The following is a 72,089-nucleotide window of genomic DNA, read 5'->3' on the forward strand; positions in this document are numbered from 1 at the left end:
AGCTCTCCTGGTAAAGTGCAGCACCATGTATCAAGAGTCCTGGGTTCCATTCCTTTTACTGCATGTCATCCCCTCTCTACCCTGCCTTTCCTGTTTCTCTCTATCGATATCCAATGAAGCAGAAAATACTTCAACAACACAATACCACGTATTGGGAATGTGTGGGAAAGGATAATATTGACTACTGATTTATATATATATAACAGCTATTTACAGTATGTTTTATCTTTCTTTAGCTGTTTATTTATATTCATATCTTCCAAATCACTTGTATGTTGACACCTACAAGTCACACACACACACATATATATACATATATATATATATATATATATATATATATATATATATATATATATATTGTCGTGGAAGTTTTCCTCGAAGCAGCAGAGTTTGTGATATTCATGATAAAATCAAAACGAATAACGACTGTTTGAGAATTAAACCAAAGTTTGGTCTTTGAGTATTTATTTACATTTGCAAATGGAGAAAACACTGTTTCAAAGGTACACGCAGCACAACTGAAAATTTCTTGTCTAACCTGAAGTCTAAACATCAAAACTTCATATAGTGAAGAAACTCCGTTAAGCCACCACTCTAAATGTATCTTTTAGTATGGCCATAGTTGAAGAGAGGACATCATTAACAGTCACACCATTGTCTCACCTTCCCCTCTGCTCCTGTTCTTTTCATTAGCCTAAACAACAGTTTATCTCAGGAGGCAGAAGGAGACACGGTTTGTGGCCTTCTCGACTTCGTCTGCCAAAAAGTCAACAATGTGAGAAGGTTCAAACTAGTAAAACTAAATAATTCTACTGGGCTATAGTTCACGGTTGCCAACTATTTCACTTGGAGCCTTTTGAATCTACACATGAAGAAGCTAAATCTTGTGGCGTTATAAAACAATCATTAAACCAATGGTTAATATCATTAAACAAATGGTTAAAATAAAATTTGCCACCACAATATATAGGATCGAGGGAGAGAGAGAGAGAGAGAACAGCAAATATATATATATATATATATATATATATATATATATATATATATAATATACGCGGCCAATGATGTTGTTTCTGTTTCTGATCATTTAAATCAAATTCATAAAAATGAGGGTTCTTATAAAACAGAAACTTTAGATTTTTCTGTTTATTGATAACATAACAAAGAATTTGTTTGATGAAGAATTTGATGAAGCTTTGCATAATGTAATAAAAAGAAACAAGAACTAACCAAAATATTTTACACTATCAAATATCTACCAGACAGCTGATGATTCACATTAATTTTCTATCAATATACAAGTCACAATTTAAAGTAGAAAAAATAATCAGTATCAAGACTACACAGAATTCACTCTTAGTAACTTCAGAATTTATGTATAAGTATGTTTAGGATGACAACTACAGCACGACATAATTGATATTTGTCAATACTGATCAAAGTGATAAATTAGATGAATTTATGAGATTTTATGGATAGAAAAGGCGAGCAGAAAACAGTCAGTCAGCATGTGTGCAGTTGGTGGACTGTCCCTTGTTTCTGAGGATCATCAGCAGCGAGAGTCCACAGCAGTACACCAGACTCTTCACTATCAGCTGTGTGTACAGCAGACAGAACAGCTTCACTTGGTACTGAGAGAGGACTGAAGCTGGAACCTCTGAAAAAGAAAAGAAGTGAAACATTTTGATTTGCAGTCAGAAAAGTCAGTCCTCTATTCTCTTTGACAGAGTCTCTACATGAAGCTAAATCACTGCTGAACACAGTCACCAAGCCTTCATTACCTTGTTTTATTTTAAACCCCTCGTGCTGGACGTAGCAGCAGTATTTATATTTGCTGTTCTCTTGCTGATGGATTAGCAAGATGGAGGCGCTGCATCCCGACTCTCTGATCTCCACCTGCTCTCTCTCAGCAGGGGGCAGCTCCTCCAGAGGACCATTCTCCTTTCGTCTTTTCCAGGAAAACTTGACCAGAGGAGGAAACATGGCTGAGGCACGACACACCAGGGCGCTCTCCCCCTCCAGGTGGGCTCTGGATGCTGCTGGGTACACGCTCACCACGGGCTTCACTACCGGCTCATCTGAAGTTTGACAGCAGCAACAAGCAGCACAGACACACATTCACACAGTCAACAGCAGCTTACAGCACTGCATTCAGTCTGATCCTGGAAACTACATGGACTCTGATCACTAAACTACTCATCAATACAGCACAAAGTTCACTACATATACTGGATTCACCTTCATATGAAACACACACATCATCTCATGTCAGCACGTGTTATATGGGGACTAAAGACAATTAAGGATTTGGCAATTCTTCATGTCAATGTACAAAGTCAATTTACCAAAATATTATTATTTATTTAATATAGTGATGACATTTTCCTTCATAGAATAGACAATTTCTTTCTATGTTATTATAAATAACATTTACCTTCACATTCAATACTTTAGCAAGTTTTAATTATTGCAATCCATATCATATATATGTTAATATATATTAAACTACACAATTTATAATAAATGTCATATATTTTTTAACAGCAATGTTAATGTTTATACACAACTACAATAAAATGTCCAATATTTCCCAGGGCAAGTAAAACCCAACATTGGGCAAGTTAATATAACAACAACAACATCAAGTCAATCTTTTGTCTTTTTTAAATGTATGCACTCAAACTAATTACAGATAGAAACAACTGTCTCTCTGGTAAGTTTATTATTGCAATTAGATTTGATTTTTATTTTTCAAACTCATCTTAACTCATCAATGACACTGTCCATGATGTGTTAATACATTTTAAATAAAGATCAAATACAACAGTTGACTTGAGTCATTATCGTTATCTGATAAACATTAAAAAACGTTTTATAGGAGCCAGTAAAGATTGACTTCAGACAAGTAGAATTTGTTTTTACAGCAAAAAAATGTTAACATTGAACCCTAAATGATTTTTATGATGTATGAAATGTAAAAAAGAAAACTGCTACATAACAAAAGGACTTCTTATCTTAATCCCTTGAGGGGAAATAAATAATTGTCCTTTACATTACTACAATACATATATATATATATATATATATATATATATATATTAAAACATTTAATATATTTACCATCTTATATTTTACTTGCTTAAGAAACAAATCTATATATCAGTAATTTTTATACAAAAAGTTCAGATTATGTTAATCATCAAATACTATGTATGTCAATCATTCATATCATATATATATAAATATATTATTATGCATGTTATATTTATTGTCATATCATGTTCAGTATCTGTGTGTCTTCATGTATAAATATATCTTCCAATAAAAGACAAATGTAGTATCATATAAAATACAATAACTTTTAAAAAGGCTCCGTTGATTATCCTAAACAATATCATTAAAGTTATACTCTTTACTAAATATGTTTACTGACATAGATTATGTTTAACATCATATATTATCTTATTGCTGATTAACTGAGAGGATCAAATATTGTATGTTTTTAACATTTCATCAAACTTTTTCTATAAATCAGTTTAATCTCCTGCAGAAATAAACTCCACAACTGGAGTTGTGCAGTGAGATTTAAACATGTTTTCAGGAACTATGAACCTTTTTATGTAACAATAGCTGCATGGCTGCAAGAATTCTCTTCTAATGATGAAAAAACTAACATGTGAAGCCTGAAGCAGCAGAAACTCATTAAAACACATTTTGAACTCGTTCAATAAAACAACTGAAGGAAATAAATGTTTATTCTTACCTGTTACAATCAGTTTAGTTCCAGAGCCAAAGATCAAGTACCACCATCCTACCACAGTGAAACTGAGTGATACAAAAACCTGTCAGCTGTTGAATGTGTCTGCTGAGGTGAACCAGTCCAAATTATTAACCAGTATCATATTCCAGCTCCATGATGTGTTTCTTTAAGGTTCATATTAACATGACTGTCTCTTCTTTTTATGTCTTTTTTTTTGGGGGGGTGGGGGGGAGATATAAAGATAATACCACTTTTTTCTGCCACATGGCATCGTTTTGTCATTGATTACATGCCACTTTGCAACATGGTAATAAAATACCTTATTCATTGATATTTATTGATTTCAATTTCGATCAATCCAACACCAAAGATTCTTTTGTACATTAAAATAATGTTTCCAAAATCGTTTCAGTGGTTCATTACCTCGTTCGAATGAGACATAAGAATAATGGTAATCGTAAGAGTAATGGACAATTCTGCTTCCAAACTGTAGGGGGTCCAAAGAGGAAAAGTGCTTTGGTGCCTACTATGAAGGTGCTGTTGAGAAGTAGCTAATGCTAATGCTTGGTCTATAACGTTAGCTAAGTCTTGATGGGTAACATAAGATTACAACATTGTCCAACACGTTCAGTTATTTTTAGTATGATTGTTTTGATCACAGTTAACTCAAATTCATCAGTAACATTAACTGTATAGATAGACTAATCTAATAGTAATTTAGCCAGCTAGCACACCCCTGTCTGCCTCCCTCTCCCGGTGCTGCAAGGCTTCAGTCGGGATGAGAGCTGACAACAGACCCGGGGACACATCCACAGTAAGCCCCCAGCCAGCTAACAGCCAGCCAGCAACAATCCAACTCCGGTCAGCACTTAACTCTGGTGCTAAGGACGCTAACAGCAGTTTACTGAACCGTTGGGAAACAGACCCAGGCACCCGAGTCAGAACAGTGGCCATTTGTAAAGATACACCTCCATTAGTACTACCGGTGATTTAAATAAACTTCTGGTGTACTTACAAACTTTCCAATCCATTGTTTGATGAGTACATAACCAATTTGTACTACTTGTAGAAGTTTGGTATCATTTTGGACATTATTCGTGGGGTAACTTACGAAATACACAGTTGGGTCCATTAGGGTCCGTGTAAAGCTTATTAGTTCAATTTTCTAAACACAAATGCACATTTGGAAAAACAGAAAAATGGGTTCAAATATCCAATTTTTAATTTTTTTTCCGTCTCGACAAATTAAAACATTTGATCTTTAAACTGTATGTCCAATTTTCTGGTTTTATTCAGAGGATCAGAAATTTAGAAAATTACAAAATTGAGTCCGGGCTCCAATTATTCAATACTACAATGATATTCTCTCCCTCATTCCGTCTAGCTAGTTATCAACGATTGATTGGCTATTATCGTGGGTGTGTCTGGATGTGTTTAGGCGGGCATTCAAGAAGACTCGGGGCAGTCATGTTGATGCTGGATAATTACTAAGTTAAAAGCACCAAACTTACTTACTTAAAATATAGACACTATTGTTGTGGTTTTGGTATTTTGCTTTTGCTTTGCACTTAGACGGCTCTTGTCAAAGTCTTTAATGACATCCACTTAAACACAGATAGTGGCAAAATTTCAGTTTTAGTATTACTTGAGATCAGTGCTGCATTTGATACGGTCGACCATGACATATTACTTGACCGATTGGAAAACTGGGTTGGTCTTTCTGGCTCTGTACTAAAGTGGTTTGAATCCTATTTAAAGAATAGGGACTACTTTGTGTCTATAGGGAATTATACATCTGAGTATACAAATATGATGTGCGGAGTTCCCCAAGGCTCAGTTCTGGGGCCTCTCCTGTTCAACATCTACATGCTTCCACTGGCTCAGATTATGGAAAACAACAAAATAAATTACCATAGTTATTCGGATGACACACAAATTTACATAACCTTATCGCCAGGGAACTATAGCCCAATACAACAACTGATTAAAGCTGCAAGCAGCGATGGACGGGCCTTCGCGCCTCTGAGCGCATCGGGGTTACCGGCGGATGCCGCTCCGAGCTTAGACATGGCAAATCGTCACCAATGAAAAGGGAACTCCCTGCCAAACTCCCTGCCGAGTTCAACGATACGTCATTTCCTGGTGCCAGCGGGGGGTGCTATGACCAATAGTAAATTTTGGCCTGTAGGTGTCCTCAGGCCTGGACCCTTGACAACCGTGAGAAATTTCAGGCAGATATGACAACGTACACTCAAGTTACAACAACTTCTTTGTTCATTGCTAAACACTCAAAATGGCTGCCACGCCACGCCCACACCGTCTGATGAAAAGTTTTTCTTTTAATAACTTTTCATCGTTAAGGTGTTGGGATGGTACCGACCAAGTTTGAAGTCCATCGGATGAAATCTCTAGGAGGAGTTCGTTAAAGTATAGCACCTTGACTTTTAGGCCTACTTCTTGTTGCTACTAGGGGGCGCTATGACTTTAAGTAAATATCGGCCTTTATTTGTCCTCAGGGTTGGACTCTTATGAATCGTGAAAAGTTTCGAGTTAATCGGACAACGTACACTCGAGTACACCCACTTCCTGTTTCGGCGGCAAAACGCACAAAATGGCTGCCCTGCCACGGCCACGCCCTATGACGAAAAGTTTTTCTTTTAACAACTTTTTATCTTTAACGTCTTAAGATGGCACAGACCGAGTTTGAAATTGATCAGATGAAATCTCTAGGAGGAGTTCGTTAAAGTACGACATGTGGAAATGGCCAAAATCACACTAATTTCGAACTTTGAAATCAAAATGGCGGATTTCCTGTTGGGTTTAGGGTATGGCTATAATGAAGTTTTTTGTACGTCTTGACATGTTATATATGTGTACCAAGTTTCGTGAGTCTACGTTAAACGCACTGCAGGGGCTCAATTTTCGTAACTTTCTAGGGGGCGCTAGCGAGCCATTTTTGTGCGCCTATTCCCGAAACCCTTAAAATACGTAAATTTTCACCATACTTGATGTGACCGCCAAATTTGGTGAGTTTTTGAATATGTTAAGCCCCTCAAAAAGCCAATTCATTTGACGGGAAAAGAATAGAAAGAAAGAAACAATAATTCCTTCAGTTTCAATAGGGCCTTCGCCGCTGTCGGCGCTCGGGCCCTAAATATGTGCATTGAACAAATTAACGACTGGATGTGCCAGAACTTTCTTAAATTAAATGAAGAAAAAACTGAGGTGGTTGTTTTTGGAGCTAAAGAGGAACGATTAAAAGTCAACGCACAGCTTCAAACGACAATGTTAAAAACAACAGACAAAGCCGGAAATCTTGGTATAGTCATGGACTCGGACCTGAACTTTAAAAGCCACATTAAGACAATTACAAAATCAGCCTATTATCACCTTAAAAATATATCAAGGGTTAAAGGACTCATGTCTCAGCAGGATTTGGAAAAACTTGTCCATGATTTTATCTTCAGTAGACTTGACTACTGTAACAGGGTCTTTACAGGTCTCCCTAAAAAATCAATCAGACAGCTGCAGCTTATTCAGAACGCTGCTGCCCGAGTCCTCACTAAAACCAAGAAAGTGGATCACATCACTCCAGTACTGAAGTCTCTACACTGGCTTCCAGGGCCTCAAAGAATTGATTTCAAAATACTTTTGCTGGTTTACAAATCACTGAACGGTTTAGGGCCAAAATACATTTCTGATCTGCTACTAAATTATGACCCACCCAGACCTCTCAGGTGGTCTGGGACAGGTCTACGTATTGTCCCCAGAGTCAGAACTAAACAGGGGAAGCAGCGTTCAGTTTTTATGCTCCACATATTTGGAACAAACTCCCAGAAACCTGTAGGTCCGCTGCAACTCTCAGTTCTTTCAAATCAAGGCTGAAGACCTATCTTTTTGATCTTGCCTTTCTTCAAATAACCTATTTTATCTGCATTTATATGTTTAACTGTTTTACCTGTTTAACTGTTTTAACTGCTCTTTCTTTAAATTCTTGTCTTAATTTGTTTGGGTATGCCAATAGATTACAGAAGAGACAGGCTGTTGACTGTCAACAAAGTTAGTTTTATAACTAACAAAAGGGTCTGAAGACCAAAACAATTACAATTGAACAGAAATAGTCTGAGAAACTATTAAATAAAAAAAATAAAAATAGTCTGTGACAATTTAAAGAAGCTCTTGACTATTTATAAAATAGTCTGTGACACTTTAAACAAGCTCTTGACTATTTATAAAAAATGGTCTGAGACACTTTAAACAAGCTCTTGAATATTTCGAGACGGACTGCAGAAAACATAAAATAGTAAATAGTCTGTGACACCCTAAGCGAGTTCTTGACTATTAAATTAATAATAAAATAGTCTACGAAACTAGCACGTTTCCTGACTATTAGAGACGGTCTGAAAAAAAGAACTAAGCCTTGTGGTGACGACTGCATTGAAAAAGAACTAAAGCTTCTGTAACTATGGGGAATGTATCCTCCATGTGAAGCATCTGGACCAATTGTTGGTGAGATGAACCAGAGATATGGACCGAACTGCGAGCAGTAACGGACATATTTTTGATTATTTCTTTGATACGGGTGTGACATTAGATTACAGAAGAGACAGGCTGTGGACTGTCAACAAAGTTAGTTTGATAACTAACAAAATGGTCTGAAGACCAAAACAATTACAATTGAACAGAAATAGTCTGACAAACTATTAAATTAAGAATAAAATAAATAGATAAAATTGCACGTTTCCTGACTATTAGAGACGGTCTGAAGACCGTTCCGGGTTTTGCAAGGTTTGCCGAAGAAAAGAACTAAGCCTTGTGGTGACGACTGCATTGAAATTGACTAAAGCTTCTGTAACTATGGGGAATGAAACCTCCATGTGAAGCATCAGGACCCATTGTTGGTGAGATGAACCAGAGATATGGACCGAACTGCTTGAGATTTCTGACATATTGGTCCTTTTTTCAATTAACCTATTTTATCTGCTTTTATATGTTTAACTGTTTTAACTGTTTTTTATTTGCGTATTTTATCTCTCAGTTCTTTAAATTCTTATACTGCACTGTAGAATGTATTATTGTCTTTTAAATTGTTTTCAATTGTTTTATTACTGCTCTTTCATGTTTTATGTAAAGCACTTTGAATTGCCCTGTTGCTGAAATGTGCTATATGAATAAAGCTGCCTTGCCTTGCCTATTTTGTTCAATTTGTATCTGGTATTTTGGTTCTGGCTTTTCTCCTTGTGATTGTGTACCTTATGGTCTTGTTTTGTATTATGTTCCGTTTTCTGTTTTGACTGTGTAATATTCAACCCTTTGCTTTTTTATTAATAAGGGAAAGAATTCCACTAATTAACCCTGACAAGGCACACCTGTGAAGTGAAAACCATTTCAGGTGACTACCTCATGAAGCTCATTGACTACGTTTACATGCAGCCAATAACCCGTTCAAAACCGGAATATTAGCAATAACCCGGTCGCGCACGGCCATGTAAACACCGGCAAAAACCCGAATATGCTCATATTCCGGTTTTTAAAAACCCGAATATGCTACCTGGGTTACCCCTTTTCTAACCCAAAATTTTGGTCATGTAAACGCGTATCGGCATATCCCCATCAAAAGGAACATTGATTTGTGTTCTGCGCATGTTCTATTTGCAAGGAATCTTGGTCTTTTGAGTAGAGGAACTTCTTGTATTCTTGTATGCGCCAGAAAACATAGTTATAATAATAATTATATACTATAATATATATATATATATATAGCCTATATATATATATATATATATATGTGTGTTCAATGCAAAAAACCTGCGCGCAGTATATCGGAAGTAGGCTAAACAAGAAGTAGAGGTAAACGTGGCGAGACGCAGCACAGCACCACACTTTTGGAGCGAGGAGGAAACCAATTTCTTCATTAGTGTGGTGAAGTACCGAGATAGTGAGATTTATAAGAAGGTGACCTAAAAGTTATTGCGTCTTCAGGTTGTCCATAGGCTACGTCCAGACGCTAACCGTGCGTCACCGTTTAGGTCGGGATATTGCCAATTGATTACATATTCCATGTATACAGGAGTAACTCTCTCTTCTCACGCATGTAAACGGGTTTTTCCGAATGTTTCAGAAACCCGAATAGTGACCTTAACCCGACCATAACCCGAAAATTTACAGCTTGTAAACGTAGTCATTGAGAGAACACCAAGGGTTTGCAGCGCTATCAAAAAAGCAAAGGGTGGCTACTTTGAGGAATCTAAAATATAAGACATGTTTTCAGTTTTCTTACATATTTAAAGGTAACTACCTTTTTTTTCCACCTGGACCCCATTTCCCCATGCATTGCTAACAGACTGATGTGACCAAACATCTTTGCATTTGGTCCAGTACTGAGCGGGATCCCAATGACTTGCCAGCACAGACCGAGATTCAATGTCTCCTAAAGGGGCAATTGTGCAGTCTTGCTTTTTATGCACTAAAAGTGATTTTTTTTGCTAATGACAGACTCAGATTGTTAATGAAAGTATCTGACAACATTATCGATCTCAGGACGTTACTTTTCGTCTAAAGACAGCGTTGTGGAGAGTGGAACGCAAGATCCTGAGATTGATAATGTTGTCACACACACACACACACAGTGTCATTTGTGATTTCAGCCATGTATATAGCCCGCTTCTTTTCAAGCAATATATTCACCTCTCAGCTCATTAGGGTCATGCTTGTTTGTTCTATTCAACATGGATATATCTGATAATAATACAAAGTATTAATACTTTCAGCCTTTTTAGTCAATTTATTTGAACTTCCACTTTTGTCAGTAAAACAGATTAGCTTCCAGCTTTTCTATCAATGTATTTCAGCTCTAAGCTTATTAAGGTAATGCAGTTCAGCTTCCAACTGACAATTTTACATTTCAACTTACAAGTTTTTCAGCAGTGCAGTGTAATGCATTTAAGATTTTTCAAACAATTTGTTTCATATTTCTGCATTTTCATCAATGTTTCTCACAGCCTTTGTAAGTCTTCAATACTTATTCATAATTTCAGTTAGAAAATAAATTCAATTACTCAGGAAGTTGAATCAGTTACTTGTTAGTTATTAATACTTAAAAAAGTAATATTACCTTACATATTACTTATCAAAATTAATTAGTTGTTGTACTTGTTATATTACTATATTACTTCCTAACTGGATTAATAAATGTAATATAATTACTGTTTTGGAAATTGTAATCCCTTACACTACTCATTACTGGGGAAAGTATCCTAATAATATAACAGTAATAGATTACTTATTAATGCGTTACTGCCCAACACTGTTTGTGACTCCGGCTGAGATGGAGGTGAAATATGTGAACCTGGGCTGTGGTTTACTGATATCTTCCTGTCACAAACACTGTTTGACATCTGTTCATCTGAAGGTTTTTGTTCAGGCTGCAGGGAGCATTTCTCACTGTGTCGACCAGATTTATAACAGGAGCAGTAGTAGGTGGCTGAATGATCGAGTTTAACCTTCTGGATCTGCAACTCCCAGCCATTCTGTTTATTCACAGCTGAGAAATAATCTTTCTGAGGATTATTGTATCTCTTCTCTATGTCACCATTATTCTTGCCAATAGCAAGAATCCTTGTGAATGTTTCTGTGTCTCTCTTCTGGTACCAGTATACATAGTAACTGTCACACTGCTCAGTGCCTTGACATCTGAAGGAGACGTCTCCACCAACTCTCCTGGTCAATGTTAAATCCTCCTGAATCAGCTGTGCTGCCATGGCAGCCAGCGCTGTAGAGAAACAGACAGGTAGATGAAGGTGAGTGTGAGCCAGTGTTTGTCAAAGGTGGAGTTTGTTGGCTCCTGATTGGCTGGAAACACTCACCTGAACACAGACAGCACAGAGCAGCAGCTGGGAGGAAAAGCATTTTGTTCAGTGGTGTTTCCTCTGGTGAACCTGGGGAGAAGTGGCACTCTGATGCAGCTGAGGCCAAACAAGGACGAGCTGTGAGATCAGACAAGGGCCACATGGTTTCTAACTCTGACTTTACCTTTTAACTTCCTCCATGTTGAGGTCAGCCACAAAATGAGACAGTGACAAACCAACACAGCTGTGCTTCTGCCTGTAAAAACCCTCCCTGTATCTGAAACTGGTGGTATTCAGACAGAGGTGGGGGCCAACAAGTCCTCCAAATGAAATGACAGAATAGGTATTTTGTAACTGACCTTTAAAACGACACAGAAGTGTTTTATGATCTGATGAAACATCATTTGTCCGTGAAGAATGGATCTGTTTGATGATGTGAGACCACTATGGTTCAGGTTTGGTTGGGCACCAACAAGTTTCAGGATAAGATCCTGTTTGGGTTCAAATAAGCTCTTTGTTTAGGTTACGGGGAATTTATCGTCATGGTTGAATAATATTTGACACTTTTGTAGAATAATTAATACATTATACATAATCTTCATTTTGTTCCAAGAGTTTTTTTACTCTGAAGCCCTCTATTTTAACCTGTAGTTACCACCTCATACTACAGTATATATTTCAGTACTTGTGTCAATATACCTTTTGCCCTGGTATGTGCATGCTGAATCACTGAAATATCTTACTGGTACACTAGATGGAATTGAGTCATCGTTAAGGTTATCAATTTCAGCTGTGCTTTTCCTACTATGACAAGTCAAAATGTCTGCTGTGAAAAAGGTCCATTCTGTGCTGCTGCTGTGAAGAATGAAACCTTCACACTGCTGCCCTCTAGTGTCTACAACAACACACTGTTTCAACCTGTCCTGCTAACGTCAAAATAAAACCTTCATTAATCATTCCAGTCTCTGGTCTTCCCCCAGATTGAGGAACAGACAAAAGGTTCACTCTCTGAGAACTTCAGGTTTTTATCAGAGCTAGTAGAAGTACTGGTAATATTTGTGAGAGTAAACTGTACTGTATTGTATCAGCTGCAGTAGAAATAGTATTTTAATTTAACTAATAGAACAATTAAACCAGTATTACTTGTTATTGGCTGTTGTGTTTCTTCATCCACGAGATGTCACTGATTTTTCTTTGCCAGTAAAAACAAGAGGTAAGAGCATCATCAGGTCGTCATAGCGACCATCCTCATCAGTATCACCTGGAAACCCTTGTACTTCTCTGACTAACCACAGGGTGACACTCTTTCTCTTTGGTGGTTACTGTCAGCACCGGCAGCAAACACAGAAACCCACCGTGAGATAAGGAGTTTAAAGGAGAAAACATTTTCTGAAAGCATTGAATGAGCAAAGAAGCTGCTGTTTGTTGGGGGAGATGGTACTTTATAATATGTTTTATTCATTGTGCAAAAGCTTTGATGTATCAAAGGGAAGTTAATAACAACTTCAGTTAAAATATTCAAATTATAAACCTGCTTTAAACCTTTTGTTTTAAATATTTAATTATAACAAGAATATACTAATAATTCAGGTCAGACAAAAGAAAGACATTTTTATTACACATAAAAGCTTCTCACTGGTTATAACAGACAACACATCACTACAACCTGGCTTCTGTCTGTTTGCTTCCTGTTTGATTTAGAATTGATTTAAAGATTTAACTGATTATTTTTAAAGCTTGTCTGGGTCTGGCTCCAAGCTATACAGCGGAGATGTTGACCCCATAAGAGCCAGTTTGCAGCCGGAGATCCTCAGGTCGCCCTTGTAGTCGCTCCAAAGTCAAGGCTTGAATCTAAAGGTGACCTTTGACCATCAGGACTCCTCGACTTTGGAACGACCTGCCTAAAGGGTGTTTCATGACTGTGTGTCAACTCCACGCCGTAGCTACGCCGTAGCTCCTAGGGCGCTGTGACCCTTTTGGAGTTCTGCGTCGGGGTTGCTTTGCATCACGGTGCATTTTACTGCCATAACGCTAGGTGGGATGTGTGGCATGTCGCCTGTGTCTGTGTCGCTCACCACTGAGACGGTACTCAGAATGGTAAACCCCATTGACTTGTTTGGCTTTTTATTGCTTAGATTTTGTAAAAAGTATTGAGAAATAGACAGTAAAATCCACTGACCAAGTTACTGTAACCAGAAAATAAGTCTGAGGTTATTTGCAAAACTTATGTCAGTGAACTAGCATGTTGCTACTCCCCACAGTAGGCTGCTTGAAACACTGACTATCAACACACAGGACCATTTGACCAATCACAGTCTTTGCATCGCCTACGCAGAGGGGTCTGTGGGGGTACGCCGTCGATTCGACGCAGAAGCATAAATCAGCCTTAAGGAGACAAAGCTCGCAGAATCAGTAAACTCTTTTAAATTCCTTCTTAAAACACGTTTATAGACTAACAATGTAATGTTCTCTCCATTTTGTATATTTATTTTTTATTGCTCTTCATTTTAATAATTGATTGTATTGCTTTAAAGGTCTGAAGTCACTTTGATTAAATTGCAACAAACCTTTTCATCCAATAATGTTAATTTCAGCTTTAAAGGTCCCATGACATGGTGCTCTTTGGATGCTTTTATATAGACCTTAGTGGTCCCCTAATACAGTATCTGAAGTCTCTTTCCCGAAATTCAGCCTTGGTGCAGAATTACAGCCACTGAGCTTTCCTTTGGATGTGCCATTTCTGTGTCTGTAGCTATTCAGGAGGAGAGAGGGGAGGGCAAGGTGGAGGGTGGGGGTGTGGCCTTGACCAACTACCACTTTGCTCGTTTGAAAGCCATGATGTTTCTCTCTCATGGGTGGGCCAAATTCTCTGGGTGGGCAAAGCAGATAAAGGGGAGGTAACCTTGCTCCTTATGACCTCATAAGGGGAAGATTCCAGATCGGCCCATCTGAGCTTTCATTTTCTCAAAGCAGGGCTCCAGACTAACTTTTTTCACTCGGAGCACAGTGGCCCCCAACTGAAAATTTTAGGGGCGCAACCAGACGTAATTTGCACCGTCTGCACCTCTGCGTGTGTGCGAGTGTGTGTTTGTATCAGAGCTCTCTGTAAGCTTTCAGAGAAGACAGATAAGCTTGCGCTTACGCGCTCAGGTACCGACATTTCGACATTTAACGTGTAAAAAAAAGGGGGCAAATTTACTGGTCGCCATGTGCAACTGGATGTAAAATTCAGTCGAACACTCAAATTTTGGACGCAAAATGCGACCATTTGGTTGCAGTCTGAAGCCGATCGCCATTTCTAACCACTGGGGGACCATAGGCAGGCTGGGGGAATGCATATTAATGTTATAAAACCTCATAAAGTGAAATTTTCATGCCATGGGACCTTTAACCTTTTTTTGTCTTTCACCAATACTTCTTATTGTTATTATATAAAAGACATTTTTGACATGTTACAAGTATGAATAATAAATCAATCAATCAATCAAAATTTATTTATATAGCACTTTACAAAAACCAGCAGGTATCCAAAGTGCTTAACATCAGAAACACGTCATACAATAGAAAGAATGAACATAGAAAACAGTAAAATCTGAATAGGTTACACAGAAACAAAAGAACGAAATTGTCACTCCACCGCTACGTATTAAAGGCCAGACGGAACAGATAAGTTTTGAGTTTGGACCTAAAAAGAGCTACATCTGTGATAGTGCGAATATCAGGGGGTAACTTGTTCCAGAGTCTCGGGGCAGCAACTGCAAAAGCCTGATCACCCCAACGTTTATACCTTGACCTAGGCACTTCTAAAACTCGCTGATTTGAAGAACGCAATGACCGGTTGTGCTCCCGCAAACTTAAAATTTCAGACAAATACTCCGGGGCCAGACCATTTAAGGCCTTAAAAGCAAACAACAAAATCTTAAAATCTATTCTAAAACGCACAGGGAGCCAATGTAGTGTGGAGAATGGGAGTAATATGTGCACATCTAGATGTATTTGTTAAAAAGCGAGCAGCAGCATTTTGTACAAGTTGAAGACGTGAAATGGAGGTTTGATTCAGACCAATATAAAGAGCATTACAGTAATCTAATCTATATATAAATGGCTGAATTCCATTTAGCTGCTTCAGTTTCAGGATCCTGTATTGTTCCTGTTGGCTGTCTCACCATCATGGTTTACGGGAACACTTGAACAGAACAGAGTCATCGTTCATCTTACACTTGTGCTTTTCTTTCAATGACAAATGAAGTCAAAATATCTGCAGTGAAAAAGGCCTGTTGTCAGACAGCACCCTTATCTGTCCGCTGCAGGGGCTGATGGGAGATGTGAGGAGCTGTTAGAAACCATGTGGCCCTCGTCTGATCTCAAAGCTCGTCCTTTGTTTGGCCTCAGCTGCATCAGAGCGCCACTTCTCCCCAGGTTCAAAGAGGAAACACCACTGAACAAAATGCTTTTCCTCCCAGCTGCTGCTCTGTGCTGTCTGTGTTCAGGTGAGTGTTTCCAGCCAATTAGGAGCCAACAAACTCCACCTTTAACAAACACTGTCACACTCACCTTCATCTATCTGTTTGTTTCTCTACAGTGCTGGCAACCATGGTAACACAGCTGATTCAGGATGATTTAACATTGACCAGGAGAGTTGGTGGAGACATCTCCTTCAGCTGTCAAGGCACAGAGAAGTGTGACGAAAGTTATGTATTCTGGTACCAGAAGAGAGACACCGAAACATTCACAGTTATTCTTGATATTGCCAAGAGGAATGGTGCCATAGATAAGGAGAGATACAATCATCCTCAGAAAGATGATTTCTTAGCTGAGAATATACAGAACGGCTGTGAGTTGCAGATCAAAAACGTTAATCTCAATCATTCAGCCACCTACTACTGCTCCTGTGGGAGGTTTGCTTCCCACAGTGAGAAATGTTCCCTGCAGCCTGAACAAAAACCTCCAGATGAACAGATGTCAAACAGTGTTTGTGACAGGAAGAGATCAGTAAACCACAGCCCAGGTTCACATATTTCACCTCCATCTCAGCCAGAGTCACAAATAGTGTTGGGCAGCAGCACATTACTAAGTAAACTATTACTAATAATAGTTATACACATTTTAAGATGTCTTATAAACTTAATCAACAGAGAAATGTCTAATGACAACATGTGACAGAAAATGGATTGAAGATATTTAATTTTTCCGACCTTAAGTTCAGCAATTATTTAAAAAGTAGGAGGATCACAACTCTTTCTACTTCAGATAAAGACAAGACTACACTGCAACACACAGACATTATAAATGTATAGTAAAGGACAATATAAAAATGTGAGCTAATGATGTAACTGGATAAAAACTTATCAAAGTCAGAGGAACATGAACGTCTGCACCAACGAGCCACAGAGACACTCTGCTAGTGGGTCTAAAAAGGATATAAAAGAAGAGACAGTCATGTTAATATGAACATTAGAGAAACACATCATGGAGCTGGAAAATGATACTGGTTAATAATTTGGACTGGTTCACCTCAGCAGACACGTTCAACAGCAGACAGGTTTTTGTATCACTCAGTTTCACTGTGGGAGGCAAATTGATTTACTACATCTTTGGCTCTGGAACTAAACTGATTGTAACAGGTAAGAATAAACATTCATTTTCCTTCAGTTGTTTTATTGATCAATTTCAAAATGCGTTTTAATGAGATTCTGAGATTCGTTAGTTTTTTCATCATTAGAAAAGAATTCTTGCAGCCATGCATATTGTTGCATAAAAAAAGCTCAGTTCCTAAAAAAATGCTTAAATATCACACCCACAAAGGTTGATGAAATGTTATAAACATGCAGTATTTGATCCTCCCTGTTAATCAGCTATAAGATAATATATGATGGTAAACATAATCTAATATATGTCAGTAAATGTATTTATATATTTATACACGAATGCACGGATACTGAATATGATATTAAAATAAAAATAACTTATGCATAATAACTTTTTTATTGATATACATTATACACGATTAAATATAACAGCACAAACACACACACACACACATATGTATGTTTATATGTATCTTAGCAAACTTTATATGAATAGTATTTGATGATTAACAATCTGAACAATTTATTGTGATTATGTATAAAAGGTAAAATTGTTGTGAAAGAACTATGAAATTACCTATATATTGATTTGTTTCTTAATCAATTAGAGTAAAACAAGGTGGTAAATATGCATATGGTAAATGTAGCCTATTGTAGTAATTAAAATGACAATTGTATTTTAAGAAAAGATAAATATGTAATATATTTCAATATGTAAGTTAACTCACAACACTTTTTATTATATTGCAGTTTTTATTTAAATGTCATGTATAGTAAAAAAAATCATTCACGGTTTACTGTAAAGATTTTTGGACATAAAAATGATTTCTACTCACGTGAACATTGTTGTTAAAAATTATGATGTTTTTATGAGTTGTGTATTTTCAATATATATTAAAATGTTATAGATTGCACTAATTCAAAATTGCTCAAGTATTAAATATGAAAGTAAATGTTATTTATTATAATATAGAAAGATACTGTCCATTCCATGAAGGAAAATGTCATCACTATATTATGTTAGTGAATAGACTTTGTACATTAATCCATCATATGTGTCCGTAATTGTCTTTAGTCCCCATATAACACGTGTTGATATGAGGTTATCAGTGTGTTTCATATGAAGGTGAATCCAGTATATGTAGTGAACTTTGTGCTGTATTTATGAGTATTTTAGTGATCAGAGTCTATGTAGTTTCCAGGATCAGACTAAATGCAGTGCTGTAAGCTGCTGTTGACTGTGTGAATGTGTGTCTGTGCTGCTGTCAAACTTCAGATGAGCCGGTAGTGAAGCCCGTGGTGAGCGTGTACCCAGCAGCATCCAGAGCCCGTCTGGAGGGGAAGAGTTCCCTGCTGTGTCTGGCATCAGCCATGTTTCCTCCTCTGGTCCAGTTCTCCTGGAAAAGACACAAGGAGAATGGTACTGTGGAGGAGCTGTCCCCTGATGAGGGAGAGCAGCTGGAGCTCAGACAGTCGGGACGCACCATTGCCATCTTGCTGATACATCAGAAAGAGAACAGCACATATAAATACCGCTGCTATGTCCAACATGAGGGGGGAACAGTGGAGGCCCAATCAGAACAAGGTAATGAAGGATGGGTGATAGTGTTCAGTACTGACTATGCTTAAATGTACTTAATAACTCGGTTTTATCTTATTCTGAAAAAGACAATATTTTGACTAAGCTGTTTACATAGCTAAATAAAGAGAATATTCCACTAATATTCCAATTTGCAGCCATGCAAAATGGGATTTTTTTCCAGCAGTGGTGGACCTGTTGGATTATGTGAACACAGCCTCCTTCTTTCATTCCTTCAAACAGCTTCTTGAAAAAGCCGGCATCTCTACAGCAGCCTTACAAACTGTTTTTTTTTTGCACAACAACCATAGAAACGCACAAAGCTGACAGTAATGAAGGCTTGGTGACTGTGTTCAATAGTGATTCAGATTCATGTGGAGATGCTGTCAAAGAGAGCAGAGGAGTAGATGACTGACATTTGTCACTGCAACTCCAAACATTTCACTGCTTTTCTGTTTCAGAGGTTCTAGCTCCAGCAGCCTCTTGTCCTGCAGAGAGAGAGCCACCAGACCAGCTAGTTCTGCAGGAAGCTGACTGTAAGATCACCTGCTGCCTCTCCTTCAATAACAATGTTTCCTTTTGCACTTTAGCTGTTGTTTTCAATGCCAACATTTAACGACACTGTCCTGGCTCCATAACTAAAAAGCTTGGTGGGGCCCTCACTTTTGTTTACAATAATGGCCTTTGAGCTTTCTTTCAAATTTTAGCCAAACCCCGTCTTCATGTGAAGCTGGTTGTCCCGTCTAGAAAAATCCAAGTTATATCGATGAAAATCTGAAGATGTTCTGATGAAATGTTCACAGTTGAAGGGATTGAAACAGTGTCTGTCTGTCTTTGTGTCCATCTCTCTGTGTGTCAGTGTCCTTCCAGTTTTAGTGCAGGGTAAAGCTGTTCTGTCTGCTGTACACAGAGCTGATAGTGAAGAGTCTGGTGTACTGCTGTGGACTCTCTCTGCTGATTATCCTCAGAAACAAGGGACTGTCCACCAGCTGCACACATGCTGACTGACTGTTTTTTGCTCACCTTTTCTCGCCATCAAATCTCATCAATTCATCTCATTTATCATTTTGCTCAGTATTCACAAATATCAATTATGACTTGTTGTAGTTGTCATCCTAACCATATAAATACAAATATATCTTAGCAGTTACTACATTTAAATTCTGTGGTGTTTTTTAGATACTTTAGTTTATTTCTACTTTAAATTGTGACTTGTATAATGACAGAAGATTTGAAAAATCTTAATATGTTATGTTCTCATGTTTCTCTGTAATGCATTATACAGAGTTTGGCAGCTATGTCAAATTCTTTTAGTGTAACATTCTAAATTAAGAAATAAACAAATAAAAGTTTCTGTGTTTTATAAACAACCTTGTTTTTTGGATTTCATTTTAATAATCAGAATCAGAGTCAACGTCATTGGACCTATGGGATATTGGAAGATATGAATATAAGCAGCTAACCGAAGATAACAAATAAATATGCACACAGTTGTTGTATACAATTCAGTAGGTGTGGGTGTTCCACACTGGGGTCTTCTCGAGGACACATCTGTTATTCTTGGTAATACCTACGGTGTTGCGGTGTATGGGGCACAGGTTTTTGTAAGTATAACACTTTAAAAAAAAATAGGCCTTAACATTCACTGGGGTCATGGGGTGTGTGAAGCACCGGCTTTTAAATTAGTTAAAAAAATAAATAAATAAAGAGTAAAGTTCTAAGCCGATGACACTGTTATTTTAACACATGAACACACAGCAGAGCGACCTGTTTTGAAGCTACAACTGGATTTTGGGCTATTTATCTTCCATAACATGTCTTCTTCAAGACTAGCAGAAAGAAAACATTTAGCTTACTAAACTATTTATTTGTGCCTGTAGATTTCTCCTTAATCCAGCAAAAGTTAACATTAGGGGCGTTGGGTAGCTCACTTGGTAGAGCAGGCACCCATATATAGAGGTTTACTCCTCGACGCAGCGGCTGCAGGTTCAACTCCAACCTGCGGCCCTTTGCTGCATGTCATTCCCCCTCTCTCGCCCCTTTCATATTTCCAGCTGTCCTTAAATAATAAAGGCCTAAAATTGCCCCAAAAACATTAGATAATGCCTTTTTTTCATATTTAAACACTAAGGGCCCTATCTTGCACCCAGTGCAATTTACTTTTTACTTGTACTTTTTCGACGCATGTATCGTTCCTATTTTGCACCCGACGCACAGCGGACTTTTTCCTCCACAGACGCACGTGGGTAAATTATGGAATGAATTTGCGCTCCCGGGGGTGGTTCAGCAAAAAGAGGAGGTGTGTTCAGGCGCAAACGTTCCCTAGTGCTGTTTTGCAGTTTCAGAAAACAATTCCACCACAGACCAGGAAAAATCTAGTCTAAAGTCAGTGGCACTAGTCTAAAGTCAGTGGTGCGTTATTCAGATGCTATTTTAGGGGCGCATGCTTGGCCATAATGTAGCGTGTGCACAACGCGCATACACTTTGCTTCTCTCAGCTACACGCAGCAGTTCCCATTTTTGCAAACCATACATAATTACAAGGAAAATATTATTGAAAATACGCAGGTGTTTGGATAGGTCAGGAGGCACTTTACAGTACAGTCAAAAAGTCGCAGCATTCTTTGTGGCTGGTTGTGTTTTACACAACATTTCCATGAATCATGGATGTGTTGATGACATAAATGAGGAAATATTAGAGGACTTAAGGAGACGTGATGTTGAACTATGGCGGGATTGGACACTTGAGGGTCCGGGAGTGGCAATGCGCGATGTGCTCCTGGTGGAGTGGGTGGATGGAGATGGAGTGGGGGGAGGAGGAAGAGGCACAACAGCAGCAGCTATTGCGTTTGGAGGCCCGTGCTCCGTGGCTGCGCCAGAGATCCGCCCACAAAGCTACTTGCGTTTCACGTTTGATAGTTGCCTTTCAGATCGTTAAAATAGGGCCGTAAATTTGAGAAAAATCATGATACAAAAACCAAATGCTTTAATGTACGTATCAACTGGGGAGGTTTCATGGTCCTATCTATTAGTTAAAATATGAACCTTTATTTATCTGTAGAGTAATTCAAATGTCAACATTTTTGAATAATTATCTTTAAAGGTTTTGTTCTAATACTCAAGCAGTCTCCCCTTCAGTAGCACTTACATAAACCAAACTTAACACTTTCATTCCTATCTATATCCTGAAGTTTATTTTACACAGGGCTTTGTTCAGATATCATTCAGAGTCTGACTTGTACAACATTGTAGTCACAGTATGCAAATAAACATATTTAAGCAGCAGCTTTCACCGATTTTAGAGTGAAAAAATGTCACTGCGTACATTGATGTTAAAATCTATTTTAACATCAATGCAGGACTTTTCGCTGTACGTTTTGTTGGTAAATGTGAGCTGTTCGAGTCACACACATGTCTCATCCACGGTGTCATTTTCATATCAGAAACAAGGAAATTAATTTGACGCGTTCTCACTCCCGCTTGGTCACTCTATCACAGTGGATGTGGGACTGCTGGGATTGTCGCGAGTAATGAAAATGTGATAGGGGGCTCCGGCTGTCAATCAATATCTTACAGTCACGCGGACCCCTGATTGGTCCGGACCCGTAAGCACCGCATACACTGCTTACCGATAGTTACACGTCCGGAACCAGCAATCTCCACTTCAGTAGCACTTACATGAACCAAACTTTACACTTTCGTTCCTATCTATATCCTGGAGTTTTTTTTTTTTAGACAGGGCTTTGTTCAGATATCATTCAGAGTCTGACTTGTACAACACTGTAGGAACAGTATGCAAATAAACATATTTAAAATGCCTTATTTGCATCGAATGCATTAACCATTGAGACATCAGATCTGAAAACACTCAATGTGCTGTGTTGGAGTTGTTGGCGTGTTTGTTTGAGGACTCTCATCAAATCCAAGTGTAAACTGTAAAGTTCACCTTTGATGGCTAAAATCATCATAAATAAAGTCCATGGATGTGACCTCCATTGTTGCTCTCTGGGCTCAGTTAAACTGTGTTTGGGTAGAGGGCTCAGTGGAAAAAAAGGCTTCCAGACCACAAGAGAAAAGACACACAGCTGCAGAGTTCAGAGAAGAGTTCCTGAGTGTTTACAGCAGCAGCAGATATGAATCTGTTCTCAGTGGTTATTAGAAATCATAAAAAAACTGTCGACAACGAATCACCACTTCCTTTCCTGCAGCAGACGGGCTGTGTGGGTTTCTGCTCTGCAGCCTTTCTCACATTAATAACACAATGACAGTTACAACCATCCACTCTGGTTAAAGAATCATTCAAGGAACTTGAGTTTGATTTCAGTGCTCAGTACTCAACCATGTGCTGCAGGCCTATATTTCTGCTTATTTTTAAGAATAAAGCAAATTGATGTTTCTTTTTCAGCAAAAATGTATCAAGCGTCCTGGGTTCCATTCCTTTTGCTGCATGTCATCCCCTCTCTACCCTGCCTTTCCTGTTTCTTTCTATTGATAGCCAATGAAGCAGAAAATACTTCAACAAAACAATACTACATATTAGAAATGTGTGGGAAAGGATAATATTGACTACGGATTTATACAACAGCTGTGTGTATATATGTTTTATCATTGTTTAGCTGTTTGCTTATACTCTTATCTTCCAAACCACTTGTAGTTGTCAATGTACACTTGTTTCTGTCTCTTATCATTAAAATAAAATTCATAAAAATGAGGGTTCTTATAAAACATAGAAACTTTAGATTTTTCAGTTTATTGAGAACGTAACAATGAAAGAATTTGACAAAGCTTTGCATAATGTATTAAAAAGAAATTAAATAAAAATATACAATACACTATAAAATATCTACCAGACAGCTGATGATTCACGTTAATTTTCTATCAATATACAAGTCATAATTTAAAGTAGAAATAATCAGTATCAAATAAAAAAAAATTATATATATCAAAATTATATGTAGCCTATAAGTATGTTTAGGATGAAATATACAACACATCATAATTGATATTTCTTAATACTGATCAAAGTGATAAATTAGATGAATTGATGAGATTTCATGTCGAGAAAAGGCGAGCAGAAAATTCAGTCAGCATGTGTGCAGTTGGTGGACAGTCCCTTGTTTCTGAGGATCATCAGCAGAGAGAGTCCACAGCAGTATACCAGACTCTTCACTATCAGCTGTGTGTACATCAGACAGAGCAGCTTCACTTGGTACTGAGACGGGACAGAAGCTGCTGGTGGAAGTGATGGTGGAAGAATAGAAACCTCTGAAACAGAAAAGCAGCGAATAGTGTGGAGTTCAGGATTCATTATAAGGCTGTAGGGTGCTGCATTCAAGGCATTTAGGCACCACCTAAGCCAAATGAATGTGAGATTAAATACTGACTCAAAGACTTTTCTCAAATCTAATGATTGTAGTTGGTTTAGTAATTGAGTTTTATTGATTTATCTGTTCTAGCTTTTCCAAAGTTTTAGAAACAAATATGGTAGTAATCATTGTCCAAAATGGTGTGAAATTGCATGGTTTGTTTTATTGAAAATCATTAATTTTCCTTTTCATCTGCTCTCTTTGACAGTGTCTCCACATAAAGCTGAATCACTGCTGAACACAATCACAGAGCCTTCATTACCTTGTTCTGTGTGGGCCTTCACTGATCCCCACTCATGATTGACGTCGCAGCGGTATTTATATTTGCTGTTCTCTTGCTGATGGATTAGCAAGATGGAGGCGGTGCGTCCCAACTCTCTGAGCTCCAGCTGCTCTCCCTCAGCAGGGGGCAGCTCCTCCAGAGGACCATTCTCCTTTCTTTTTTTCCAGGAGAACTGGACCAGAGGAGGAAACATGGCTGAGGCCAGACACAGCAGGGAGCTCCTCCCCTCCAGGTGGGCTCTGGATGCTGCTGGGTACACTCTCACCACGGGCTTCACTACTGGCTTATCTGAAGTTTGACGGCAGCAACAAGCAGCACAGACACACATTCATACAGTCAACAGCAGCTTACAGCACTGCATTCAGTCTAATCTTCAATGTACAAGGTCAATTTATCAAAATGATTATTACTTAATATAGTGATGACATTTTCCTTTATAGAATACTTATTAATTTATTAATTATAATATAGAATTTCTTTCTATATTATAATAAATAACATTAACCTTCACATTCAATACTCAATTTTTAATAATTACAATCTATATATAATATAAATATATATAAACATACCTGCAAACTAAGAAGGGCTGAAAAAGGTGACACATCACTTTTACACCGTTTAGCTGTTAGCATTGTAATCGTGTTTACTCCAGCTGCTAGCTAACGGTAGGCCAACGTTACCTGCTGTCGAGTGTAGTGTTACAGTAACTAGCGTCCCGTGCAGCGATGTTTCAGTTGCCTTTAATGTCCGTTTTCAGAGCATCAGAGAGAAGCGCAGGCATATAAGTGGCACCTAATAAGGCACCGAAATCTGCGTTGCTATTCGGTCCGGTAGATAACTGTCGTTAAGGCACCGGTGCCGTATTAGCACCCGGTCTCGGACCCCCCCCCAAAAATAAAAACTCTTCGGATCTACATGATTCACGTGGATGACATTTTTCCATTCAAAACAGCGACGAAAATCGACTAGTTTGCAGATATGTGTTAAAATATATTAAACTACAGAATTAATTAATATATTTTTTAACAGCATTATTTAACATTTAAACACAACTACAATGAAATGTCCAATATTGAGGGTTGCTACATGGCCCGGGGCAAGTAAAACCCCACATTAGGCAATTTAATATAACAACAAAAAAGTCAATCTTATTTTAGTTTTTTTTATGTATGCGCTCAAACTAAATACAGATAGAAACTGTCCCTCCGGTAAGTTTATTATTGCAATTAGATCATCTATGACACTGTCCATGATGTGTTAATACATTTTAAATAAAGATCAAATATAACAGTTTATTTGAGTCATTATTTTTATGTTATGTTATAACCATTAATAAAAAAAAACGTTTTATAGGTGCCAGGAAACATTGACTTTGGACAAGAAGAATTTGTTTTTACTGCAAAAAAAAGGTTGAAGCCTGAAAGATTTTCATGATCTTAATCCCATAAGGGGAAATTAACATATAATAATAATAATAATAATAATAATAGAAATAATAATAATCATTATCATAGAATTTACTTTTACACAAAGAAAGTGTTCTCCTAAATTAGAGTTAATATATAGTGTAATAAATTAAATGATCAACTTTATATAAAATACAACGGTCATTTTCATTAGTAGAATATATATTTATATATTTAATATAATAACATCCTATATTTTACTCTAATTGCTTAGAAACAAATCATATCAGTAATTTCATAGTTTTTTCGCAACAATTTTACTTTTAATACACAATTACAATAACATTTTCAGATTATGTTAATCATCAAATAATAATAGAAATGCGCTAAGATACATACAAATATATAAGTGTTTGTGCTGTTACATATCATCGTGTATCATACGGTATATAAATATATAAATTACTATCATAAGTTATTTCTATTGTAATAACATATTCAGTATCTCTGTGTCTTCATGTATAAATATATCTTCCACTAAAAAACAAATGTAGCATCATATAAAATACAATTGCCTTAATAATTAAAGTTATACTCTTTACAAAATACATTTACTGACATAGATTATGTTTAACGTAATATATTATCTTATTGCTGATTAACTGAGAGGATCAGAAACTATTTATTTGTAAAATTTCTATCATCAAACTTTTTCTATGAATCAGTTTAATCTCCGGCAGAAATAAAGAATAACTGGAGTTGTGCAGTGAGATTTTAAGCATAATGTCAGGAACTATGAACCTTTTCATGTAACAATAGCTGCATGGCTGCAAGATCTCTCTTTTTATGATGGAGAAACTAACATGTGAAGCCTGAAGTAGAAGAAACTCATTAAACACATGTTCAACTTGTTCATTTAAATAACTGAAGGAAATGAATGTTTATTCTTACCTGTTACAAACAGTTTAGTTCCAGAGCCAAAGATCCAGTACCGTCTGTACTCTCCATCTGCCTCTCACAGTGAAACTGAGTGATACAAAAACCTGTCAGCTGTTGAATGTGTCTGTTGAGGTGAACCAGTCCAAATTATTAACCAGTATCATATTCCAGCTCCATGATGTGTTTCTCTAATGTTCATATTAACATGACTGTCTCTTCTTTTATGTCCTTTTTAGACACACTAGCAGAGTGTCTCTGTGGGTTGTTGGTTCACACGTTCATATTCCTCAGAGGATGAATCCTACTGACTTTGATACGTTTTTATCCAGTAACATCATCAGCTCACATTTTTGATTCATACTTTCCATTACTTTGATTCATAATGTCTGTGTGTTGCACTGTAATCTTGTTTTTATCTGAAGTATACAGAGTTGTGATCGTCCTATTTTATAAATCAGTGTAATACATGAGACCAGAGTTACTGTTTACAGAATCAAACACTGAACAACCAAAACTACTGTTCAGGATAAATATTGTAAACATTCACCTGCTTAACACTCAACTATTTTTGCAGAAATCAAGGACAGACATATTAAAGCTAAAATGAACATTATTGGTTGAATAGGTTTGTTGCCAATTTAAGTATTCATGGGTACCAAAGATGTTACTTCCGACACGCCTGCCATGATTTTAGTGTCCGACATAGTAATAGAGGTAGGTCACAGATGCTCCACTAATTTTTTAGATTCAGTCATGGCAACAGCGCATCTGAATGAGAAGGAAAGGATATCTGGAAAAGACAGTGGTTATTGGTTGGAATCCATATGTATTACCTCCAACTGTATTTTGTCCCTTAAAATCTGCAAAGCGTCTGTTCCAACATACTTTTCCTTGTTCCATCCCCATAAAGTACACCTGAGATAGCCTGAAAGCTTTCAAGAGTACAGATGCCTATCAATAAGTTGTTTGACAGGTGAACGACACCAAGATATTGCACTAGGAGAAAAAATATAATATCAGTGTTATTTTGGTGGTGGTTAAGTCTAGATTGATCATGCTAGTAGCCAGCGAGTTGTTAGTTAAAGTGCTAACAGATGGTTAACATTACAGAGTAAAATCAAAAAAAAAAAAAAATTGGTTGATGGAAAAATATTTTTTTTTCAGCAGATATCTTAGTTGTACCAAAATAGAGCTACAAAGCAATTTTGTGTTTATAAGTGTGGTATTCAATTTGGGAAAACCCACAATCTCTACAAAGCTATTGTTAGCTCAATTGACTGGATGACAAATTTAAACAGCGACAGGAAATTGATTCTGTTGCTTGAAGTTCGCGGACATATGGTAACTAAATCTATCCAATAAAAAAGTATAATCTGCAGATATCTTAGTTACAACACAATTGAGCTAACAAAGCAGTTTTGTGTTTATATGTGTGTTATTTATTTAGTTTGTGAAATCCTAAGATCTCTACAAAGCTAACGTTAGCTTAAGTTGGCTGGCTGACGAAACAGGGACCAGAAATAATTTTAAATTCACTGTTTTGCCTGAAATTCTTGGACAAACGTTCTCCTTTGGGATGAAATAAAATTGTAGTTTGGGATTTCGCTTACAACTGTTACTACAACTAACAGCACAGCATATGCCAGGCATATTTTACTAGTGTGTTTCGGGTGTCCGTCTCTTCTAGTAGTTGCACTAGCTGACATAGGTCTTGTATATTTGATCAGATGTTTATCATTGTGCGTCTGTAATGTGAAGAAAAAAAATTGTCTTTGGCTCAGTTCAGTGAGTTTTGTGACTCTGACCAACATGACATCATGACTTTGCGTAAACATACACGCCCACTTTCTTAAGCCAAGTGGCGTGTTATCTGTTCGCATTTTGAGATATCCGCGTGTATATCTACGCTGTACACAGCGGACGTAAACATACACGCCACCTGGCGTGTTATCGCCACTTGACGTGTTATCGCCACTTGGAGTGTTATCGTGAACGTGACACACGGGTTGGGTTTAGGAAAAGAAGAACCGGTTGGCTTTAGTAAAAGAAGAAAGTGACAGTTGAGTTTAGGAAAACATGACACCGGGACATGATCACCGGTCTCCTGGGCGAAAGTCTTGTGTTTTACCCATCCTCCACCCCGACCAACCTCCCTATGCGGATTTTCGCCCTTTCATACTACTCACTACAGCGTAAATTCACACGCAATCGCAAGGTAATGTAAGTCAATGGAGGCCAAATGGCATTGATAAACACGCTAAAAAGCATGTATGCATCTTGATAACACGCCAATAATGGCATACGAATTGGCATGGCATAGATACGCCATTTCATGAGATCAGTCTGCTCTGACTCAAAAAGACTGAAATATGTGAACCTGGGCTGTGGTTTATCTCTTCCTGTAAGAAACACTGTTTGACATCTGGAGGTTTTTGTTCAGGCTGCAGGGATCATTTCTCACTGTGGGGATCAGTCTTCTACAGGAGCAGTAGTAGGTGGCTGAATGATCGGGTCTAACGTTAAGGATCTGCAACTTCCAGCTGCTTTTATACACAGCTGAGAAATCATCTTTCTGAGGATGATTGTATCTCTCCTTATCTATGACACCATTACTCTTATCAATATCAGCAATAGCTGTGAATGTTTCTGTGTCTCTATTCTGGTACCAGTATACATAATTTCCGTCACAGTGCTCAGTGCCTTCACAGCTGAAGTAGACTCTTCCATCAACTTTCCTGGTCAATGTTAAATCATCCTGAATCAGCTGTGTTGTCATGGCAGCCAGAGCTGAAGAGAAACAGAAAGGTAGATGAAGGTGAGTGTGACCCAGTGTTTGTTAAAGGTGGAGTTTGTTGGCTCCTGATTGGCTGGAAACACTCACCTGAACAGAGACAGCACAGAGCAGCAGCTGGAAAGAAAAGCATTTTGTTCAGTGGTGTTTCCTCTAGTGAACCTGGGGAGAAGTGGCGCTCTGATGCAGCTGAGATCAAACAGGGACGAGCTGTGAGATCAGACCAGGGCCACGTGGTTTCTAACAGGTCCTCACATCTCCCATCAGCCCGTGGCGCTATTTTAGAAAGATTAGATCGTGATCTTCGTCAAAACTAAGAAATTCTGGTGTTGAAAAAGAAGATGAAGGTTTAGTCAGCCAACAGAGAGTATTTATTAAATATTTAACTAATGATCTTATTTTATTATCATTACTTTAAGGTCTTTTTCTAAATGATTATTGTTTATCTAAAATTATTCAGTGAGAAGTTTCTTCGTCTTGATAAAAATACTTGGGTCATGATGTTGCAGAAATACAAAAAAAAAAAACATTCATGTTAACACAAACACATTCAGGTTGATGGGGTATTTAGTAACACAAGACTGAAAATACAAATCTTTGATTTTAACCCCTTAAACATCACATCACTTTTCGGTAATTTCATTCTATTACACATAAAATCTCTTCCACACACAGTATTACTAATTTATTCTGTATCCTGTTGTTCATAAAGTCTGAAATAAAGTCCAGGGGGTTGATTTGTAAAGATGAAGCAAATGGAGGGTTCAGAATAGTTTAAATCCAGGTGTCGCCCTCATATCTGAATATCTGTCGTTATGGTGCTGTTCTCTGGAAGGAGCTCAAGGCTCTGATATCTACTTCCTCCATGTTGAGGTCAGCCACAAAATGAGACACTGATAAACCACCACAGCTGCACTTCTGCCTGTTTAAACACTTGTTGCATTAGAAACTGGTGGTATTCAGACAGAGGTGGGGACCAAAAAGTCCTCCAAATGAAATGAGAGAATATGTATTTTGTAACTTACCTTCAAAACAACACAGAGAAGTGTTTTATGATCTGATGAAACATGAAACATGTCTGTGAAGAATGAATCTGTTTTATGATGTGAGACCACTATAGTTCAGGTTTGGTTGGGCACCAACAACACTTGGTTAGTTTCAAGGAAAGATCCTCGTTTGGGTTCAAATAAGCTCTTTGTGTAGATAAGAGGACGTTTATTGTCATGTTTGAATAATATTTGACACCATTTATACTTGATGAATTATCTTCATGTTTGACTTTTTTTTTTTACTCTCAAGCCCTCACTTTAAACCTGTAGTTATCACCTCATACTACAGTTTATGTTTCAGTTCTTGTGTCTGCTCTGTGCTGCTGCTGAGAAGAATAAAAGCTTTACAATACTGCCCTCTATTGTCTACAAAAACAAACTGTTTCAATTTCTATTGCCACTTTCCCTTCTACTACACCTCCTACTACTACTACTTTCTACCTAGCGGAGGCTTAACTTTAAGAGGTGACCTCTGACTTCATTGCCCCTTGACTTTGGAACGACCTGGCCTGCCTGAATTTTATCTATCTATCTATCTATCTATCTATCTATCTATTTATTCATATTTCTTCCTACAAACATGTTCTTTCTATCCATCTATTATATTTATGTTTCTACCTATACATGGTATGTTCTATCTATCTAATGTTATACCTATCAACCTGCTTATATATCTATGTATTTTTCTTTCTACCTATACACAGTATGTTCTATCTATATATCAACCTTTCAATCTACCAATGTATTTATCTACCTACGTATTTATCTACAAATACACAGTATGTTCTACCCATCTACTTGTTTATCTACCAATGTATTAATCTATCTACTTATGTATTTATCCGTATGTTCTATCTATCTAATCTAATGTTATACCTATTTACTTGCTTATCTATGTATATATATATTATTTATATTATATATTTATTATTTTTAGGGGGTAATCCGGTTCATGAAAAAACACCGAACCGCTCGGTTCGCTAGTCTCGGTTCGGAGCGCGTGTGTACCGCACGGTTCGTCAGTACACTGTTAATGGTCACTAACCTCTTACTGCCGTAGTGCCCACTTTATACACCTATGTTAAAACAGTTACTGGAAATGACGAGCGGGATGGGCGTGACAAACGCAACCCATGGCAGCTGATTGGACGATTGCGTCACATGGGTCATGGCGGCTCGTTCAGAATACGATCTCATATTGTACTAAAATAGTTTACCGAAACGTGTTTCTGAAAACATTTTAAGCGAGAAATAGGCCATGCAGTTGCTGAATCTGTCTTCATTTCAGATCGACAAAGGTCAGTTTAAAAGATTTTCATCAGATTTTGAGAGACACCGAGCCGACCGCTCCTCAAGTGGAGTGGGGTGCCGCTGCAGGTCATGTCACGTCACCTGCAGAAATGTCAAGTGGGAGAGAGGCTGCCCAGAGCTGGAGGATGCGCCAGCGTCGTTTATAGTCTGGTGTGTGGGAACATTTTGGATTTCACGTTACCTATGATGAAATAAAACAATATAGAACTGCCACTGTGTGCACGTTTTGTGCAACATGCATTCAATATGCTAATTTTAGCTATATGCTGAAGTATATTCTGGCGTGATAAAGAAAAAATAAGAACCGTACTGAACCGAAAACCGTGACCCTAAAACCGTGATAAGAACCGAACCGTGGGTTTTGTGAACCGTACCACCCCTAATATATATATATATATATATTAGGGGTGGAGCCGAACCCGAATACGGTATTCGGAAAGGCACAAATAACGTGGTTTTTACGAATACTTATTTCGAACAAATACTTTAAAAAATATTTGTATTCGGGAACAAGAAAAACTTTATATCAAAAAGAGATTATTCCGTTACGCTGCGTTATTGACGTCTGCAGTCGGGTGCTCTCATGTTCGCGCTGTTTACGTAGCTCTGTTAGTTCGGTCATTTAGACAATAGGCTGTTGACAGAGTAACGTTAACGTTCGGTTAAAAAGGTTTAAAAAAATGCTTGTGTAGTTGTGTCGAATTGTATGCACTTGTGGGAGTTATATGGTACGTTTTTTTTACTCTGTCTTTTGCAGACAGCAAAATGTAGGCTATAGGCTAGGCTAGTTAACCTTAGCATAGCTTCCGTCACTCTTAGCTGAAACTCCCCACATGGATTTGGGCAACCAAATAGAAAAGAGTGTGGTTGCTGCTGAGCCATCTCTTGGTCCTCCACCAGCCAAAAAAACTTGCTCAAGTTCTGTGTGGAAGCATTTTACCGTCAGTGCTGCAGATAAAACCAAAGTGATATGTGATGTGTGCAAAAGTCAAATCAGCAGAGGCAGAGATATCAAACATCTGTCAACATCTGCTATGCATAATCACATGCACTTAAAGCATCCTCTCCTGGTACTGTCTGCCAAACCCCCCACAAGCACAAATCCCCCCACCAGCACCAAATCATCATCACAGCCATGTTCTGCCCCTGCAAGTCAGTTTCAATCACCTATATTAGCTGCATTTAATGCAAAACAGGCTTATCCACCCAACCACCCCACTGCAAAGCAAATAACAAACACAGTGGGAGAAATGATTTGCCTTGACCTGATGCCCTACTCAGTAGTGGAGAATAAAGGTTTTCGCAAGCTTCTCAATGTGGTTGCACCTCGATACCAACTACCATCTCGTTGGCATTTCTCTCGCACAGTTATACCACAACTTTACCAAGATGCGAAAACAAAAAAAGCCTAAAATGAAGGGAAATGTATCAGTGAATTGGAAAAATACATGCAAATCCACAAGGAATAGATGAACATAAACGTGTGACAGCACTTCTCAAGATGGAGGTTCTTAATGAAGATCACACAGCAAGCAACATTTTACATCACCTCCAGGCCATTGTGAAACAATGGCAAGATGATGTTGGAGCGAAGTTTTCTGTTGAGTATTTTGTCACAGATAATGCCACTAACATGGTTAAGGCAATAGCTGATGGTAACTATGTGCACATTAGGTGTATGGCTCACAACTTACACCTAGTGGTAACAGCTGCTCTAAAGGAGTGCCGGGGAGTGACCAATGTGATATTGATTGCTCGCAGGATCACTGGGTTTGTACACAGATCAAACAAAGCTGTGAACAAACTTCACAAAATCCAGGAAGAGCTTGTCCTTCCCAAGAACACTTTGGTGCATGATGTGTCAACCAGGTGGAATTCCTCCTTCCACATGCTCCAGCGGCTGTTGGAGCAGAGACGATCACTGACTACCATGAGTGCAGAAATGGATCTGGGAGGTGTAATGTCACACCATCAATGGGAACTAGTGCAGGCCATTGTGAAAATACTACAACCATTTGAGGAGGCAACACGCACTGTGTGTGAGGATGTGGCTTCTCTGTCTTCTGTTATCCCTTGTGTGCAGGCTCTCAAGACTGCATTAACAAACTTAAATGTGGATGCGGATGTACAGGCTCTTCCAGAGGCACTTAAAATGGTGACTACATTGCAGTCTCAGTTGGCTCAGCGCTTCCAGGCTGTCTTTGATGACTCCTCGGGTCATTACTTTAAAGCCACCCTACTGGATCCCCGATTTAAGAGCTTGCCCATGTCACTACTTAGTACATCAGAGTTTGACAGGCTCAAGGCAGATGTGGCTGCAGAGGTGGATGCAGAACTCCAAGCGGATGATGTTTCTGGGGTACCTGAAGCTGCCAGTTCATCCTCAGTCAAGAGTGAGACCAGTGGGCAAAAAAGCCTCTTTTGGGGGGCAATGCACAATCTTGCTAAACCAAAAGCCAAATCTGCCTCATCTGGTGCTATGACCTCCCTCAAGATAGTTGAGAGCTACTTAGCTGAGGACAGCACTGAATCACTGACCTCAGATCCTGCAGTGACCTTCTGGTCAAAAATGATGTAGCCACAGCCAGCCCTGGCTCATGTGGCAATGAAATATCTCACCTGCCCCCCAACAAGTGTCTCCTCTGAGAGGATCTTTAGCACAGCAGGAGATATTGTGTCCCCACATCGCTCCAGACTGCTCCCCTCACATGTGGAGGAGCTTGTGTTCACAAAATACAACATGGAGAAATTTAACTGAGAATATGTTGGCAGAAGATATCTTCTTCCAAGTGAAATATGGTTAAGTTATGGTTAACATAAAACATAAAAAAATAAAAAACATAAAAAAATTAAAAACATAAAAAGATAAAAAAATGAAAAAACATAAAACAAAACAAAAAAAACATTTGTGTCTGTTTTTTGGCAGACAGTTGACAATAGCAGGGCTGTATCTTTTAGTTTATAAGAGTATTATATAGAATACAACTTTTGTTCTGCCAGATCTCCCAGTCAGGGATTGATAAAGTTTAGTTCTTGGAATTCTGTGCATTAGAAAGAAGTTCTTTCAGAAGAAGAACAGTTCTTTGAAGAGTTATTTGTTTTTATTCTGTCTGTTCAGCGTCCAACAAGGACGGGTGGTGGTGGGGTTCATAATGTTCACAATGGTATTTTATTAGTTGTTGGTTTAACCATGGATGAGGTAAAGGCTGTTATGTTATTTTCTTTTCAATGACGTCCCTTGTTACATGTTCATTGCTGGATTTATGGAAAAACATCAACCAATATTGCATATCCATAATTATTATAATGGATATAATTAAAGAATACTTACACTTTAACGTAAATTAGAAGTGTAACACAAAAAACTGGATTTTTACGCCTATTTTGAATTTTACTCGAATACAAATACAAATACTTTTCCCCCCTCAACAAATACAAATACAGATACAAATACCAGTTGCTTTGCACACCCCTAATTATATATATATATATATATATATATATATATACATATATATATATATACATATATATATATATATTTCTACCTTTGCACTGTATGTTCTATCTAATGTTAAACCTATCTACCTGCTTATCTATGTATTTATCTTTATACCAATAAACCATATGTTCTATCAATTCTATTCATCTTTCTACATATACACAGTATAGTGTTGACAAGAATAAAGGCAACTGCAAATAGTACAAAATCACACCAAAACTACCATGAGCTGCTGCCACTATGGCAGCACCATGACCCAATTAACCTTTTGACCTCACAACAGGTTTTAGTCTTAATGAAGAAATAAGTTATAAACATTTAAATTTAAGATGATATTTTCCTCTTGGACTGTCAAAGTAGAAGTAAATAGTAGTACTAGTAGTAGTATTGTTGTAGTCATATGCAATATTTTAACAGCAAATGTTAAGTTATTAATCTTGTCACCCCTTTATGACATTTACAGCATATGATTCAAAGATTTAGCTTGAACTTGAAGTTGTAACTTACCGTCCACAAACATGACACTAGCAGCTCGTCCACTCAGTTCACAACGCTAGCAGCTCGTCCTCTCGTCCGAAACTAAACGTTAGCAGCTTGTCCTCTCGTCCGCAAAACAACGCTATTAGATCATCCTCTCGTCTGCAACACGTTAGCAGCTCATCCTCTTGTCCACAACACAACGCTAGCAGGTTATCCACTCGGTCTGCAACACGTTAGCAGCTCATCCTCTCCGTCCGCAACACATTAGCAGCTCATTCTCTCAGTTCACAACACTAGCAGCCCATCCTCTCTGTCCGCAAACTTAACGCTAGCAGCTCGTCCTCTCGTCCAAAACACGTTAGCAGCTCGTCCACTCCGTCCACAACACGTTAGCATTTCATCCTCTCCATCCGCAACACGTTAGCAGCTCGTCCTCTCATCCACAACACAACGCTAGCAGGTCATCCTCTCGGTCTGCAATGCGTTAGCATCTCATCCTATCCATTGAGCAAATGTTTGTCTTTTTGATACTACAAAGAATACTAAAATGATTATTTGTACTGTCACTTTCCCTGCTACTACAATTCCTTCTACTACTTTCTACCTAGTCGAGGTTTACATTTAAGAGGTGGCCTTTGCCACCAATGCCCCTTGACTTTGAAACTACCTGGCCTGTCTGGAGAGAATCAGTGAATTTTCTACCTATGTTCTATCTATCTATGTATTCATTTCTACCTACACACCGTATGCTCTCCTCTCTATTATATTTATCTTTCTAGCTATACACAGTATGTTATATCAACCTGTTTATCTATCTATGCATTTATCTTATTTAACAATACACATTTCTTTATATATATACATATATATTTCATGTTTTTACCTATGCAACATATGTTGTTTCTATCTACGTATTCATGTATCTACCTAAGCTCATTCTCTTGGTATGCAACACGGCGCTAGCAGCTTTTCCTCACTGTACAGAAACATGACCTAGCAGCTTATTCTCTCTCAAACACAACCATACAGATCAATGACTCAGTCTGCCAACACAACTAGCAGCTTGGCCAATGAAACTACCAGGATTAGCTAATCAAATAAAAGCTACCCTTAAATGGTTTCTCCACTTACCTCATCAGCTGAGTCCACAAAGAAAACAGGTTTTAGTCTTAATTAGGAAACTAGTTATAAATATTTCAATTTAAGATGATATTTTCCTCTTGGACTGTCAAAGTAGAAGGAAATAGTAGTAGTAGTAGTTGTAGTCATATGCAGTATTTTAACAGCAAATGTTAAGTTATTAATTTTGTCACCCCTTTATGACATTTACAGAATATGATTCACATATTTATCTTGAACTTGAAATTCGTCCCATCAATCAACAGCATACTTCAAAGCTTCGTCCTTTCACTTCAAATACGATAGCAGCTTTTTCATCTCGTCTCTAACACGTACATCCTCTTGTCCGCAACACGTAAGCTGCTCGTCCTCTCGTCCAGAACACAACGCTAGCAGGTCATCCTCTCGGTCTGCAACACGTTAGCAGCTCGTCCACTCCCTCCGCAACACGTTAGCAGCTCATCCTCTCAGTTCACAACACTAGCAGCCCGTCCTCTCTGTCCGCAAACTTAACGCTAGCAGCTCGTCCTCTACGTCCACAACACGTTAGCAGCTCATCCTCTCGGTCCGCAACACGTTAGCAGCTCATCCTCTCCGTCCACAACACACTAGCAGCTCGTCCACTCGGCCCGCAATGCTGAGGCCCTCTGAAAACTATGAGTTTCCTGTAAATGCTGCATAATAAAATCAGTGTTGGAAAGTAACTAAGTACTTTTTCTCACGTACTGTACTTAAATACAATTTTGATGTACTTGTACTTTACCTGTATTTCCATTTCATGCTACTTTATACTTTTCATCCACTACATTTATTTGACTGAAGATTTTAGCAAATGTTTGTCTTTCTGATACTAAAAAAAATACTAAAATTATTATTTGTATTGTCACTTTCCTTGCTACTACAATTCCTTCTACTACTTTCTAGGTGACCTAGCAGCTTATTTTCTCTCAACACAACCCTGTTCTATCAACCTTATAGTTTATCAATCTATGCATTTATCTTCTTTATCAATACACATTTCTTTATATATACATATATATTTCATGTTTTTACCTATACACCATATGTTCTTTCTATCTTTGTATTCATGTATCTACCTAAGCTCATTCTCTTGGTATGCAACACGGCACTAGCAGCTTTTCCTCTCTGTACAGAAACATGACCTAGCACCTTATTCTCTCTCAAACACAACCCTACAGATTGTTCACTCAGTCTGCCAACACAACTAGCAGCTTGGCCAATGAAACTACCAGGATTAGCTAATCAAATAAAAGCTACCCTTAAATGGTTTCTCCACTTACCTCATCAGCTCAGTCCACAAAGAAAACACGAGCAGCTCGTTCGTATACACGACGCTGCCACCTCGTCCGCTCATTCCAATGAGATAACAGAAGGTTGTCCTCTCGGTCCGCAACACAATGCTAGCAGCTTGTCCACTCGGTTCGCAAAACAACGCTGAGGCCCCCTGAAAACTATGAGTTTCCTTAAAATCCTTATGAGCAACTGCATAAAAAAAATCAGTGGTGGAAAGTACTTTTTCTCACGTACTGTACTTAAGTACAATTTTGATGTACTTGCACTTTACCTGTATTTCCTTTTCATGTTACTACTTTTCCTCCACTATATTTATTTGACTAAAGATCTGAGCAAATCTTTGTCTTTTTGAAATATACTAAACAATTATTTGCACTGCCACTTTCCCTGCTACTACAATTCCTTTTATTACTTTCTACCTAGTCTAGGTTTACATTTAAGAGGTGACCTTTGCCACCAATGTTCTATGTATTCATTTCTACCTAAACACCGTATGTTCTCTCTCTCTATTATATTTATCTTTCTAGCTATACACAGTATTTTCTATCAACCTGTTTATCTATCTATGCATTTATCTTCTTTACCAATACAAATTTCTTTATATATACACTATATATTTCATCTTTTTACCTATGTTCTGTCTATCTATGTATTCATATATCTACCTAAGCTCATTCTTTTGGTATGCAACACGGCGCTAGCAGCTTTTCCTCTCTGTACACAAACATGAGTCTAGCAGCTTATTCTCTCTCAAACACAACCCTACAGATCGTTGACTCGGTCTGCCAACACAACTAGCAGCTTGGCCAATGAAACTACTATGATTAGCTAATCAAATAAAAGCTACCCTTAAATGGTTTCTCCACTTACCTCATCAGCTCAGTCCAAAAAGAAAACATGAGCAGCTCGTTCGTATACACGACGCTGCCATCTCATCCGCTCATTCCACGGAGAGAACAGAAGGTTGTCCTCTCGGTCCGCAACACAATGCTAGCAGCTCGTCCACTCGGTTCGCAAAACAACGCTGGCAGCTTGTCCTCTAGGTCCGCAACACAACGCTAGCAGCTTGTCCTCTAGGTCCGCAACATAACGCTAGCAGCTCGTCCTCTCAGTCCGCAACACAACGCTGAGGATCCCTGAAAACTACAAGTTTCCTTTAAATTCTCATAAGCAACTGTATAAAAAAAACAGTGGTGGAAAGTAACTAAGTACTTTTTCTCACGTACTGTACTTAAGTACGATTTTGATGTACTTGTACTTTACCTGTATTTCCTTTTCATGTTACTACGTTTCCTCCACTATATTTATTTGACTGAAGATCTGAGCAAATGTTTGTCTTTTTGAAAAATACTAAAATGATTATTTGCACTGCCACTTTTCCTGCTACTACAATTCATTCTACTACTTTCTAGGTGACCTAGCAGCTTATTCTCTCTCAACACAACCCTACAGATCGTTGACTCAGTCTGCCAACACAACTAGCAGCTTGGCCAATGACACTACTACGATTAGCTAATCAAATAAAAGCTACCCTTAAATGGTTTCTCCACTTACCTCATCAGCTCAGTCCAAAAAGAAAACATGAGCAGCTTGTTCGTATGCACGACGCTGCCATCTCATCCGCTCATTCCACGGAGAGAACAGAAGCTTGTCCTCTCGGTCCGCAACACAATGCTAGCAGCTCGTCCTCTCGGTCTGCAACACAATGCTAGCAGCTCCTCCTCTCGGTCCGCAACACAACGCTAGCAGCTCCTCCTCTTGGCCCGCAACACAGCGCTAGCAGCTCGTCCTCTCGGTCTGCAACACAACACTGAGGCCCCCTGAAAACTATGAGTTTCCTTTAAATGCTTATAAGCAACTGCATAAAAAAAAACTGGAAAGTAACTAAGTACTTTTTCTAATGTACTGTACTTAAGTACAATTTTGATGTACTTGTAATTTACCTGTATTTACATTTCATGTTACTACTTTTCCTCTACTATATTTATTTGACTGAAGATCTGAGCAAATGTTTGTCTTTTTGAAAAATACTAAAATGATTATTTGCACTGCCACTTTCCCTGCTACTACAATTCCTTCTACTACTTTCTACCTAGTCTAGGCTTACATTTAAGAGGTGACCGTTGCCACCAATGCCCCTTGACTTTCGAATGACCTGGCCTGTCTGGAGAGAATCAGTGAATTTTCTACCTACAGTATGTTCTATGTATTCATTTCTACCTAAACACCATACGTTCTCTCTCTCTATTATATTTATCTTTCTAGCTATACACAGTATGTTCTATCAACCTGTTTATCTATCTATGCATTTATCTTCTTTTCCAATACACATTTCTTTATACGTATATATCTATTTCATGTTTTTACCTATACACCATATCTTCTTTCTGTCTATGTATTCATGTATCTACCTAAGCTTATTCTCTTGGTATGCAACATGGCGCTAGCAGCTTTTCCTCTCTGTACACAAACATTCTACCTACACACAGTATGTTCTATCAACCTGTTTATCTATCTATGCATTTATTTTCTTTACCAATACACATTTCTTTATATATATACTGTATATAGTTCATCTTTTTACCTATACACCATATTTTCTATCTATCTATGTATCCATTTATCTACCTAAGCTCATTCTCTTGGTATGCAACACGGTGCTAGCAGCTCATCCTCTCGGTTAGCAAACATGACTCTAGCAGCTTATTCTCTCTCAAACACATCCCTACAGATCGTTGACACAGTCTGCCAACACAACTAGCAGCTTAGCCAATGAAACTACTAGGATTAGCTAATCAAATCAAAGCTACCCTTAAATGGTTTTTCCACTTACCTCATCAGCTCAGTCCACAAAGAAAACATGGGCATCAAGTCCGCTCATTCCACGGAGATAACAGAAGGTTGTCCTCTCGGTCCGCAACACAATGCTAGCAGCTTGTCCACTCAGTTCGCAAAACAACGCTGAGGCCCCATGAAAACTACGAGTTTCCTTTAAATTCTTGTGGGCAACTGCATAAAAAAATCAGTGGTTGAAAAATACTAAAATGATTTTTTGTACTGCCACTTTACCTGCTACTACATTTCCTTTTACTACTTTTACCTAGTCTACGTTTACATTTAAGAGGTGACCTTTGCCACCAATGCCCCTTGACTTTGGAACGACCTGGCCTGTCTGGAGAGAATCAGTGAATTTTCTACCTATGTTCTATCTATCTATGTATTCATTTCTACCTACAAACCGTATGCTCTCTCTCTCTCTCTCTATGATATTTATCTTTCTACCTATACACAGTATGTTATATAAACCTGTTTATCTATCTATGCATTTATCTTCTTTACCAATACACATTTCTTTTTATATATATATATATATATATATATATATATATATATATATATATATATATATATATTATACATACATATACATATATACTTCATGTTTTTACCTATACACCATATGTTCTTTCTATCTATGTATTCATGTATCTACCTAAGCTCATTCTCTTGGTATGCAACACGGCGCTAGCAGCTTTTCCTCACTGTACAGAAACATGACCTAGCAGCTTATTCCCTCTCAAACACAACCCTATAGATCGATGACTCAGTGTGCCAACACAACTAGCAGCTTGGCCAATGAAACTAAAAGGATTAGCTGATCAAATAACTCTGATCTGATCTGAGCAAATGTTTGTCTTTTTGAAAAATACTAAACAATTATTTGCACTGCCACTTTCCCTGCTACTACAATTCCTTTTACTACTTTCTACCTAGTCTAGGTTTACATTTAAGAGGTGAACATTGCCACCAATGCCCCTTGACTTTCGAATGACCTGGCCTGTCTGGAGAGAATCAGTGAATTTTCTACCTACAGTATGTTCTATGTATTAATTTCTACCTAAACACTGTATGTTCTCTCTCTCTATTATATTTATCTTTCTAGCTATACACAGTATGTTCTATCAACCTGTTTATCTATGTATGCATTTATCTTCTTTTCCAATACACATTTATTTATACGTATATATCTATTTCATGTTTTTACCTATACACCATATCTTCATTCTGTCTATGTATTCATGTATCTACCTAAGCTTATTCTCTTGGTATGCAACACGGCGCTAGCAGCTTTTCCTCTTTGTACACAAACATTACCTAGCAGGGTATTCTCTCTCAAACACAACCCTATAGATCGATGACTCAGTGTGCCAACACAACTAGCAGCTTGGCCAATGAAACTAAAAGGATTAGCTGATCAAATAACTCTGATCTGATCTGAGCAAATGTTTGTCTTTTTGTTTGTCTACTACTTTCTAGGTGACCTAGCAGCTTATTCTCTCTCAACACAACCCTACAGATCGTTGACTCAGTCTGCCAACACAACTAGCAGCATGGCAAATGAAACTACTACGATTAGCTAATCAAATTAGCCTGGGTAAACCCTGACGACCTTCCGGCAAATTTTAGATTTGCTCTGCAGGTCAGTCTGGCGAAGAGCCCATTCAAACCCATTTCCATTGTCTTCATTTCTACCTACAGAACATGTGATCTCACACTCTATTATATTTATCTTTCTACCTATACACAGTATGTTCTATCAACCTGTTTATCTATGTATGCATTTATCTTCTTTAGCAATACACATTTCTTTATATGTATATATGTTTATGTTTCATGTTTTTACCTATACACCATATGTTCTTTCTATCTATGTATTCATGTATCTACCTAAGCTCATTCTCTTGATATGAAACACGGTGCAAGCAGCTTTTCCTCTCTGTACGCAAACATGACGCTAGCAGCTCGTCCTCTCGGTTAGCAAACACGACGCTAAAAGCTCGTCCTCTCAGTTCACAAACATGACTCTAGCAGCTTATTCTCTCTCAAACAAAACCCTACAGATCACTGACTCTGTCTTCCAACACAACGAGCACCTTGGCTATTGAAACTACTAGGATTAGCTAATCAAATCAAAAATACCCTTAAATGGTTTCTCCACTTACCTCATCAGCTCAGTCCACAAAGAAAACACGAGCAGCTTGTTCGTAAACACAATGCTAGCAACTCGTCCACTCGGTTCACAAACACAACGCTAGCAGCTCGTCCTCTCGGTCCGCAAACACAATGCTAGCAGCTCGTCCTCTTGGTTCGCAAAACGACACTAGCAGCTAGCTTTGCCAATGAATGTAGCATTAGCTGATCAAATCAAAGCAGCTCAACATTGTTTTTCCACTTACCTCACCAGCTTGTTTCGCAAAGAAAACATTAGCAGGTTGAAAAACATAAATTTATCTGTATTTCCATTTAATGCAACTTCATACTTTTCCTCTACTACAAGAAGATCTGAGTACTTCTTCAACCACTGTGTAACACTAACTTTAAGTATAATCAACTTGTTCTCTACTATTTTACAGTAAGATGTCCACAGCTCACCTGTAGCCAGGTGTGCTCCAAAACATTTGGGGCTGCAACTAATGACTATTCTCATTATGGATTAATCCATTTATCAATAAAATGTCAGAAAATAAATAAAACTAGCAGCTCTTTCCCTCGCTATGCAAACACAAAGCATGCGCACAGCCAATAAAACTAGCGTTAGCTGATCTAATCAAAGCAGCTCTACATTGTTTCTCCACTTACCTCATCAGTTCGATCCGCAAAGATAACACTAGCAGCTTGTGCGCAAACACGACGCTAGGAGCTCAACCACTCGCTCCAAAAACACAACGTAAGCCGCTCAACCACTTTTTCAGGAAACACAACTAGCAACTTGGCCAATGAAACTAGCGTTAGCTGATCAAATCAAAGCTACCCAAAGTTATTTCTCCACTTACCTCAGCAGTTTGGTTCACAAAGATAACACTAGCAGCTTGTCCATAAACATGACGGTAGCAGCTCATCCACTCGGTCCGCAAACACGAAGGCAGCACTCTCGCTCAATAATCAATATCCAAAAATTGTTGTCCCCATTAGTCAACTAGCCAAACACATCGGAAAATAGGGTCCAGGGGCTTCTTTACAGAAACGTATCCTAACTGCTTGTCCTATCTTTACATATGTTTCAAAGATAGGAAAAATCCTATCTGTCTATTACAGAAGAAAGTCCTTAGCGTATGGCTGTGCCCTGTCCAATGTCAGATCTCTTATCTTGTCTTACGAAATCATAACCATTAGGGGTTCACGATTCAGAAAATGTAACAGAAATGTAAAACACAAATAAGTTTGAAAGCATGTTTTGTGTTAAGCGTTAATAGAACAGCTTTACATGGGTTTTTTGCACACCCCTAGTAACTCTAACAGTGAATTGATTGTTCAATCGGCACTTGGTCTGTCATGCAGGTAGGGTTTCCGCCAGTGGATTAAGGTGACTTAAAATGTGCTATACAAGTAGCGGTCTCCTCCTAAAATAAATAATCTTTTCCTAAATGGAGTTAGCAAACATGTTATTGCAATAACAAAAATCCTAAATGTCATCCTAAACTGAGATAAGATAGGATTTCAGATTTAGGAAGTTTCTGTAATGAGGCCCCCAGGTTGAAAAATACCAATTTTCCTTTAAATGTAGAAGCAAGTCCTTAGCGTATGGCTGTGTCCTGTCCTATCTCAGCTCTCTTATCTTGTCTTACGAAATCATAACTAACACGGTGCTAGCAGTTTTTCCTCTCTGTACACAAACATGACTCTAGCAGGTTATTCTCTCTCAAACACAACCCTACATATCGTTGACTCGGTCTGCCAACACAACGAGCAGCTTGGCCAATGAAACTACTAGGATTAGCTAATCAAATCAAAGCTACCCTTAAATGGTTTCTCCACTTACCTCATCAGCTCATAACAGAAGGTTGTCCTCTCGGGTCCGCAACACAACGCTAGCAGCTCGTCCTGTCGGTCCGCAACACAATGCTAGCAGCTCGTCCTCTCGCCCCGCAACACAACGTTAGCAGCTCGTCCTCTCGCCCCGCAACACAACGCTAGCAGCTCGTCCACTCGGTTCGCAAACACAACTTTAGCAGCACGTCCCCTTGCCCCGCAACACAACGCTAGCAGCTCGTCCACTCTGTTCACAAAACGAAGCTAGCAGCTAGCTTTGACAGTGAATGTAGCATTAGCTGATCAAATCAAAGCAGCCCAACATTGTTTTTCCACTTACCTCACCAGCTTGTTTTGCAAAGAAAACATTAGCAGGTTGAAAAACATTAATTTATCTGTATTTCCATTTTATGCTACTTCATACTTTTCCTCTACTACATTAAGATCTGAGTACTTCATCAACCACTGTGTAACACTAACTTTAAGTCTAATCAACTTGTTTTCTAGTATTTTACAGTCAGATGTCCACAGCTCAACTGTAGCCACACTGTAAAACTTTTTACTGTAAATTTACAGTAATATACTGGCAGCAGCTTCGCCAGTAAACTACTGTTTATTTACAGTAAGCATACTGTATTTTAAAACTACAGTACTTAACTGTAAACAGGTATACAGTTAAGTACTGTATTATATGAATTTACAGTAATATACTGGCAGCAGCTTCGCCAGTAAATTACTGTTTATTTACAGTAGGCATACTGTATTTTAAAACTACAGTACTTAACTGTAAACAGGTATACAGTTACTAACTGTATTTGAATTTACAGTAATATACTGGCAGCAGCTTCGCCAGTAAACTACTGTTTATTTACAGTAGGCATACTGTATTTTAAATTTAAGGTATTTTACTGTAAATAGACATACAGTTTCTTACTGTATTATTTTAATTTACTGTATTTTACTGGCAGCTACTTCGCCAATATTACACTGTAAATCTAAAATATCCTTTTATGTTCATGTCTTTTTTTATTTACTGTAAATAAATGTATTATTTAATTTGTTTTACATTTATACACTTGTGTTGGCAGCATAAAGTAATACTATTATAAAAATCTCAGAATACTGATGCAGAAAAAGAAATTCTGCAGCTTTAAATTCTACCTTAGGGAAGACTGCAATAAATAATCAGTCCTAAATAACAATGAAAAAAGGCAAGATTCAAAATCTAATTAACTCTTTATTTATACTGTATAGTAAATATCATGTGAGTATACAGCACGTTTAAAGAAAGGTATAGCAGTTTGCAGTTTTGTGAACTGTATCAATGCCGTAGAGAAAAAGTTAACACCCGTTTTGGCGTGTTGTTCGTGACATCCAACATACGCATTCGTCTGCATACAATAGAAAATGTGTCTATCATTAGCAATCTAAATCATCCGGAGGCAGACTGACCCCGAGCTACAAGGTTGTAAAGCAAGAGGTCCGTATGAAATCAAACTTGCATTAAGAAAAAACTGTTTTATGTGTGATCTTATGGAGAGAAATTACACTACCCACAATCCTAAGTGTAACAGTAATGTCTCTGATTGGCCCAACTCGTTACCATAGACACGTTACCGGATCCACAAAACCGTGAGGAACGGCTAGAGCGAGCCTCTACCATTGAACATCTATGATAGTTTCTCTACACAGTATTGTAACTTGTTTTCAAAATGTTTTTTAGTGCTGAATCAAATGTTTTATAATCACCAAAACTAGTAACTCATCTTGTAGCTGGTTGGCTCAGTTCCAGGGTTAAACCTATATATGAGCAATTTTTGAAATGTCAATGAAACACTTCTGGAACCACCGTAAAAAAAAGGAGAAGTCCCTGTTGAGCTCCATGGAGTCACACACCATTATATAGCCAGTCACGATCCCAATACACTGCAAACAGGGAAACTGGCCAATACAATAATACAGCTCTATCAGCTGCAATAACTAAACTAAACAACACAAAATCGATCAGTATTTATCGGCATATATTGTTCATTGATAATTGACAAATGGTATCTGCACCTAAACAATACAATGCTATGAGAGAAGATCAAACAAAGTCCCACTTGAAGTCGTTGAGCTTCCTGATTAGGGTGCAGACATGCAGGTTCACTGTTGATGGTTTCTTCTGGACCATCTTTCCAGTTTTTCTGCTGGGTGCCTGTCCACTGTATGCCTTTGATCCTCTCTCAGGATTAATCCCCATGCAGATTCTAAATGACAATGTAACACAAATGCTATAGGTTAGTGAAGAAACGGTTAATTTTGGAGAACATATAGTCTTTCAGTGTTAAAGGAGCTACACCTTAATTTGTGTTTTTCTTATACAAGTAGTATTCAGCTACTAAACAGGTTTAAAAACAGTATAATATTTATACCAATGTATAAGTACACATTCCAAAGGAAATAAATACAGTTACCAATAATTAAGAAATCTCCATAAGTATGTCATTTCTGGAAAACATATTTTAAAGCCTAATACAATTATTAAGTAGACTTTTTCCTCCTGCATTTGTGGAGAATATTTCATGAACATTAGAGCTGTGTTTTTACAGTATTATTTTAGAAAACTTGAATGAGAAAAAACATTCTATTTGAAAATGTCACAAAATGTAACAATGCTGCTTAATGGTAGGTAGTTACTAGAGATGCACCGATTACAACTTTCTAGGCCGATTCCGATTTTTCATTGAGTTTGATCTGCCGATACCAATTTTAGGCGATCTCGATAAAAACTAATTCTAACCACTTTAAAGCACACGCAAATATTTATTTTCTATCTTTCTTTTATAGAACATGTTTTGAACAGATAATGGATCACTATAAAATAGAACTATATAATTACTCCTGGTGTGGGTAATCCACACACATCTAAAGTTAGTAAATGTTAGAACCATTTCCTTCTTTTCACATCCAATATTCAACTAAAAATATGTGATTTATTAGCAGGGAAAACAGGTAATGGCTATACAATAATATATAAATAACAAAAGAGTGAAAGTGCATGTCGGAGAATAGAGCGGACACGCGGCTTACCAACCGGCGACCGGCCGATCACGTGCAAATCACCCAATTCGGAGGTCACCAGCCAATAATCGGTGCATCTCTAGTACAGAGCTGCTGCTACAGCGTGACGGGTGACGATAGGTACTTACAGCCTATTGTGTGCTGCACATTGTACACCAAATGAGCTGTGCACAAGCAGACCTATAGTTTTGGTTTGGTTTCACCCGATCCAGATTTGGTGTCGCGAAAATGACGTCAAACCCCTAAGTATTTTATTATTTTTTACATTTTAGTAAATGTATATGCTTTAGTACATCAGCAGCTTTAGCTACTGAAATTCTAATCTCGGAGAACTTAATCAATAAAAAGTCAATCCAGGTGTGTAATATGTGTGGGAAATCTCTACCTCTGAATGAACTCCAACGACCATGCAGCATTGTCCTGGTATTGCAGGTTAAAGTTGTAGAAAGTTGACATTAGAACAGCAAGCCCCAGCACAAAGGACACCCTCCCTCACTGACAACCTAGCCCTCCACGCCACAAACCACCGCTGAGCAAAGCTGGACCTGAAAAAATATGAATAGTTAATAGAAATGGCAACAATATGATTTCACTGTTCAAATTAATTTGATCTGAATTTATTTATATCCACACAATTTGATTGTATGTCTTCATATGTATGGCCAGGGGTTAAATTGCGATTTGTTATGTGTGGGTGCTCTCCTAGGGGTCCGGGGGTATGCCGAGAAATTGAGTCTTACATGATATGTGCAAAACTGTAATGTTAAAGCCCATGTTGCAAGTTTAATTTTCCAACGAATTTGTGGTAATTGCTTGTTGGTAATAAACATTTAAACTGGTATTCATGTATTTGATGTTGTTAGGTATCACAAAACAGAATATAACACGAAAAAGTAGGTACTATTTTGCGCGGTTTGTCTTTCCCCACAATGCATTGCATGACGTCACGTTAGGGGAGACGATATGCGAAAGCCCCCTCAGTTCACTGTCCGGGTCACGGTTGCTGCCACTGATCTGGCAAAATATGGCTTTTGGTCTCGACCGAGTCAATGTGTCTTTATTATGTGAATATTAAGTGAAAGGCAGCTTGGACGGGGATGCTATTCGCTACTGTAAGTTTAAACAGCTAGCTAACGATACGACGCGTTGTAACGTTACGCAACAGCGCTAGCTTAGACTGCTAGTTAAATACCGGTATTACAACTGCCCTGAGCTGCGTCCACGTTGTCAACACAAGACATGTGGCGTTAGTGCTCCTTTTGTGCCATACTTTTATTGAATGAAATATTAAGCTTCGCTCCTACGAAATAGGTGTTTTTTTGTAACATTACACACAAAGCTAACTGGCTATAGTTAGCCTGTACGTATGCTAGCGGGATTAGCTAACGTTACGTAGCCAGCCAGCAACTTCGGCAATCGGCAGTAGTTTCGGCGAGCTAACCGCGACAGTATGTTGCCCACAATCAACCTCTGCTGTTAAAAGCAGTCAATCTGCAGTGATGTTTGAAATGGAGACACATGGATGTGTTAGCGTGTCGAGGTTACTTCGCCAAAGCTGCTTGCGGCTACGAACGTTAGCTAATGTCCGCTAGCAATGCACAGGCTAACTATAGCCAGTTAGCTTTGTGTGTAACTAACTAACTAACAAAAACCATCTCGGAGGAGCCGAAGTTTAACGTTTCATTCAATAAAGTTATGGTACAAAGGAGCACTAACGCCACAAGTCTTATGTTGACAACGGGACGCAGATATAGGAAACTCCGGAGCGCAGTCGTAATATTTCACCTAACCGGCTAGGCTAATGCTGTTGCGCTTAACGTTAGCGAGCGTCGGCGTAGCGGCAGCGCTGTCTAAACTTGTAAGAAGCTGAACAGCATCCCCGTCCAAGTAATAAATAAACACCAGGCAAATATGTTGTTACTGGAGCTAGTAGGCTACCATCAAAACGTGAGATATGTAATCATGATATCAATCATATCTATGTGTTTACAACCATCGGGGGGATTTCACAGGTGGGACTGGCAAGTTAGCACATAGCTAGCATGATGCCTTGTATTTTCTAGATCTAGATAAGTTTAGCGGTACTTATCTGAACTAACGACATGATCACTGTCACTAGATATAAATAAAACATTGACTTTCACTTGGTGCTATTCACGGACAGCAAAAAACCCTCTTCCTCATCCCAGTCAGTCCCCATAGTTCTAGTACTAGGCTGATACACATCTCCCCAACGTGACGTCATCACCGAATTGCGAAAAAACCCCACTAATACCAAAAACGACAAAAACCTGACAAAAACTGGCCTTTAACACTATTTGGAGACATTTTTAACAATTATATACATATATTGAGTGCTATATGTACCTATTAATCAACAGTGGTGGTTAACTTGCAACATGGGCTTTAAGAGCCTATACTATACTCTGCATTGTTGTAGTATCAACAGGTATTAGGGCATTTAGCATTTACATTACTGTTAATCAGTCATCACTAATGATTACACACTGTATTACCTTGTTATGATATAAGAAGTGACCCATACAATGTGCCAAACATAATGTGCCACATGAAGAGACAGTGCAGGTTATGACAGTAGCAACAACTGAGAAAAAAGGAGAAGGCATTTTATCTGTTAATCCTACCAACGTAGACACGTTGGCGTTATGTAGTTGACCCGCAGTGGTGAATTGTCTGCAGTTCTGGGCAGCAATATCATGTTGTCAAAAGCATCACTTTCATCAAATTGTATGTGACATATTTAGATGGTATGTGCCGCGGCTGAGCCCCGGCCCAATGTAACCCCTGCGTATGGCTATGGTAGAATTAGACTTTGGTGACTAGAAATATAAAACAAAATATTAGGCATTGTGGCTTTATCCAACAAATACAAAAAAAGAAGAAAAAAATGCCTGTTAACTAAAGTTAGTTTTAGATGGGAAAAGGAGCAAATATGAAGCCACTGAGTTTACAATAGAACCGTTTCAAATGTTAGTTAACAAAAAAAGTCCGCCAAATGTGTTTTTGAAAAAAAATTACAAATATGAAGCCACAAAATTGACAATAAAACCGTTTGAGAATAGATAACACGTCAATATTATATCTTCGTTTGCACAAAAAAAAGTCTGTAATCTAAAGGTATAGCTAGTTTTAGAAGTAAAACTAAGCAAATATGACTAAACAATGTTCATTAGCAAAAAAAGTCCGCCTAAAGTATAAAAAAAATTACAAAGATGAAGCCACAAAATTGACAATGAAACCGTCCGGAAATAGATAGAGACACGTCAATATTATAACGTTCTCTTCTTTTGCACAAAAAGTCCGTTATCTAGCTAAAGTTATAGTTTTAGGGGTAAATATGAGAACACAAAAAAGTCTGTTAGGTTACAGTAACTTTAGTTTAAGAAGAAAAAAAAGAGCAAATATGAGATTCAGCAGTGTTGAGGATTTTTTTGTTTTATTTTTAAAGATCACGCTCCAAAATGTCTGTACAGTCTAACGTTAGGCTCCTTGAGGAAATCTTCTAACGATAACTAATTGTGTTAGCTAGTGGTAACGTTAGTGACCGTGACCTGTCAGCTAACGTTAGCCAACATTAACTGATGCTTAACTTTACTAGCTAGCTTAACGTTAATGTTACTGAGTGATCTGCTGCCATATCTGACAACAAATAAATCGATAAAACTATCCTTAATAACATTTCAAGGCATGCAGGCAAATAAAATGATTTTGAAACTTACATGAATGTTGAAAAATCGCGTCCTCTTGATGCAGCTGCTACTGTCCATGCGTTTTCCTTCAGAGACTGAATGATGATACGCATCACCGACCGAGTCCGAGCCAGTCACCGTGGAGAAAAGTTCTTCCCTCCCCTCCCACAACGCGATACACATACAAATAATAGACACACTCTTTGCTGTAAGATATAGTCCTGTTATACTAAATATTTTCTCACTAATTATTAGCTGCTAATCACACTTTTTCCCCTTAAAGCATAATTTGGAAAGAGTAGCAACAGTGAAATGTGCTGCATGTCTTAAAATAGACTGGTCAGAAAAATAAATATGTTCAAATTCAAATTGTAATTCCCGGGTTTTTTCTTTATTTTCCCGAGATGCACTGCGATTAACAGTAAATCCCTGTAATCTGCAACATTCTGGTGATGGTGCTGTAATATCATTATTTTCTCCCAGAATGCATTGCCACTTACAGTATGATCCTGTATAACATTAAAACAGTAAGATACTGTGAGATTTTAGCTGTAAATTTACATCAAAGGGTTACAGTGCAGGTGTGCTCCAAAACATTTGGAGCTGCAACTAATGATAATTCTCATTATGGATTAATCCATTTATCAATAAAATGTCAGAAAATAAATAACACTGGCAGCTCTTCCCCTTGCTATGCAAACCCAACGCACGAGCTCGGCCAATAAAACTAGCGTTAGCTGATCTAATCAAAGCAGCTCTACATTGTTTCTCCACTTACCTCATCAGTTCGATCCGCAAAGATAACACTAGCAGCTGGTCCATAAACTCGACGCTAGCAGATCATCCACTCGGTCCGCAAACACGACGGCAGCGCTCTCGCTCAATAATCAATATCCAAAAATTGTTGTCCCCATTAATCAACTAGATAAACACATCGGAAAATAGGGTCCAAGGGCTTCTTTACAGAAAAGTATTCTAACTGCTTGTCCTATCTTTACATATGTTTCAAAGATAGGAAAAATCCTATCTGTCTATTACAGAAGCAAATCCTTAGCGTATGGCTGTGTCCTGTCCAATCTCAGCTCTCTTATCTTGTCTTACGAAATCATAACTAACACGGTGCTAGCAGTTTTTCCTCTCTGTACACAAACATGACCCTAGCAGGTTATTCTCTCTCAAACACAACCCTACAGATCGTTGACTTGGTCTGCCAACACAATGAGTAGCTTGGCCAATGAAACTACAAGGATTAGCTAATCAAATCAAAGCTACCCATAAATAGTTTCTCCACTTACCTCATCAGCTCATAACAGAAGGTTGTCCTCTCGGGTCCGCAACACAACGCTAACCACTCTTCCTCTCGGTTCGCAAACACAACGCTAGCAGCTCGTCCTGTCGGTCCGCAACACAATGCTAGCAGCTCGTCCTCTCGCCCCGCAACACAACGCTAGCAACTTCCCTTCCTCGGTTCGGAACACAACGCTTAGCAGCTCGTCCTGTCGGTCCGGGAACACAATGCTAGCAGCTCGTCCTTCGCCCGCAACTCAACGGCCAGCAGCCGTCCGGCCCTTCACGCTAACACAACGCTAGCAGCTCGTCGACTCTGTTCACAAAACGATGCTAGCAGCTAGCTTTGCCAGTGAATGTAGCATTAGCTGATCAAATCAAAGCAGCCCAACATTGTTTTTCCACTTACCTCACCAGCTTGTTTTGAAAAGAAAACATTAGCAGGTTGAAAAACATTAACTTATCTGTATTTCCATTTTATGCTACTTCATACTTTTCCTCTACTACATTAAGATCTGAGTACTTCATCAACCACTGTGTAACACTAACTTTAAGTATAATCAACTTGTTTTCTACTATTTTACAGTCAGATGTCCACAGCTCAACTGTAGCCAGGTGTGCTCCAAAACATTTGGAGCTGCAACTAATGATAATTCTCATTATGGTTTAATCCATTTATCAATAAAATGTCAGAAAATAAATAACACTGGCAGCTCTTCCCCTCGCTATGCAAACACAACGCACGCGAGCTTCGGCCAATAAAGCTAGCGTTAGCTGATCAAATCAAAGCAGCTCTAAATTGTTTCTCCACTTACCTCATCAGTTCGACCGCCAAAGATAACACTAGCTGTGCACAAACACGATGTTAGCAGCTCATCCACTTTTCTCGAAAACACAACTAGCAGCTTGGCCAATGAAACTAGCGTTAGCTGATCAAATCAAAGTAGTCCAAAGTTATTTCTCCACTTACCTCATCAGCTTGGTTCACAAAGATAACACTAGCAGCTTGTCCATAAACACGACGCTAGCAGATCATCCACTCGGTCCGCAAACACGACGGCAGCGCTCTCGCTCAATAATCAATATCCAAAAATTGTTGTCCCCATTAATCAACTAGATAAACACATCGGAAAATAGGGTCCAAGGGCTTCTTTACAGAAAAGTATCCTAACTGCTTGTCCTATCTTAACATATGTTTCAAAGATCCTATCTGTCTATTACAGAAGCAAGTCCTTAGCGTATGGCTGTGCCCTGTCCTTTCTCAGATCTCTTATCTTGTCTTACGAAATCATAACTATTAGGGGTGCACGATTCAGAAAATGTAACAGAAATGTAAAACAAATAAGTTTGTAAGCATGTTTTGTATTAAGCGTTAATAGAAAAGCTTTACATGGGTTTTTTTTGCACACCCCTAGTAACTCTAACAGTGAATTGATTGTTCAATTGGCACTTGGTCTGTCATGCAGGTAGGGTTTCCGCAAGTGGATTAAGGTGACTTAAAATGTGCTATACAAGTAGCGGTCTCCTCCTAAAATAAATAATCTTTTCCTAAATGGAGTTAGCAAACATGTTACTGCAATAACAAAAATCCTAAATGTCATCCTAAACTGAGATAAGACAGGATTTCAGATTTAGGAAGTTTCTGTAATGAGGGCCCCAGGTTGAAAAATACCAATTTTCCTTTAAATGTAGAAGCAGGTCCTTAGCGTATGGCTGTGTCCTGTCCTCAGCTCTCTTATCTTGTCTTACGAAACCATAACTACTAGGTGCTAGCGGTTTTCCTCTCTGTACACAAACATGACTCTAGCAGGTTATTCTCTCTCAAACACAACCCTACAGATCGTTGACTCGGTCTGCCAACACAATGAGCAGCTTGGCCAATGAACCTACTAGGATTAGCTAATCAAATCAAAGCTACCCTTAAATGGTTTCTCCACTTACCTCATCAGCTCATAACAGAAGGTTGTCATCTCAGGTCCGCAACACAATGCTAGCAACTCGTCCTCTCGGTTCGCAAACACAACGCTAGCAGCTCGTCCTCTCGGTCCGCAACACAATGCTAGCAGCTCGTCTTCTCGCCCCGCAACACAACGTTAGCAGCTCGTCCTCTCGCCCCGCAACACAACGCTAGCAGCTCGTCCACTCTCTTCACAAAATGATGCTAGCAGCTAGCTTTGCCAGTGAATGTAGCATTAGCTGATCAAATCAAAGCAGCCCAACATTGTTTTTCCACTTACCGCACCAGCTTGTTTTGCAAAGAAAACATTAGCAGGTTGAAAAACATTAATTTATCTGTATTTCCATTTTATGCTACTTCATACTTTTCCTCTACTACATTAAGATCTGAGTACTTCTTCAACCACTGTGTAATACTAACTTTAAGTATAATCAACTTGTTTTCTACTATTTTACAGTCAGATGTCCACAGCTCAACTGTAGCCAGGTGTGCTCCAAAACATTTGGAGCTGCAACTAATGATAATTCTCATTATGGATTAATCCATTTATCAATAAAATGTCAGAAAATAAATAACACTGGCAGCTCTTCCCCTTGCTAGCAATACCCAACCGCCGCCGAGCTCGGCCAATAAAACTAGCGTTAGCTGATCAAATCAAAACAGCTCTACATTGTTTCTCCACTTACCTCATCAGTTCGATCCGCAAAGATAACACTAGCAGCTTGTCCATAAACAACGACGCTAGCAGATCATCCACTCGGTCCGCAAAACCACGACGGCAGCGCTCTTGCTCAATAATCAATATCCAAAATTGTTTGTCCCCATTAATCAACTCGATGAACACATCGGAAAATGGGTCCTAGGGCTTCTTTACAAAAAAGTATCCTAACTGCTTGTTCTATCATTACATATGTTTCAAAGATAGGAAAAATCCTATCTGTCTATTACAGAAGCAAGTCCTTAGCGTATGGCTGTGTCCTGTCCTATCTCAGCTCTCTTATCTTGTCTTACGAAATCATAAATAATACGGTGCTAGCAGTTTTTCCTCTCTGTACACAAACATGACTCTAGCAAGTTATTCTCTCTCAAACACAACCCTACATATCGTTGACTCGGTCTGCCAACACAACGAGCAGCTTGGCCAATGAAACTACTAGGATTAGCTAATCAAATCAAAGCTACCCTTAAATGGTTTCTCCACTTACCTCATCAGCTCATAACAGAAGGTTGTCCTCTCGGGTACGCAACAGAACGGTAGCAACTCGTCCTCTCGGTTCGCAACACAACGCTAGCTGCTCGTCCACTCGGTTCACGAACACAACTTTAGCAGCTCGTCCCCTTGCCCCGCAACACAACGCTAGCAGCTAGCTTTGCCAGTGAATGTAGCATTAGCTGATCAAATCAAAGCAGCCCAACATTGTTTTTCCACTTACCTCACCAGCTTGTTTTGCAAAGAAAACATTAGCAGGTTGAAAAACATTAATTTATCTGTATTTCCATTTTATGCTACTTCATACTTTTCCTCTACTACATTAAGATCTGAGTACTTCATCAACCACTGTGTAACACTAACTTTAAGTATAATCAACTTGTTTTCTACTATTTTACAGTCAGATGTCCACAGCTCAACTGTAGCCAGGTGTGCTCCAAAACTTTTCGACCTGCAACTAATGATAATTCTCATTATGGTTTAATCCATTTATCAATAAAATGTCAGAAAATAAATAACACTGGCAGCTCTTCCCCTCGCTATGCAAACACAACGCACGCGCTCGGCCAATAAAACTAGCGTTAGCTGATCAAATCAAAGCAGCTCTACATTGTTTCTCCACTTACCTCATCAGTTCGATCCGCAAAGATAACACTAGCAACATTCGCACCCAAACAACGACGCTAGCAGCTCATCCACTCTGTTCACAAAACAACGCTAGCAGCTAGCTTTGCCAGTGAATGTAGCATTAGCTGATCAAATCAAAGCAGCCCAACATTGTTTTTCCACTTACCTCACCAGCTTGTTTTGCAGAAAACATTAGCAGGTTGAATAACATAAATTTATCTGTATTTACTGTATTTACTTACCTCATCAGTTCGATCCGCAAAGAGATAACACTAGCAGCTGGTCCATAAACTCGACGCTAGCAATCATCCACTCGGTCCCAAACCGCGACGGACGGAAGCCTCCGCTCAATAATCAATATCCAAAAATTGTTGTCCCCATTAATCAACTAGATAAACACATCGGAAAATAGGGTCCAAGGGCTTCTTTACAGAAAAGTATTATAACTGCTTGTCCTATCTTTACATATGTTTCAAAGATAGGAAAAATCCTATCTGTCTATTACAGAAGCAAATCCTTAGCGTATGGCTGTGTCCTGTCCAATCTCAGCTCTCTTATCTTGTCTTACGAAATCATAACTAACACGGTGCTAGCAGTTTTTCCTCTCTGTACACAAACATGACTCTAGCAGGTTATTCTCTCTCAAACACAACCCTACAGATCGTTGACTTGGTCTGCCAACACAATGAGTAGCTTGGCCAATGAAACTACTAGGATTAGCTAATCAAATCAAAGCTACCCATAAATAGTTTCTCCACTTACCTCATCAGCTCATAACAGAAGGTTGTCCTCTCGGGTCCGCAACACAACGCTAACCACTCTTCCTCTCGGTTCGCAAACACAACGCTAGCAGCTCGTCCTGTCGGTCCGCAACACAATGCTAGCAGCTCGTCCTCTCGCCCTGCAACACAACGCTAGCAACTCGTCCTCTCGGTTCGCAAACACAACGCTAGCAGCTCGTCCTGTCGGTCCGCAACACAATGCTAGCAGCTCGTCCTCTCGCCCCGCAACTCAACGTCAGCAGCTCGTCCTCTCGCCCCGCAACACAACGCTAGCAGCTCGTCGACTCTGTTCACAAAACGATGCTAGCAGCTAGCTTTGCCAGTGAATGTAGCATTAGCTGATCAAATCAAAGCAGCCCAACATTGTTTTTCCACTTACCTCACCAGCTTGTTTTGAAAAGAAAACATTAGCAGGTTGAAAAACATTAACTTATCTGTATTTCCATTTTATGCTACTTCATACTTTTCCTCTACTACATTAAGATCTGAGTACTTCATCAACCACTGTGTAACACTAACTTTAAGTATAATCAACTTGTTTTCTACTATTTTACAGTCAGATGTCCACAGCTCAACTGTAGCCAGGTGTGCTCCAAAACATTTGGAGCTGCAACTAATGATAATTCTCATTATGGTTTAATCCATTTATCAATAAAATGTCAGAAAATAAATAACACTGGCAGCTCTTCCCCTCGCTATGCAAACACAACGCACGAGCTCGGCCAATAAAGCTAGCGTTAGCTGATCAAATCAAAGCAGCTCTAAATTGTTTCTCCACTTACCTCATCAGTTCGATCCGCAAAGATAACACTAGCTGTGCACAAACACGATGTTAGCAGCTCATCCACTTTTTCCGCAAACACAACTAGCAGCTTGGCCAATGAAACTAGCGTTAGCTGATCAAATCAAAGTAGTCCAAAGTTATTTCTCCACTTACCTCATCAGCTTGGTTCACAAAGATAACACTAGCAGCTTGTCCATAAACACGACGCTAGCAGATCATCCACTCGGTCCGCAAACACGACGGCAGCGCTCTCGCTCAATAATCAATATCCAAAAATTGTTGTCCCCATTAATCAACTAGATAAACACATCGGAAAATAGGGTCCAAGGGCTTCTTTACAGAAAAGTATCCTAACTGCTTGTCCTATCTTAACATATGTTTCAAAGATCCTATCTGTCTATTACAGAAGCAAGTCCTTAGCGTATGGCTGTGCCCTGTCCTTTCTCAGATCTCTTATCTTGTCTTACGAAATCATAACTATTAGGGGTGCACGATTCAGAAAATGTAACAGAAATGTAAAACAAATAAGTTTGTAAGCATGTTTTGTATTAAGCGTTAATAGAAAAGCTTTACATGGGTTTTTTTTGCACACCCCTAGTAACTCTAACAGTGAATTGATTGTTCAATTGGCACTTGGTCTGTCATGCAGGTAGGGTTTCCGCAAGTGGATTAAGGTGACTTAAAATGTGCTATACAAGTAGCGGTCTCCTCCTAAAATAAATAATCTTTTCCTAAATGGAGTTAGCAAACATGTTACTGCAATAACAAAAATCCTAAATGTCATCCTAAACTGAGATAAGACAGGATTTCAGATTTAGGAAGTTTCTGTAATGAGGCCCCCAGGTTGAAAAATACCAATTTTCCTTTAAATGTAGAAGCAGGTCCTTAGCGTATGGCTGTGTCCTGTCCTATCTCAGCTCTCTTATCTTGTCTTACGAAACCATAACTACTAGGTGCTAGCGGTTTTTCCTCTCTGTACACAAACATGACTCTAGCAGGTTATTCTCTCTCAAACACAACCCTACAGATCGTTGACTCGGGCCTGCCCAACACAATGAGCAGCTTGGCCAATGAACCTACTAGGATTAGCTAATCAAATCAAAGCTACCCTTAAATGGTTTCTCCACTTACCTCATCAGCTCATAACAGAAGGTTGTCATCTCAGGTCCGCAACACAATGCTAGCAACTCGTCCTCTCGGTTCGCAAACACAACGCTAGCAGCTCGTCCTCTCGGTCCGCAACACAATGCTAGCAGCTCGTCTTCTCGCCCCGCAACACAACGTTAGCAGCTCGTCCTCTCGCCCCGCAACACAACGCTAGCAGCTCGTCCACTCTCTTCACAAAATGATGCTAGCAGCTAGCTTTGCCAGTGAATGTAGCATTAGCTGATCAAATCAAAGCAGCCCAACATTGTTTTTCCACTTACCGCACCAGCTTGTTTTGCAAAGAAAACATTAGCAGGTTGAAAAACATTAATTTATCTGTATTTCCATTTTATGCTACTTCATACTTTTCCTCTACTACATTAAGATCTGAGTACTTCTTCAACCACTGTGTAATACTAACTTTAAGTATAATCAACTTGTTTTCTACTATTTTACAGTCAGATGTCCACAGCTCAACTGTAGCCAGGTGTGCTCCAAAACATTTGGAGCTGCAACTAATGATAATTCTCATTATGGATTAATCCATTTATCAATAAAATGTCAGAAAATAAATAACACTGGCAGCTCTTCCCCTTGCTATGCAAACCCAACGCACGAGCTCGGCCAATAAAACTAGCGTTAGCTGATCAAATCAAAACAGCTCTACATTGTTTCTCCACTTACCTCATCAGTTCGATCCGCAAAGATAACACTAGCAGCTTGTCCATAAACACGACGCTAGCAGATCATCCACTCGGTCCGCAAACACGACGGCAGCGCTCTTGCTCAATAATCAATATCCAAAAATTGTTGTCCCCATTAATCAACTCGATGAACACATCGGAAAATAGGGTCCTAGGGCTTCTTTACAAAAAAGTATCCTAACTGCTTGTTCTATCATTACATATGTTTCAAAGATAGGAAAAATCCTATCTGTCTATTACAGAAGCAAGTCCTTAGCGTATGGCTGTGTCCTGTCCTATCTCAGCTCTCTTATCTTGTCTTACGAAATCATAAATAATACGGTGCTAGCAGTTTTTCCTCTCTGTACACAAACATGACTCTAGCAAGTTATTCTCTCTCAAACACAACCCTACATATCGTTGACTCGGTCTGCCAACACAACGAGCAGCTTGGCCAATGAAACTACTAGGATTAGCTAATCAAATCAAAGCTACCCTTAAATGGTTTCTCCACTTACCTCATCAGCTCATAACAGAAGGTTGTCCTCTCGGGTACGCAACACAACGGTAGCAACTCGTCCTCTCGGTTCGCAACACAACGCTAGCTGCTCGTCCACTCGGTTCACGAACACAACTTTAGCAGCTCGTCCCCTTGCCCCGCAACACAACGCTAGCAGCTAGCTTTGCCAGTGAATGTAGCATTAGCTGATCAAATCAAAGCAGCCCAACATTGTTTTTCCACTTACCTCACCAGCTTGTTTTGCAAAGAAAACATTAGCAGGTTGAAAAACATTAATTTATCTGTATTTCCATTTTATGCTACTTCATACTTTTCCTCTACTACATTAAGATCTGAGTACTTCATCAACCACTGTGTAACACTAACTTTAAGTATAATCAACTTGTTTTCTACTATTTTACAGTCAGATGTCCACAGCTCAACTGTAGCCAGGTGTGCTCCAAAACTTTTCGACCTGCAACTAATGATAATTCTCATTATGGTTTAATCCATTTATCAATAAAATGTCAGAAAATAAATAACACTGGCAGCTCTTCCCCTCGCTGTACGAAACACAACGCCCGGCGCGTCCCAATAAAACTAGCGTTAGCTGATCAAATCAAAGCAGCTCTACATTGTTTCTCCACTTACCTCATCAGTTCGATCCGCAAAGATAACACTAGCAACGTTCGCGCAAAACACGACGCTTCAGCAGCTCATCCACTCTGTTCACAAAACAACGCTAGCAGCTAGCTTTGCCAGTGAATGTAGCATTAGCTGATCAAATCAAAGCAGCCCAACATTGTTTTTCCACTTACCTCACCAGCTTGTTTTGCAAAGAAAACATTAGCAGGTTGAATAACATAAATTTATCTGTATTTACTGTATTTACTTACCTCATCAGTTCGATCCGCAAAGATAACACTAGCAGCTGGTCCATAAACTCGACGCTAGCAGATCATCCACTCGGTCCGCAAACACGACGGCAGCGCTCTCGCTCAATAATCAATATCCAAAAATTGTTGTCCCCATTAATCAACTAGATAAACACATCGGAAAATAGGGTCCAAGGGCTTCTTTACAGAAAAGTATTATAACTGCTTGTCCTATCTTTACATATGTTTCAAAGATAGGAAAAATCCTATCTGTCTATTACAGAAGCAAATCCTTAGCGTATGGCTGTGTCCTGTCCAATCTCAGCTCTCTTATCTTGTCTTACGAAATCATAACTAACACGGTGCTAGCAGTTTTTCCTCTCTGTACACAAACATGACTCTAGCAGGTTATTCTCTCTCAAACACAACCCTACAGATCGTTGACTTGGTCTGCCAACACAATGAGTAGCTTGGCCAATGAAACTACTAGGATTAGCTAATCAAATCAAAGCTACCCATAAATAGTTTCTCCACTTACCTCATCAGCTCATAACAGAAGGTTGTCCTCTCGGGTCCGCAACACAACGCTAACCACTCTTCCTCTCGGTTCGCAAACACAACGCTAGCAGCTCGTCCTGTCGGTCCGCAACACAATGCTAGCAGCTCGTCCTCTCGCCCCGCAACACAACGCTAGCAACTCGTCCTCTCGGTTCGCAAACACAACGCTAGCAGCTCGTCCTGTCGGTCCGCAACACAATGCTAGCAGCTCGTCCTCTCGCCCCGCAACTCAACGTCAGCAGCTCGTCCTCTCGCCCCGCAACACAACGCTAGCAGCTCGTCCCCTTGCCCCGCAACACAACGCTAGCAGCTCGTCGACTCTGTTCACAAAACGATGCTAGCAGCTAGCTTTGCCAGTGAATGTAGCATTAGCTGATCAAATCAAAGCAGCCCAACATTGTTTTTCCACTTACCTCACCAGCTTGTTTTGAAAAGAAAACATTAGCAGGTTGAAAAACATTAACTTATCTGTATTTCCATTTTATGCTACTTCATACTTTTCCTCTACTACATTAAGATCTGAGTACTTCATCAACCACTGTGTAACACTAACTTTAAGTATAATCAACTTGTTTTCTACTATTTTACAGTCAGATGTCCACAGCTCAACTGTAGCCAGGTGTGCTCCAAAACATTTGGAGCTGCAACTAATGATAATTCTCATTATGGTTTAATCCATTTATCAATAAAATGTCAGAAAATAAATAACACTGGCAGCTCTTCCCCTCGCTATGCAAACACAACGCACGAGCTCGGCCAATAAAGCTAGCGTTAGCTGATCAAATCAAAGCAGCTCTAAATTGTTTCTCCACTTACCTCATCAGTTCGATCCGCAAAGATAACACTAGCTGTGCACAAACACGATGTTAGCAGCTCATCCACTTTTTCCGCAAACACAACTAGCAGCTTGGCCAATGAAACTAGCGTTAGCTGATCAAATCAAAGTAGTCCAAAGTTATTTCTCCACTTACCTCATCAGCTTGGTTCACAAAGATAACACTAGCAGCTTGTCCATAAACACGACGCTAGCAGATCATCCACTCGGTCCGCAAACACGACGGCAGCGCTCTCGCTCAATAATCAATATCCAAAAATTGTTGTCCCCATTAATCAACTAGATAAACACATCGGAAAATAGGGTCCAAGGGCTTCTTTACAGAAAAGTATCCTAACTGCTTGTCCTATCTTAACATATGTTTCAAAGATCCTATCTGTCTATTACAGAAGCAAGTCCTTAGCGTATGGCTGTGCCCTGTCCTTTCTCAGATCTCTTATCTTGTCTTACGAAATCATAACTATTAGGGGTGCACGATTCAGAAAATGTAACAGAAATGTAAAACAAATAAGTTTGTAAGCATGTTTTGTATTAAGCGTTAATAGAAAAGCTTTACATGGGTTTTTTTTGCACACCCCTAGTAACTCTAACAGTGAATTGATTGTTCAATTGGCACTTGGTCTGTCATGCAGGTAGGGTTTCCGCAAGTGGATTAAGGTGACTTAAAATGTGCTATACAAGTAGCGGTCTCCTCCTAAAATAAATAATCTTTTCCTAAATGGAGTTAGCAAACATGTTACTGCAATAACAAAAATCCTAAATGTCATCCTAAACTGAGATAAGACAGGATTTCAGATTTAGGAAGTTTCTGTAATGAGGCCCCCAGGTTGAAAAATACCAATTTTCCTTTAAATGTAGAAGCAGGTCCTTAGCGTATGGCTGTGTCCTGTCCTATCTCAGCTCTCTTATCTTGTCTTACGAAACCATAACTACTAGGTGCTAGCGGTTTTTCCTCTCTGTACACAAACATGACTCTAGCAGGTTATTCTCTCTCAAACACAACCCTACAGATCGTTGACTCGGTCTGCCAACACAATGAGCAGCTTGGCCAATGAACCTACTAGGATTAGCTAATCAAATCAAAGCTACCCTTAAATGGTTTCTCCACTTACCTCATCAGCTCATAACAGAAGGTTGTCATCTCAGGTCCGCAACACAATGCTAGCAACTCGTCCTCTCGGTTCGCAAACACAACGCTAGCAGCTCGTCCTCTCGGTCCGCAACACAATGCTAGCAGCTCGTCTTCTCGCCCCACAACACAACGTTAGCAGCTCGTCCTCTCGCCCCGCAACACAACGCTAGCAGCTCGTCCACTCTCTTCACAAAATGATGCTAGCAGCTAGCTTTGCCAGTGAATGTAGCATTAGCTGATCAAATCAAAGCAGCCCAACATTGTTTTTCCACTTACCGCACCAGCTTGTTTTGCAAAGAAAACATTAGCAGGTTGAAAAACATTAATTTATCTGTATTTCCATTTTATGCTACTTCATACTTTTCCTCTACTACATTAAGATCTGAGTACTTCTTCAACCACTGTGTAATACTAACTTTAAGTATAATCAACTTGTTTTCTACTATTTTACAGTCAGATGTCCACAGCTCAACTGTAGCCAGGTGTGCTCCAAAACATTTGGAGCTGCAACTAATGATAATTCTCATTATGGATTAATCCATTTATCAATAAAATGTCAGAAAATAAATAACACTGGCAGCTCTTCCCCTTGCTATGCAAACCCAACGCACGAGCTCGGCCAATAAAACTAGCGTTAGCTGATCAAATCAAAACAGCTCTACATTGTTTCTCCACTTACCTCATCAGTTCGATCCGCAAAGATAACACTAGCAGCTTGTCCATAAACACGACGCTAGCAGATCATCCACTCGGTCCGCAAACACGACGGCAGCGCTCTTGCTCAATAATCAATATCCAAAAATTGTTGTCCCCATTAATCAACTCGATGAACACATCGGAAAATAGGGTCCTAGGGCTTCTTTACAAAAAAGTATCCTAACTGCTTGTTCTATCATTACATATGTTTCAAAGATAGGAAAAATCCTATCTGTCTATTACAGAAGCAAGTCCTTAGCGTATGGCTGTGTCCTGTCCTATCTCAGCTCTCTTATCTTGTCTTACGAAATCATAAATAATACGGTGCTAGCAGTTTTTCCTCTCTGTACACAAACATGACTCTAGCAAGTTATTCTCTCTCAAACACAACCCTACATATCGTTGACTCGGTCTGCCAACACAACGAGCAGCTTGGCCAATGAAACTACTAGGATTAGCTAATCAAATCAAAGCTACCCTTAAATGGTTTCTCCACTTACCTCATCAGCTCATAACAGAAGGTTGTCCTCTCGGGTACGCAACACAACGGTAGCAACTCGTCCTCTCGGTTCGCAACACAACGCTAGCTGCTCGTCCACTCGGTTCACGAACACAACTTTAGCAGCTCGTCCCCTTGCCCCGCAACACAACGCTAGCAGCTAGCTTTGCCAGTGAATGTAGCATTAGCTGATCAAATCAAAGCAGCCCAACATTGTTTTTCCACTTACCTCACCAGCTTGTTTTGCAAAGAAAACATTAGCAGGTTGAAAAACATTAATTTATCTGTATTTCCATTTTATGCTACTTCATACTTTTCCTCTACTACATTAAGATCTGAGTACTTCATCAACCACTGTGTAACACTAACTTTAAGTATAATCAACTTGTTTTCTACTATTTTACAGTCAGATGTCCACAGCTCAACTGTAGCCAGGTGTGCTCCAAAACTTTTCGACCTGCAACTAATGATAATTCTCATTATGGTTTAATCCATTTATCAATAAAATGTCAGAAAATAAATAACACTGGCAGCTCTTCCCCTCGCTATGCAAACACAACGCACGCGCTCGGCCAATAAAACTAGCGTTAGCTGATCAAATCAAAGCAGCTCTACATTGTTTCTCCACTTACCTCATCAGTTCGATCCGCAAAGATAACACTAGCAACTTGTGCGCAAACACGACGCTAGCAGCTCATCCACTCTGTTCACAAAACAACGCTAGCAGCTAGCTTTGCCAGTGAATGTAGCATTAGCTGATCAAATCAAAGCAGCCCAACATTGTTTTTCCACTTACCTCACCAGCTTGTTTTGCAAAGAAAACATTAGCAGGTTGAATAACATAAATTTATCTGTATTTACTGTATTTACTTACCTCATCAGTTCGATCCGCAAAGATAACACTAGCAGCTGGTCCATAAACTCGACGCTAGCAGATCATCCACTCGGTCCGCAAACACGACGGCAGCGCTCTCGCTCAATAATCAATATCCAAAAATTGTTGTCCCCATTAATCAACTAGATAAACACATCGGAAAATAGGGTCCAAGGGCTTCTTTACAGAAAAGTATTATAACTGCTTGTCCTATCTTTACATATGTTTCAAAGATAGGAAAAATCCTATCTGTCTATTACAGAAGCAAATCCTTAGCGTATGGCTGTGTCCTGTCCAATCTCAGCTCTCTTATCTTGTCTTACGAAATCATAACTAACACGGTGCTAGCAGTTTTTCCTCTCTGTACACAAACATGACTCTAGCAGGTTATTCTCTCTCAAACACAACCCTACAGATCGTTGACTTGGTCTGCCAACACAATGAGTAGCTTGGCCAATGAAACTACTAGGATTAGCTAATCAAATCAAAGCTACCCATAAATAGTTTCTCCACTTACCTCATCAGCTCATAACAGAAGGTTGTCCTCTGGGTCCGTAACACAACGCTAACCACTCTTCCTCCGGTTCGCAAACACAACGCAGCTAGCGCTTCGTCCTGTCGGTCCGCAACACAATGCTAGCAGCTCGTCCTCTCGCCCGCGACACAACGCTAGCAACTCGTCCTCGGTTCGCGACACAAACCGCTCGCAGTCGTCCTGTCGGTCCGCAACACAATGCTAGCAGCTCGTCCTTCGGCCCGCAACTCAACGTCAGCAGCTCGTCCTCGCCCGCAACACAACGCTAGCAGCTCGTCCCCTTGCCCATAACACAGCTAGCAGCTCGTCGACTCTGTTCAACAAACGATGCTAGCAGCTAGCTTTGCCAGTGAATGTAGCATTAGCTGATCAAATCAAAGCAGCCCAACATTGTTTTTCCACTTACCTCACCAGCTTGTTTTGAAAGAAAACATTAGCAGGTTGAAAAACATTAACTTATCTGTATTTCCATTTTATGCTACTTCATACTTTTCCTCTACTACATTAAGATCTGAGTACTTCATCAACCACTGTGTAACACTAACTTTAAGTATAATCAACTTGTTTTCTACTATTTTACAGTCAGATGTCCACAGCTCAACTGTAGCCAGGTGTGCTCCAAAACATTTGGAGCTGCAACTAATGATAATTCTCATTATGGTTTAATCCATTTATCAATAAAATGTCAGAAAATAAATAACACTGGCAGCTCTTCCCCCGCTATGCAAACACAACGCACGAGCTCGGCCAATAAAGCTAGCGTTAGCTGATCAAATCAAAGCAGCTCTAAATTGTTTCTCCACTTACCTCATCAGTTCGATCCGCAAAGATAACACTAGCTGTGCACAAACCACGATGTTAGCAGCTCATCCACTTTTTCCCTAAAACAAACTAGCAGCTTGGCCAATGAAACTAGCGTTAGCTGATCAAATCAAAGTAGTCCAAAGTTATTTCTCCACTTACCTCATCAGCTTGGTTCACAAAGATAACACTAGCAGCTTGTCCATAAACACGACGCTAGCAGATCATCCACTTGGTCCGCAAAACCACGACGGCAGCGCTCTCGCCAATAATCAATATCCAAAAAATTGTTGTCCCCATTAATCAACTAGATAAACACACCGGAAAATAGGGTCCAAGGGCTTCTTTACAGAAAAGTATCCTAACTGCTTGTCCTATCTTAACATATGTTTCAAAGATCCTATCTGTCTATTACAGAAGCAAGTCCTTAGCGTGTGGCTGTGCCCTGTCCTTTCTCAGATCTCTTATCTTGTCTTACGAAATCATAACTATTAGGGGTCGCACGATTCAGAAAATGTAACAGAAATGTAAAACAAATAAGTTTGAAAGCATGTTTTGTATTGCGTTAATAGAAAAGCTTTACATGGGTTTTTTGCACACACCTAGTAACTCTAACAGTGAATTGATTGTTCAATTGGCACTTGGTCTGTCATGCAGGTAGGGTTTCCGCAAGTGGATTAAGGTGACTTAAAATGTGCTATACAAGTAGCGGTTCCTCCTACTAAAATAAATAATCTTTTCCTAAATGGAGTTAGCAAACATGTTACTGCAATAACAAAAATCTAAATGTCATCCTAAACTGAGATAAGATAGGATTTCAGATTTAGGAAGTTTCTGTAATGAGGCCCCAGTTTGAAAAATACCAATTTTCCTTTAAATGTAGATGCAAGTCTTAGCGTATGGCTGTGTCCTGTCCTATCTCAGCTCTCTTATCTTGTCTTACGAAACCATAACTACTAGGTGCTAGCGGTTTTTCCTCTCTGTACACAAACATGACTCTAGCAGGTTATTCTCTCTCAAACACAACCCTACAGATCGTTGACTCGGTCTGCCAACACAATGAGCAGCGTGGCCAATGAACCTACTAGGATTAGCTAATCAAATCAAAGCTACCCTTAAATGGTTTCTCCACTTACCTCATCAGCTCATAACAGAAGGTTGTCATCTCAGGTCCGCTAACACAATGCTAGCAACTCGTCCTCTCGGTTCGCAAACACAACGCGCTAGCTGCTCGTCCTCTCGGTCCGCAACACAATGCTAGCAGCTCGTCTTCTGCCCCACAACAACGTTAGCAGCTCGTCCCCTCCGCCCGCAACAGCGCTAGCAGCTTGGTCCACTCTCTTCACAAATGATAATAGCAGCTAGCTTTGCCAGTGAATGTAGCATTAGCTGATCAAATCAAAGCAGCCCAACATTGTTTTTCCACTTACCGCACCAGCTTGTTTTGCAAAGAAAACATTAGCAGGTTGAAAAACATTAATTTATCTATATTTCCATTTTATGCTACTTCATACTTTTCCTCTACTACATTAAGATCTGAGTACTTCTTCAACCACTGTGTAATACTAACTTTAAGTATAATCAACTTATTTTCTACTATTTTACAGTCAGATGTCCACAGCTCAACTGTAGCCAGGTGTGCTCCAAAACATTTGGAGCTGCAACTAATGATAATTCTCATTATGGATTAATCCATTTATCAATAAAATGTCAGAAAATAAATAACACTGGCAGCTCTTCCCCTTGCTATGCAAACCCAACGCACGAGCTCGGCCAATAAAACTAGCGTTAGCTGATCAAATCAAAACAGCTCTACATTGTTTCTCCACTTACCTCATCAGTTCGATCCGCAAAGATAACACTAGCAGCTTGTCCATAAACACGACGCTAGCAGATCATCCACTCGGTCCGCAAACACGACGGCAGCGCTCTCGCTCAATAGTCAATATCCAAAAATTGTTGTCCCCATTAATCAACTCGATGAACACATCGGAAAATAGGGTCCAAGGGCTTCTTTACAAAAAAGTATCCTAACTGCTTGTCCTATCTTTACATATGTTTCAAAGATAGGAAAAATCCTATCTGTCTATTACAGAAGCAAGTCCTTAGCGTATGGCTGTGTCCTGTCCTATCTCAGCTCTCTTATCTTGTCTTACGAAATCATAACTAACACGGTGCTAGCAGTTTTTCCTCTCTGTACACAAACATGACTCTAGCAGGTTATTCTCTCTCAAACACAACCCTACAGATCGTTGACTCGGTCTGCCAACACAACGATCAGCTTGGTCAATGAAACTACTAGGATTAGCTAATCAAATCAAAGCTACCCTTAAATGGTTTCTCCACTTACCTCATCAGCTCATAACAGAAGGTTGTCCTCTTGGGTCCGCAACACAACGCTAGCAACTCGTCCTCTCGGTTTGCAAACACAACGCTAGCAGCTCGTCCTCTCGGTCCGCAAAACAATGCTAGCAGCTCGTCCTCTCGCCCCGCAACACAACGTTAGCGGCTCGTCCTCTCGGTTCGCAACACAATGCTAGCAGCTCGTCCACTCGGTTCGCAAACACAACTTTAGCAGCTCGTCCCCTTGCCCCGCAACACAACGCTAGCAGCTTGTCCACTCTGTTCACAAAATGACGCTAGCAGCTAGCTTTGCCAGTGAATGTAGCATTAGCTGATCAAATCAAAGCATCCCAACATTGTTTTTCCACTTACCTCACCAGCTTGTTTTGCAAAGAAAACATTAGCAGGTTGAAAAACATGAATTTATCTGTATTTCCATTTTATGCTACTTCATACTTTTCCTCTACTACATTAAGATCTGAGTACTTCTTCAACCACTGTGTAACACTACCTTTAGGTATAATCAACTTGTTTTCTACAATTTTACAGTCAGATGTCCACAGCTCAACTGTAGCCAGGTGTGCTCCAAAACATTTGGAGCTGCAACTAATGATAATTCTCATTATGGATTAATCCATTTATCAATAAAATGTCAGAAAATAAATAACACTGGCAGCTCTTCCCCTCGCTATGCAAACACAACGCATGAGCTCGGCCAATAAAACTAGCGTTAGCTGATCAAATCAAAGCAGCTCTACATTGTTTCTCCACTTACCTCATCAGTTCGATCCGCAAAGATAACACTAGCTGTGCACAAACACGATGTTAGCAGCTCATCCACTTTTTCCGCAAACACAACTAGCAGCTTGGCCAATGAAACTAGCGTTAGCTGATCAAATCAAAGCAGTCCAAAGTTATTTCTCCACTTACCTCATCAGCTTGGTTCACAAAGATAACACTAGCAGCTTGTCCATAAACACGACGCTAGCAGATCATCCACTCGGTCCGCAAACACGGCGGTCGCGCTCGCTCAATAATCAATATCCAAAAATTGTTGTCCCCATTAATCAACTAGATAAACACATCGGAAAATAGGGTCCAAGGGCTTCTTTACAGAAAAGTATCCTAACTGCTTGTCCTATCTTAACATATGTTTCAAAGATCCTATCTGTCTATTACAGAAGCAAGTCCTTAGCGTATGGCTGTGCCCTGTCCTATCTCAGATCTCTTATCTTGTCTTACGAAATCATAACTATTAGGGGTGCACGATTCAGAAAATGTAACAGAAATGTAAAACACAAATAAGTTTGAAAGCATGTTTTGTATTAAGCGTTAATAGAAAAGCTTTACATGTTTTTTTTTGCACACCCATACTAACTATAACTGTAAATTGATTGTTCAATCGGCACTTGGTCTGTCATGCCGGTAGGGTTTCCGCCAGTGGATTAAGATGACTTAAAATGTGTTATACAAGTAGCGGACTCCTCCTAAAATAAATAATCTTTTCCTAAATGGAGTTAGAAAACATGTTACTGTAATATCCAAAAATCCTAAATGTCATCCTAAACTGAGATAAGATAGGATTTCAGATTAAGGAAGTTTCTGTAATGAGGCCCCCAGTTTGAAAAATACCAATTTTCCTTTAAATGCTTATAGGCAACTGCAGGAAACATCAGTGGTGGAAAGTAACTAAGTACTTACTTGTGTAATGTACTTAAGTACAATTTTGATGTTCTTGTACTTAACCTGTATTTCCATTTTATGCTACTTCATACTTTTCTTCCACTACATTTATTTGAAGATCTGAGTACTTCTTAAACCACTGTGAAACACTGACTTTTATGTACTATTGTTTTCTACTATTTTACAGTAAGATATACTCCAAATAATTTGGGGCTGCAACCAACAATAATTTTCATTATTGTTTAATCCATTTCTCTATACAATTCTAGAAAAGAGTGAAGTGTAATTTGCCAGAACTATAGGTTACATCTTCACGTTTCAGTTTATTGTCATGTATGACAAAGAAAAACATTTAAAGTG

General features: G+C 39.0%; 2 protein-coding genes and 1 pseudogene across 2 annotated transcripts; 1 reads left to right on the forward strand and 2 right to left on the reverse strand.

Moving 5' to 3' along the window:
• Positions 1-1,207: 1,207 nt before the first annotated feature.
• LOC120568324 lies at positions 1,208-11,694 on the reverse strand. The gene is made up of 5 exons (XM_039815750.1): positions 11,629-11,694; positions 11,217-11,534; positions 3,767-3,814; positions 1,785-2,081; positions 1,208-1,660 (listed from the first exon to the last, which is right to left on the reverse strand). The coding sequence occupies exons 1-5, from the start codon at positions 11,669-11,671 to the stop codon at positions 1,503-1,505; spliced, it is 864 nt and encodes a 287-aa protein (XP_039671684.1). The 5' UTR covers positions 11,672-11,694; the 3' UTR covers positions 1,208-1,502.
• A 4,027-nt stretch (positions 11,695-15,721) lies between these two features.
• Positions 15,722-19,940, forward strand: LOC120568333 (annotated as a pseudogene).
• Positions 19,941-23,634: 3,694 nt separating this feature from the next.
• On the reverse strand, positions 23,635-29,795 carry LOC120568530 (immunoglobulin lambda-1 light chain-like). Its single transcript, XM_039816101.1, has 5 exons — positions 29,656-29,795; positions 29,167-29,561; positions 26,787-26,850; positions 24,406-24,714; positions 23,635-24,042 (listed from the first exon to the last, which is right to left on the reverse strand). The coding sequence occupies exons 1-5, from the start codon at positions 29,696-29,698 to the stop codon at positions 23,858-23,860; spliced, it is 996 nt and encodes a 331-aa protein (XP_039672035.1). The 5' UTR covers positions 29,699-29,795; the 3' UTR covers positions 23,635-23,857.
• Positions 29,796-72,089: the final 42,294 nt, after the last annotated feature.

The sequence above is a fragment of the Perca fluviatilis genome, chromosome 11, assembly GCF_010015445.1.
Source record: "Perca fluviatilis chromosome 11, GENO_Pfluv_1.0, whole genome shotgun sequence".
NCBI classification, from domain to species: domain Eukaryota; kingdom Metazoa; phylum Chordata; class Actinopteri; order Perciformes; family Percidae; genus Perca; species Perca fluviatilis.

Coding starts and splice junctions, on each gene's coding strand:
- LOC120568324 (XM_039815750.1), bottom strand. CDS start 11,671: ATGCTTTTCCTCCCAGCTGCTGCTCTGTGCTGTCTGTGTTCAG. Junction 3,815..11,216: donor CTGCTCCTGTTATAAATCTG/GTCGACACAGTG, acceptor TCACTGTGGTAG/GATGGTGGTACTTGATCTTT. Junction 1,661..1,784: donor GGGGTTTAAAATAAAACAAG/GTAATGAAGGCT, acceptor TTTCTTTTTCAG/AGGTTCCAGCTTCAGTCCTC.
- LOC120568530 (XM_039816101.1), bottom strand. CDS start 29,698: ATGCTTTTCTTTCCAGCTGCTGCTCTGTGCTGTCTCTGTTCAG. Junction 29,562..29,655: donor TCTGTGCTGTCTCTGTTCAG/GTGAGTGTTTCC, acceptor GTTTCTCTTCAG/CTCTGGCTGCCATGACAACA. Junction 26,851..29,166: donor GTGTTTCTTACAGGAAGAGA/TAAACCACAGCC, acceptor GTTTCACTGTGA/GAGGCAGATGGAGAGTACAG.